This window comes from Pristiophorus japonicus, chromosome 1 (genome assembly GCF_044704955.1).
Source record: "Pristiophorus japonicus isolate sPriJap1 chromosome 1, sPriJap1.hap1, whole genome shotgun sequence".
Lineage (NCBI taxonomy): Eukaryota > Metazoa > Chordata > Chondrichthyes > Pristiophoridae > Pristiophorus > Pristiophorus japonicus.
Window position 1 is genome coordinate 83,539,360 of NC_091977.1, and position 72,089 is coordinate 83,611,448.

Here is a 72,089-nt window from a genome sequence, read left to right on the forward strand (position 1 = left end):
CTTTGACCGCTACACTCATACATCCAGTGGCATAAAAGCTAGCCTCAAACAGAATAAAACTGCCTGTAAAATGAGCAGTAGAGATGTATATATATAAATATATATAAATAAATAAACTGTAAGCTAATCTTGGTAATTCACACAATGCTTATAAAGAGCTCATGCCCTATTGAGTTTATGGTGTTACCTGAAACCTTGAATAAGTTATTGCTTTGTAATTATATCCAGGTTAGCTTGCATAGAAAGTTTTGGAAATTGCATATACATAAAAAATATATTTGCTGATCAAGATCAAAGGGATCTCAAGGCGCCTACCACATGGGGCCTTGCAAAGTGTAAAGTTGGTCCTGCCTTTTTGGCTTCGTGGAGGCCTAAGGGATCTGTAAATATATATTTTTAATATTTGTTCTTGGGATATGACCAACATTACAAAACAGTATTTATTACCCATCCTTAGTTGCCCTGAGGGCATTAAGTCAACGATGAGGGGAAAATTGAGAAAACTTGCTTCATACATCTTCTTTCTATTTTAAACTTGCAGCTTAGAATAGAAATAGTGTTGCAAAAGCAAAAAAATGTGGGTTTTGAAAATTGAAGCTGCGATTCAGCACTCAAGAAGTTGGTGAATAAATGTACATCTAAAGCACTGCCTTCATTTACCAGCAGATAAAAATACCATTCAGTTGGAGTTATAAATGCTTTAAAACGGTCATATAGGTAAAGAGGTGAAGAGAGAGAGAGAGTCTGGGAAAATTATAGGCTTGATTTTTTGATCTTGACTCAAAACAAACCAAAAACTTTTGTTGTCTTAATTTTTTTTTCAAACCAAATGATAAATGTAAAAATAAAGTCAACATTTTGGGCATATTGCCAAAAAAGCAACCATTTTTTAATAATAGTGGTTTAACCATCAGTCATTGTGCAGAATTGGAGTTTAAATACATCACAATTGACTTTTACATATGATACAATGTAAAGAATGTCCATTTGGATAAGGTATTGAAGTGTGATCAGCACCTGTGAGACCATACCGAAAGCATGGAGAATAACTTTGAAAATGTAATGCCTTGTTTTCCTTTCAAAGATATTGGGGTAAAAATTGGTACCTGGCTGTGAAGTGAACAACATTCGACTCCACATTCAGGTAAGTATATTTTAAATACTTATCTTGTTGGTTGTGACTTGCAATGGTCCCTTTAAGGACCAGCTGTTAGGCCACATGTAGCCCTGATTTTCCTAAGCGCAGCCGGCACAGTTCAGGGCAACCCAATATGGCCGAGGGGGTTTCAAAACAAGCTTTAGGTCCTGTATCTGAATAGGCAAATGTCCTACCGCCTGTTTCAGGCGAGGGCCCTGGACACCAATACTTTTGCCTGCACCATTTTCTGCTCATAAAGCGTGTGTACTTCCTGCCTGCTACATATTGTAGGCTTAGCAGACTATTTAGCAGCCAAAAAACGTGTGCTGCGCAGTCAATTTTCTAGGCCACCGTTGAAGGCTTTAAAAATATGCACATCATTTCTCTCATGCAACATCTGCAAAAATCATTTTCTGCATATGTTTAAAGTTGAGTTAGTGAATTATGCTTAACACATTAACTATGCCTATATTTTTATATGGCTTGTAACTAGTCTTTTTTCCCTAGGTGACAATAAAATAATGTTTCAGTTGTCAAAGCAAGAATGCAGAGATGCTTAGAGCACAATCTACTATTTTCTTAGCTAATTTTTGTGTAAAATAATGTTAAATCTATTCTGAAATGTCAATCCACATTAATCTCAAAATTAGCAGTGAATAATATGAACAGCTGCTTGCCTCAGGGTTTAAACCATTAAATTGAATGTAATTCAGTATATATAGAATGTTACTCTGATATCGAAAACTACAGTTGAGCATGACTCCAGCAAACTTGAAACCAGAAAATCTCAGCACATAAGTATTTGTTTTCTGAACTTTAAAAAATCTTTGCAACCAGAGCTGCAAATGTTTAACAATTTGTTATAGGCTCTATTTATTATAATTCTAAACCGTCCATTCATTTTGCTACAGACTTTCCACTTAGCTATCCATCTCACAAAATGTGCGACAGACCAAACTTACAAATACCATCAAACTACCATAGTGTTATATGCCACATGTGGGAACACTGGCCAAAAAGGGAACAAATGCTAAAAAATTTAACTTTTAGTTCAGAAGTTCTCTAATTGTATTTTTCTGTGTTTGTTCTAAGAACCCAAGAGAAGTAAAGCAAGTTTATCATTATATTTTACTGTTCTAAGTGTGTAACTGCCTGTGTTTTATGAATTTAAGGCAGTCACCAATGTTCCCTTTAATTTTTTTGAGTGCGTAGCCCCTTCTGCACAGCCCATTCAAAATACCGTGCATGTACGGCTTTTCCCATTTAAAAGCCGGTGAGCCGACTGCACGGGAGCTCTGCACAGCTTAAAGGGAACATTGGCCATGGCACTGAGGTGTCCACATATACGCATTGTGCAGGTGAATGGAGCAGTGTTGTGCAGTTGTGCAGGTGAATGGAGCAGTGTTGTGCAGTAGAATGAAGGAGGTTTAAGGAATGTGAACATGTCAAAGGCAGCATTGGAAAGAACTATTGTTTAATCTTTGGATTGTTATGTGTTGGCCGACTGCAAACAATGTTTGATAAAGATAAAAATTGAGTTGAATGTCATTTCCCAGCAGTTTGGTGAAAAGATTACGTGCAAGAACATCCTGTTCTGATAAAGAGCTGAGGGTCAGTTTAATAAATTAGATAGCAATCACAATAATGCTGGCTTTGAGTTAAAATTAAAGTGGCACTACCTTCATTAAAAAGAGGGAAAAGAACAGGAATAACCACATCATTTGTGGCGAGTTGTTATGATCTGCAAGCACTACCTGCCAGTATGGTGGAAGCAGATTTAATAGTAACTTTCTAAAGGGAATTGAATTTATACTTGAAATGGAAAAAAATTGCAGGACTATGGTGAAAGAGCAAGGGAGTGCGACTAATTGCATAGCTCTTCCAAGAGTGCGTACAGGCATAATGGACCGAATGGCCTCCTTCTGTGCTGTATGATTCTATAATATTTGTTGCAGTAACTTCACACCCAATTGCCTTAATAGGACCGATTCCCTCAATGGGCAGTGCTCTCAGCTTTGCTGCATGAGCTGTTTGTGAGACCTCACAACTCCCATAGACTTTCCACTTTTACCGTTACCGCCCATATCTCGGTGGTATTTCAGCAGTATTTCGCGACTTTTCAGTACCGCCGGAATACTGCTAAGATCCAAAGCCGCTAGTTTCGGATTTTTCCCCCTGGCGGTAGCAGTAGTAATTGGGCGATAGCGGTATTTTTCCTCGTGTAAGGCTGGCGACCTTGGCAACGGCCTTTTTGCGCATGCGCATTTTTTTTCTTTCTTTTTCCCGTGATTCAGGGGTCAAGGGTCACCCCACGTATGCACAGATGAGGATGGAGGGGGGGGGGGGGAGAGAGAGAGAGAGAGAGAGAGAGAGAGATAAAGGAGACTGCCTGTTTATTCTGTCTGTTTTCATTCATTCGAGGAGAAATCAATTATCTCTGTTTTTTATGAATAAAAAGAGATAAAAGTCACTTATTATAATGGATAGTGAAGACCAGTTAATGGTGGAAGCTAAGGTAGGAGGGAGGAAGAGGGCAAAACCCTTCACCATCGATGCCCAAGCTGCCTTGTTCCACAAAGGTGGAGGTGCGCTGGACCCAATTGACCCGGGGTGGTCGTGGGAAACCAACCTCGGCAGTTAGCAAATATGGGCAGAGATTGCGGAGACGGTGTCCTCGGTTGCCCAAGTCCATCGGGGGCCAGTCCAGTGTCGCAAGCGCTGGAACGACATTGTTTCAGCCACGAGAGTAAGTAATAACTTTAATCATGCACTGACTCATTACTTAAAATGTAAATTTGCTACATTGCAATGTTGTTAATATTGGTAAGCTTGATGTCACACATTATTTACTATCAATGATCTTATTACATTGTTTTCCTACATTAAGATGTGTTCATTATGCATCACTTGCATCCTAATGGTGCATTAATGGGACATTGTTGAAAGGCATTTGGGGTGGGCAATTGTGGATGCCTATCTGTGTGTTGCGTAATAGTACCTGGGCAATTATCTTATAACATGCTATTGTCATCTTTGCAGAAAAAATTTGCTTTCAATTGAGGTGAGCGTAGGCGCACTGGAGGAGCTCACTGACCTGGAGGAGCCAGGCCGCAGCCCTCACAGTGGCACATGATCGCTCGGCCACCCGTGAGGGTGCTGATCCAGTGTTAGCGCCACGTAAGTCACGCATAATCCCCGGGCCGTGCAGCGTTCATGTAATTGAGAGTCATGTGAACATAATGTATAAATGATGCTAAGTAATGTAATGTAATGTTGGGACCATGAAATCTTATTATAATGTTTCTGTAAATTCTGTTCATGTTAATTGCATATAGCGTCGCTCGATGATATATAATGCAGTAGTGTAGCTCCTCTACATATACCTACATATGCCTGCGCAACGTAAGCGTTAACATGTCACACTGACCCTCCCTCCCTTCCCTCTCATATTATGTTTTCCAACTGCCTAGGCGCATGAACCGGCTGAACCCCCTGAACTGGCACCAATCCTTGTACAGCTTGTTTTGACCAGAGGGGAGACCACGGAGTAGGGTGATAACGATGACACCATGTGACTTTCCGACCCCCCCTTAAGATGTTTCATGTGCCGAATATGTCCCGGAGGATGTTGCAGAGGGGGGACGGGGACTGAAGGGTCCATTCTATCTGTGACCACCTCTTCCTCAGCTAAATCCATATTTTATGGATTCGACTCCGAGGAAGTGGCGGGACCAAGCAGTGTGTAACAGCGCACACCGAGTGTTCCAGCCCCTGCGCCGAATCCGAGGAGGCTGATTGCGCAGGAGAGGCGTGCTCGACGAAAGGCGGGCGTCGACCTGGACATGGTTGCACACTCTCGGGCGAGCGTCGACATTGGTCGAGAGCTCCTCCAGTCTCTTGGTGACCTAGCCAGGAATATCGCCACACAGTTAGCACGCCAATCGGAGGATATGGCAGCGCTGATTGTGGTGATGCGGCGAATCACCGATTCCGTCGATGCCATGCGGCAAACGATGGAATCGGTCTATGGCACTGAACCCCAAGGTGTCATACCACCAAGGCCGTCAGCAGAAGCATACTAATACTTTTGACTCCAAAGACGGGTCATCAGACCCTTTCACTTCTCCAGATTTCCCACACATTTCGCTGCCACCGTCATACCTCCCTACAGCAGCAGTGCTCGAGGCGCCCTGCTGCACAACGCATTGGTCCCAACATGGGCAGGGGTGCAGTAATGGAAAAAAACAATTGGGGGTAAGGTGGATGGGGGGGTGGTGGGGGGGGGAAAGACGGTGGGAAAGGTGGCTGCAGGTAGATGTTTGCTGGGTGTTGGGACCCGCGGAGGGTGTTGTGGGTGTTTCTTTATTCAAAAATTGTTGACTGTTGACTGGGCATTGTGGAGGTTTTGGGTTAATTTTTTCAATTTTGTTGCTGTTAACTGGTTGCTCTGTTTACATTTTGTAGTACATTTCCTTTACAATGAATTATTTATTATTATTAATTTATTTCATTTCAAAAGATTCATTTTTCAAAATATAAAATATTTTATTCAACTGAACAATTATTATTCACGTTCACAAAATGAGGGGTTAACAATCAATAAAAAGGTTGCAAACAATGGCCAGGCAAGGTTTAAACTTAACTCTCACCGTTCAAGCAAAGCGTTCATTTATGAGCTGCTGACGTAACAGTTTTGCTGCTGCGTAACTACCACAGGGCTTCTCCTGCGGTGTAGAGGTGGGTGGTGTCATAGGTTCATCGCCAGACTCCTTCTCATCCCCCTTGACCTCCTCTTCCTCCCCTTCCTCTTCAACTTCTTCCTCTGCTCCATCCACTCTGTCCTGAGGTGGTCCTGCAGTCCACTGTCAGAATTTCTGTCCCTTTCTGATTGCTAAGTTGTGCAATGTGCAACACACCACAATGAACTCCGTGACTTGCTCAGAGTGGTATTGTAGGCGGCCTTCAGAGTGGTCCAGGCATCTGAAGCGCTGCTTCAGCACTTCAATTGTCTTTTCGACAAAATTGTGTGTGACAATGTGGCTGTTATTGTATCGATGCTCGGTATCTGTCTGGGGCTTACGGAGGGGGGATCAACAGCCAGGTGGCGAGGCCATATCTTTTGTCACCCAGCATCCAACATTGACCTTGTGGCCAACTCTTGAAGAGGTCGGAGACAGTGCTCTCATGCAAGATGTGCGCATCATGAATGCTCCCTGAAAAATTGGCATTTACTGCCCCATGAGTTCCGAGAGAGTGGGAGAGCAGGAGAGTCCGAGCTCCAGGGGAGTCTGAGTTCGAGAGGTCGGCGAGTTTGGTAGCCGCAGAGGGCGGTGACTTCGGGAGGCCGCAGAGGTTGGCGAGTAGGTAGGCCCTGAGATCGGCGAGTGAGTAGGCCCTGTGAGGTCGGCGAGGCGGTAGGCCCTGTGAGGTCAGCGAGTAGGTAGGTCATATGAGGTCGGCGAATAGGTAGGTCCTGTGAGGTCGGTGAGTCAGTAGGCCCTGTGAGGTCGGTGAATCAGTAGGCCCTGTGAGGTCGGCGAGTAGGTCGATCATATGAGGTCAGCGAGTAGGTAGGTCCTGTGAGGTCAGCGAGTCGGTAGGTTGGGTCGGCGAGTAGGTAAGCCCTGTGAGGTCGACGAGGTAAGTTGGTAAGTAGCTCTCTTTTCTCTATTTCTTTTTAAGTAGGTCGGGAGTTCGGAGGCTGAGAGGTCGGGAGAACACAGAGGTCGGTGAAGTGAGTTATGAGTAGCTCTCTTTTCCCTATTTCCTTTTAAGTAGATTTTAAACTAGATAAGGCTAACTAGAGAGATGGCAATGCAGCTCAGAGCCATGGAGTGCACATCCTGCGGCATGTGGGAAGTCCTGGACACTTCGCGCAGCCTAGACAATCATGTGTGCAGGATGTGTCTCCAGCTTCAACTACTCGAGCTCCGCGTTTTGGAGCTGGAGCAGCGGGTGGAGTCAATACGATGCATCCGCGAGGCTGAGAATTATGTGGATAGTGTGAAGTCCTTACTCTACAGCATGAAACGACACGAGGCACATTCCAGGGACAAGGCCACTCTGTGACCTTAACTCTTTATTACAGGACTCCAGAAGCGATGACCCTGCGTGGGACCTCCCTTTATATACCTGTGTGATCAGGTAAAGAGTGTCTCCCACAAGTTCACCCCCTGTGGTCAAGGTGTGCATCTAAGTTGAGTGTATACTGTAATACAGTGGTGTTACATTGTAGTTACAAACATAACATCACCTTCCCCCCACCCAAAGTCTTACTGGGATCATAGGGTTAGTCTTTCAGGTGGTCTACGCTCCCTTGTGGAGCGCCGCAGTTGGGGCTCTGGTTGTTGGACACTGACATGAGTGTCTGTCACTTCTGGTGATTCCGGCCTGTCTGGGCTGACCTCAGGGACTGCGCATTCTTCCGATTGCTCTTGTTGCATGTTCGCTGAGCTCCATCTCATGGTCTTCTTCAGGTTCCTGCTGAACCTTTTTTTTACTTGGTCCAGATGCTTACGGCATATCTGGCCATTGTTGAGTTTTACCCCTCTTTGTCAATTACAGTACCCTCAAGCCATTTGGGCCCCATGGCGTGATTGAGGATGAATACAGGATCATTTATTTCTATACATCTCCCCCTTGAATTACGGTCATGGTACTCATTTTGTGACTTGCGCTTGCCCTCAACTATGTCGGTCAGGACTGGGTGGATGAGGGACAACCGAGTTTTGAATTCATGAGTAGCTCTGCGGGCGGGACCCCCGTGAGCGAGTGCAGGCGGAATCTATAGGCCAGCAGGAGGCGCGATAGGCGGCATTGTAGGGGGGGTCCTTGAATCCTGAGCATACCTTGCTCAATGATTTGGACTGCCCGTTCCGCCTGGCCATTGGAGGCCGGCTTGAACGGCGCAGTCCTGACATGCTTGATGCCATTGCCCGACATAAACTCCTGGAATTCATAGCTTGTGAAACACGGGCCATTATCACGAACCAGGATGTCCGGCAAGCCATAGGTTGCAAAGATCGCACGTAGGCTTTCCACTGTGGTGGATGACGTGCATGAATTCAGGATGATGCACTCGATCCATTTCGAGTATGCATCTACTACAATGAAGAACATCTTCCCCAAGAACGGGCCCGCATAGTCAACGTTAATGCGTGACCATGGCTTGGTGAGCCAGGGCCACAGGCTGAGCGAGGCTTTCCTGGGGGCATTACACAGCTGGGCACAGGTCGTAAACCTGCGAACACAGTGTCCCAGGTCTGAATCAATTCCAGGCCACCAAACATGTGACTGGGCAATGGCCTTCATCATCACAATGCCTGGGTGCTCGCTGTGGGGTTCCCTGATGAATGTCTCCCTGTCCTTCTGGGGCATGACTACCCGGCCGCCTCATAGTAGGCAGTTGGGTTGGATGGCGAGCTCATCCATCCACCTGTGGAGTAGTCTGACCTCCTCAGGGCATGCTCCGTGTGCGGGCGCCCAATCCCCAGTCAGGACACATTTCTTAATCAAGGATAGGAGGGGATCTCTGTTTGTCCAGATTTTGATCTGGCGGGCTGTGATGGGGGAGCCTGCACTGTCAAAGGCATCGATAGCAATGACCATCTCAGCGCTTTGCTCAGCTGCCCCCTCGGTGGTGGCTAGTGGGAACCTGCTGAGCGTGTCAGCGCAGTTTTCAGTGCCGGGCCGGTGCCGGAGGGAGGAGTCATAAGCAGCTAGCTTGAGAGCCCATCGCTGTAGGCGAGCTGATGCGTTGGCATTGACAGCCTTGCTGTCTGACAACAGGGATGTGAGTGGCTTGTGGTCTGTCTCTAATTCAAACTTCCTACCAAAGAGGTACTGATGCATTTTTTTTACACCATAGACACATGCAAGCGCTTCCTTCTCGACCATCCTGTAGCCCCATTCTGCTTGAGAGAGCGACCTGGAGACATAAGCCACAGGTTGTAGCTGACCCTCAGCATTACCCTGCTGCAACACAAACCCAACCTCATAGGACGATGCATCACATGTCAGAACTAAATGTTTACTGAGGTCGTACAGAGTCAACAGACTGTTTGAACAAAGTAGGTTTCGTGCCCAATCAGAAGTCCGTTCTTGACAGTCCCCCCAAAACCAATCGCAACCCTTACGCAGGAGCAAGTGTAGCGGCTCCAACAACGTGCTCAAGTTCGGCAGAAAGTTCCCGAAATAGTTCAACAGTCCCAGGAATGAACGCAGCTCCGATGTGTTGCAGAGCCTGGGTGTTCATCCAATCGCCTCTGTTTTGGATTCGGTGGGCCGAATCCCATCTGCAGCAATCCTGCTGCCCAGAAACTCAACCTCAGCAGCTAAGAACATACATTTAGACTTCTTGAGTCACAGGCCTACCCGGTCCAGTCGGCGTAGCACCTCCTCCAGGTTGTGGAGGTGTTCCTCGGTGTCTCGACCCGTGATGAGGATGTCGTCCTGGAATATGATCGTTCCCGGAATGGATTTAAGCAGGCTTTCCATGTTACGTTGAAAAATCGCGGCCGCTGATCGAATGCCAAACGGGCACCTGTTATACGCAAACAGTCCCTTGTGCGTGGTGATGGTGGTCAGTAGTTTGGATTCGTCGGCCAGTTCCTGGGTCATATAGGCTGAAGTGAGATCCAACTTGGTGAACAGCTTGCCGCCTGCCAGCGTGGCGAAGAGACCCTCCACTCTTGGGAGCGGGTTTGGTCTTGTAGGGACACCCGATTGATGGTGGCCTCGTAGGCGCCACAGATCCTGACAGAGCCATCCGCTTTTAGAACGGGAACGATGGGGCTCGCCCAGTCGCTGAATTCAACAGGTGAGATGATGCCCTCTCGCAACAGCCGGTCCAATTCACTCTCGATTTTTTTTCCCGCATTACATACGGCACTGCTCTGGCTTTGTGGTGCACTGGCCTGGCGTCTGGGGTGATGTGTATTACTACTTTAGTGCCTTTGAAGGTCCTGATGCCCGGTTGGAATAGTGACTCTAAATGTTGTAGGACTTGTGAGCACGAACTTTGCTCCACCCAGGACATTGCGTGAACATCCCCCCATTTCCAGTTCATCTCGGCTAACCAGCTCCTTCCCAACAGTGCGGGACCATTGCCCGGGACAATCTAGAGTGGCAGCCGGTTCACTAACACATTGTGTGTGACAGCCATCATTGCACTGCCTAGCATAGGAATGATTTCCTTGGTGTAAGTCCGTAATTGTGTCTCAATACGTTCTAAGTTGGATCTATTGGCTTTGAGTGGCCATAGCTTCTCAAATTGTTGAACACCCCTGAGTGACTGGCTGGCCCCAGTGTCCAGCTCCATGCGTGCTGGGATACCGTTCAACAAAACCCTCATCATCATTGGTGGCGTTTTGGTATATGAACTGTGAATATTCGCCGCATGGACCCGCTGAACCTCGGCGTCCATTGATTTGCCCCAAAAGTCATCCTGCCTAACAGAACCCTCTTCTGGTCCATTTGCCTCATATATTTGTCTGGTTGCAGGTTTTCTGCACATTCGAGCTAAATAGCCACTGAGATTGCAGTTTCTGCAGACAAACTGTTGGAATCTGCAAGATCTGGCTGAGTGTTTTCCCCCACACCTCCAGCATGTGTTAACGTTTCCATTGTTGGGGACAAAGGGACTATGGCCAGGAATTCCACGCTGACTGTTCCTTTGACTGCTTTTAAGTACCCTATTAGTGGGTGTCAATGGCCCCATCCGGGCCGCATTGTCCACTGTAATGGCGTGAACGTCCGTTCAACCTGCCACTGTCTCTGTTGAGGTCCTGCTCTGGGGTCTATTGCTGCCTGCTAAATGTCAGACTGCCCCTGCCTGCCTGCCGGGCTCTGAGTAGCATTAATGATGTTGACTCCCTGATCCATCGCTGCATTAGAGGCAGAATTGCGCACATAAATCATTTTCATCTCTTCCTCCCTCGCCATGAAAGTTTGAGCTAACAACGTTGCCGCTTCCAAGGTCAAGTCCTTGGTCTCAATTAACTTGAGAAAAATTCCCGCATGACCAATACCCTCGATAAAGAAGTCCCTTAGCATCTCCCCCCTGCAGGCGTCTGTGAACTTAGAGGCTGGCCAAATGCCGGAGGTCCGCTACAAAATCCGGTATGCTCTGTCCTTCACGACGTTGGTGGGTGTAGAATCTGTGTCGAGCCATGTGTATGCTGCTCGCCGGTTTGAGGTGCTCCCTGATTAATTTGCTAAGCTCTTCAAAAGTTTTGTCCGATGGCTTTTCAGGTGCCAGTAAGTCCTTCATGAGCGCATCAGTCTCTGGCCTGCAGCTGGTCAGGAGATGAGCCGGTCGCTTGTCGGCCGCTGCATCCCCCAGCCAGTCTTTCGTAACGAAGCTTTGCTGAAGCCTTTCGACAAAATTGTCCCAGTCTTCCCCAACACAGTACCGTTCCTCTGTGATACCAGTGGCCATTCTCGTGGGTCGTGAATTCCCGTTTCTTGTCGCCAATGTAAAGTCCTTACTCTACAGCATGAAACCACACGCGGCACATTCCAGGGACAAGGCCACTCTGTGACCTTAACACTTTATTACAGGACTCCAGAAGTGATGACCCTGCGTGGGACCTCCCTTTATATACCTGTGTGATCAGTTAAAGAATGTCTCCCACAAGTTCACCCCCTGTGGTCAAGGTGTGCATCTAAGTTGAGTGTATACTGTAATACAGTGGTGTTACATTGTAGTTACAAACATAACATCACCTTCCCCCCACCCAAAGTCTTACTGGGATCATAGGTTTAGTCTTTCAGGTGGTCAACGCTCCTTTCTGGAGCGCCGCAGTTGGGGCTCTGGTTGTTTGACACTGACATGAGTGTCTGTCACTTCTGGTGATTCCGGCCTCTCTGGGCTGACCTCAGGGACTGTGCATTCTTCCGATTGCTCTTGTTGCATGTTCGCTGGTGGTAGTGTGAGCTCCATCTCATGGTCTTCTTCAGGTTCCTGCTGAACCTTTTTTTTACTTGGTCCAGATGCTTACGGCATATCTGGCCATTGTTGAGTTTTACCCCTCTTTGTCAAGTACAGTACCCTCAAGCCATTTGAGCCCCATGGCGTGATTGAGGATGAATACAGGATCATTTATTTCTATACATCTCCCCCTTGAATTACGCTCGTGGTACTCATTTTGTGACTTGCGCTTGCCCTCAACTATGTCGGTCAGGACTGGGTGGATGAGGGACAACCGAGTTTTGAATTCATGAGTAGCTCTGCGGGCGGGACCCCCGTGAGCAAGTGCAGGCGGAATCTATAGGCCAGCAGGAGGCGCGATAGGCGGCATTGTAGGGAGGGTCCTTGAATCCTGAGCATACCTTGCTCAATGATTTGGACTGCCCGTTCCGCCTGGCCATTGGAGGCCGGCTTGAACGGCGCAGTCCTGACATGCTTGATGCCATTGCCCGACATAAACTCCCGGAATTCATAGCTCGTGAAAAACGGGCCATTATCACTAACCAGGATGTCCGGCAAGCCATAGGTTGCAAAGATCGCACGTAGGCTTTGCACTGTGGTGGATGACGTGCATGAATTCAGGATGATGCACTCGATCCATTTCGAGTATGCATCTACTACAATGAGGAACATCTTCCCCAAGAACGGGCCCACATAGTCAACGTGAATGCGTGACCATGGCTTGGTGGGCCAGGGCCACAGGCTGAGCGAGGCTTCCCTGGGGGCATTACCCAGCTGGGCACAGGTCGTGCACCTGCGAACACAGTGTTCCAGGTCTGAATCAATTCCAGGCCACCAAACATGTGACTGGGCAATGGCCTTCATCATCACAATGCCTGGGTGCTTGCTGTGGGGTTCCCTGATGAATATCTCCCTGCCCTTCTGGGGCATGACTACCCGGCTGCCCCATAGTAGTGTTAGCGTTAGTGTTTTCTTAGAAGAATCACTCAACACTCAGGGTCGGTTCCAATGCTGAAGCAGCTTTTATTACGCTCAGCGGGAAGGAAAAACTCAGGACCGTATCCAGGTTTCTCTTCACAGAACAAAGAGTTACATGTACCTTTATATGTTTCACAACAGTTACAAAACAGTTTACTACAGTTACACAGCCCATCACGGCTGGACACAAGCCAATCACAACGATATAGGTTCTTTTAACCCAATAGAATTCTCCTAGTATCCAGGGAACCATTGTCAACTTGGGCTGATCGATGACTTTATATGTTCTCTCCCTAGTTCTTTCATCTGGGAGAAATAATTGGTTTGTAGCCTTGTTTACAGCAAATGGCTTCCCTCTTATCTTTCTTCCTGGGGAATTAATTGGTTTATGGCCTTGTTCACAGGAGATGGTTTCCTTCTTATCTCTGTCTTCCCAGGCATTCCTACAGTGGGCCTCACAGGGTTATTGCTCGGTCAGTGAACGTTCAACAGTTCACAGCTTGACTACCTGGTTTCCCATCATGCCTGGGCAGCCATTTTATGTGTGTGTCCATTTAAGCTTATGTGAGTTTTAAATATCCAGCAGGTGCCTAATGCCTAAGTCTATATATATATTTCTACTCTCTACAACAGTAGGCAGTCGGCTTGGATGGCGAGCTCATCCATCCACCTGTGGAACGGTCTGACCTCCTCAGGGCATGCTCCGTGTGCGGGCGCCCAATCCCCAGTCAGGACACATTTCTTAATCAAGGATAGGAGGGGATCTCTGTTTTTCCAGATTTTGATCCGGCGGGCTGTGATGGGGGAGCCTGCACTGTCAAAGGCATCGATAGCAATGACCATCTCAGCGCTTTGCTCAGCTGCCCCCTTGGTGGTGGCCAGTGGGAACCTGCTGAGCTCGTCAGCGCAGTTTTCAGTGCCGGGCCGGTGCCGGAGGGAGGAGTCATAAGCAGCTAGCGTGAGAGCCCATCTCTGTAGGCGAGCTGATGCGTTGGCATTGACAGCCTTGCTGTCTGACAACAGGGATGTGAGTGGCTTGTGGTCTGTCTCTAATTCAAACTTCCTACCAAAGAGGTACTGATGCATTTTTTTTACACCATAGACACATGCAAGCGCTTCCTTCTCGACCATCCCGTAGCCCCGTTCTGCTTGAGAGAGCGACCTGGAGACATAAGCCACAGGTTGTAGCTGACCCTCAGCATTACCCTGCTGCAACACGCACCCAACCCCATAGGACGATGCATCACATGTCAGAACTAAACGTTTACCGAGGTCGTACAGGGTCAACAGCCTGTTTGAACAAAGTAGGTTTCGTGCCCAATCAAAAGCCCGTTCTTGACAGTCCCCCCAAAACCAACCGCAACCCTTACGCAGGAGCATGTGTAGCGGCTCCAACAAAGTGCTCAAGTTCGGCAGAAAGTTCCCGAAATAGTTCAACAGTCCCAGGAATGAACGCAGCTCCGATGTGTTGCAGGGCCTGGGTGCTCATCGAATCGCCTCTGTTTTGGATTCGGTGGGCCGAATCCCATCTGCAGCAATCCTCCTGCCCAGAAACTCAACCTCAGCAGCTAAGAACATACATTTAGACTTCTTGAGTCACAGGCCTACCCGGTCCAGTTGACGTAGCACCTCCTCCAGCTTGTGGAGGTGTTCCTCGGTGTCTCGACCCATGATGAGGATGTCGTCCTGGAATATGATCGTTCCCGGAATGGATTTAAGCAGGCTTTCCATGTTACGTTGAAAAATCGCGGCCGCTGATCAAATGCCAAACGGGCACCTGTTATACGCAAACAGTCCCTTGTGCGTGGTGATGGTGGTCAGTAGTTTGGATTCGTCGGCCAGTTCCTGGGTCATATAGGCTGAAGTGAGATCCAACTTGGTGAACAGCTTGCCGCCTGCCAGCGTGGTGAAGAGACCCTCCGCTCTTGGGAGCGGGTTTGGTCTTGTAGGGACACCCGATTGATGGTGGCCTCGTAGTCGCCACAGATCCTGACAGTGCCATCCGCTTTTAGAACGGGAACGATGGGGCTCGCCCAGTCGCTGAATTCAACAGGCGAGATGATGCCCTCTCGCAACAACCGGTCCAATTCACTCTCGATTTTTTTCCCGCATTACATACGGCACTGCTCTGGCTTTGTGGTGCACTGGCCTGGCGTCTGGGGTGATGTGTATCACTACTTTAGTGCCTTTGAAAGTCCTGACGCCCGGTTGGAATAGTGACTCTAGATGTTGTAGGACTTGTGAGCATGAACTTCGCTCCACCCAGGACATTGCGTGAACATCCCCCCATTTCCAGTTCATCTTGGCTAACCAGCTCCTTCCCAACAGTGCGGGACCATTGCCCGGGACAATCCAGAGTGGCAGCCGGTTCACTAATCCATTGTGTGTGACAGCCATCATTGCACTGCCTAGCATAGGAATGATTTCCTTGGTGTAAGTCCGTAATTGTGTCTCAATACGTTCTAATTTGGATCTACTGGCTTTGAGTCGCCATAGCTTCTCAAATTGTTGAACGCCCCTGAGTGACTGGCTGGCCCCAGTGTCCAGCTCCATGCGTACTGGGATACCGTTCAACAAAACCCTCATCATCATTGGTGGCGTTTTGGTATATGAACTGTGAATATTCGCCGCATGGACCCGCTGAACCTCGGCGTCCATTGATTTGCCCCAAAAGTCATCCTGCCTAACAGAACCCTCTTCTGGTCCATCTGCCTCATATATCAGTCTGGTTGCAGGTTTTCTGCACATTCGAGCTAAATAGCCACTGAGATTGCAGTTTCTGCAGACAAACCGTTGGAATCTGCAAGATCTGGCTGAGTGGTTTCCCCCACACCTCCAGCATGTGTTAACGTTTCCATTGTTGGGGACAAAGGGACTATGGCCAGGAATTCCACGCGGACTGTTCCTTTGACTGCTTTTAAGTACCCTATTAGTGGGTGTCAATGGCCCCATCCGGGCCGTATTGTCCACTGTGATGGCGTGAACGTCCGTTCAACCTGCCACTGTCTCTGTTGAGGTCCTGCTCTGGGGTCTATTGCTGCCTGCTAAATGTCAGACTGCCCCTGCCTGCCTGCCGGGCTCTGAGTAGCATTAATGATGTTGACTCCCTGATCCATCGCTGCATTAGAGGCAGAATTGCGCACATAAATCATTTTCATCTCTTCCTCCCTCGCCATGAAAGTTTGAGCTAACAACGCTGCCGCTTCCAAAGGTCAAGTCCTTGGTCTCAATTAACTTGAGAAAAATTCCCGCATGACCGATGCCCTCGATAAAGGAGTCCCTTAGCATCTCCCCCCTGCAGGCGTCTGTGAACTTACAGAGGCTGGCCAAACGCCGGAGGTCCGCTACAAAATCCGGTATGTTCTGTCCTTCACGACGTCGGTGGGTGTAGAATCTGTGTCGAGCCATGTGTATGCTGCTCGCCGGTTTGAGGTGCTCCCTGATTAATTTGCTAAGCTCTTCAAAGGTTTTGTCTGATGGCTTTTCAGGTGCCAGTAAGTCCTTCATGAGCGCATCAGTCTCTGGCCCGCAGCTGGTCAGGAGATGAGCCCGTCGCTTGTCGGCCGCTGCATCCCCCAGCTAGTCTTTCGTAACGAAGCTTTGCTGAAGCCTTTCGACAAAATCGTCCCAGTCTTCCCCAACACAGTACCGTTCCTCTGTGATACCGGTGGCCATTCTCGTGGGTCGTGAATTCCCGTTTCTCGTCGCCAATGTAAAGTCCTTACTCTACAGCATGTAGTTACAAACATGACAGATAGCACGTTTCAGGAGTTGGTCACCCCGCAACTTAAAGGCATGCAGGTAGAAGGGAAGTGGGTGACCACCAGATGTAGTAAGTGTGCTAGGCAGGTAGCGCAGGAGTCCCCCCTTGAGTCCATCTCGCATTCAAACCGATATTCACTTTGAGTATCGGTAAGGACGATGGTGCCTCTGGGGAGTGCAGACTGAGCCAATTCCAAGGCACCACGGGTGGCTCAGCTGCACAGAGGGGAGGGACGAAGAACAAAAGGGCCCAGTGATAGAGGATTCTATAGTTAGGGGAACAGACAGGCATTTCTATGGCCATAGACATTACTCCCGAATGGTTTTGGGCCTCCCTGGTGCCAGGGTCAAGGATGTCTCAGAGCAGACGCAGGGCATCATGGCAGGGGAGGGTAAACAGCTAGAGGTCATGGTCCATATCGGGACCAACAACTTGGTAAAATGAGGGACGAGGGCCTACAGGAAGAATTCAGGGAGCTAGGAAAAAAATTAAAGGGAGGACCTCAAAGGTAGTAATCTCCGGGTTACTACCGATGCCACGTGCTACTGATTATAAGAATAGAAGATTAGAGGGGATGAACACGTGGCTGGAAAGTTGGTGTCGGAGGGAGGGCTTTAAATTCTTGAGGCATTGGGACCGCTTCTGGGGGAGATGGGACCTGTACAAACCGGACAGGTTGCACCTCAACAGCGCCGGGACCAATATCCTCGCGGAGTGTTTTGCTAGTGCTGTTGGGGAGAGTGTAAACTAGCTTGGCAAAGGATGGGAACCTGAGAACGAATTCAAAAGGGAAGGAAGTAAAGCTGAAATTGGATAGCAAGAATCTAGAAAGCGAATCGCTAAGACAGAGGAAACAGGTAGTATGTAGTAAGCAAGGAGGTCTTCCTGTGTTGAATGGTATATATTTTAATGCAAGGAGTATAGCTAATAAGGCGGATGAGCTCAGAGCACAGGTAGACACTTGGGAGTATGACATTATAGCCATCACAGAAACATAGCTGAAAGAGGGGCAGATTTGGCAGATCAATATTCCTGGCTACAGGATTTTTAGACAAGATAGCGAGAGGGGTAAAAGGGCGGGGGGGGTGCGGTACTGATTAAATAAACTATTACAGCGTTGGGGAGGGATGATATGTTAGAGGGGTCATCAACTGAGGCCATATGGGTCGAATTGAAAAATAAAAAAGGGGTGTATTACACTGCTGGGCGTGTATTATAGATCCCCAAACAGTGGGAAGGAGATACAGGAGCAAATATGTCGGCAAGTTGTTCTGGTCCAAAAGCCATAGGGTAGTAATAGTAGGGGATTTTAACTATCAAATATTGATTGGGACAAATTTAGTGCAAAGGGTATAGAGGGTGCGGAATTCTTGAAGTACATTCAAGAGAACTTTTTCAGTCAGTATGTAGCAAGCCCAACACGAGAGGGGGCGGTCTTGGATTTAGTTTTGGGGAATGAAGCTGGGCAGGTTAAAAGGGTATTAGTGGGGGAGCACTTGGGTGCCAGTGACCATAATTCAGTCAGATTCAAGTTGGTTATGGATAAGGACAAGAATAGGCTTGTAATAAAATTCCGAATTGGGGAAAAGCTAATTTTGCGAAGTTAAGGCATGATTTGGACATAGTGGACTGGAAGCAGCTACTTGTGGGTAAATCAGTGTCGGAACAGTGGGAGTCTTTCAAGGAGGAGATCCGGAAGGCTCAGTCCAAAAATGTACCCTGAAAGAAAAAGGCTGGGAAAAATAATTCTCGAGCCCCCTGGATGTCTAGGCCTTACAGGGGAGGATTAAGAAAAAAAGGGACGTTTTTGTCATATATCAATGGCTAAATACTATAGAATCTTTAGAGGAATATAGAAAGTTAAGAGGCAAAATTAAAAAGGATATTAGGAATGCTAAGAGAGAGCATGAGAAATTCTTGGCCAGTAAAATTAAGGAAAACCCTAAGATGTTCTATAAATATATTAAAAGTAAGAGGGTAATTAAAGAAAGGGTAGGGCCTGTGAGAGACCATAAGATTAATCTTTGTGTGGAGGCGGAAGATGTTGGTAGGGTTCTTAATGAATACTTTGCAACTGTTTTCCCAAAGGAAAGGGATATTACAGATACTGCTAGTGAGGAGGAGTGTGATATTCTAGATGAAATAAATATAGTGAGAGAGGAAGTACTAATGGGTTTAGTAACTTTTAAAGTAGATAAGTCCCCAGGCCCGGATGAAATACATCCCAGGCTGTTGAGCAAAGTGAAGGAGGAAATAACAGAGGTCTTGACCATCATTTTCCAGTCCTCTTTGGATCTGGGCATGGTGGCGAAGGATTGGAAGACTGCTAATGTAGTTCCCTCATTTAAGAAGGGAGAAAGGGACAGGCCGAGTAATTACAAGCCTGTCAGTCTAACCTCAGTGGTGGGAATATTATTGGAAAAAATCCTGAAAGACAGGATAAATCTGCATTTTGAAAGGCAAGGATTAATTAGGGACAGTAAGCATGGATTTGTTAAGGGAAGATCGTGTTTGACTAACCTGATTGAATTTTTTGAGGAGGTAATTAAGAGAGTCGATGAGGGTAGTACATACGATGTAGTATATATGGACTTCAGCAAGGCTTTTGATAAGGTCCCACATGGTAGACTGATCATGAAAGTTAAAGCCCATGGGATACAGGGCAAAGTGGCAAGTTAGATCCAAAATTGGCTTGGAGGTAGGAAGCAAAGGGTAATGATTGATGGATGTTTTTGTGACTGGAAGGATATTTCCAGTGGGGTTCCGCAGGGCTCATTATTGGGTCCCTTGCTTTTTGTGGTATATATCAACGATTTAGATTTGAATATAGGGACTATGATTCAGAAGTTTGCAGACAACGCTAAAATTGGCTGTGTGGTTGATAATGAAGAGGAAAGTCATGGGCTGCAGGAGGATATCAATCTACTGGTCAGGTGGGCAGAGCAGTGGCAAATGGAATTTAATTCAGAGCAGTATGAGGTGATGCACTTTTTGAGGGCTAATAAGGAAAGGGTATACACATTAAGCGGTAGGCCACTTAATAGTGTAGATGAACAAAGGTACATTGGAGTGCTTGTCCACAGATCCCTGAAAGTAGCAGGCCAGGTGGATAAGGTAGTTAAGAAGGCATGCGGAATGCTTGCCTTTATTGGCCGAGGCATAGAATATAAGAGCAGGGAGGTTATGCTTAAATTGTAAAATACTTTGGTTAGGTCACAGCTGGAGTAGTGTGTGCAGTTCTGGTCGCCGTATTATAGGAAGGACGTAATTGCGCTAGAGAGGGTGCAGAGGAGATTTACTAGGATGCTGCCTGGAATGGAGAATCTTAGTTATGAGAACAGATTGGATAGGCTGGGTTTGTTCTCATTGGAACAGAGGAGGTTGAGAGGAGACCTCATTGAGGTGTACAAAATATTGAGGGGCCTGGACATAGTGGATAGTAAGAGTCTATTTCCATTGGTGGAGGGGTCTATTATGAGGGGGCATAGTTTTAATGTGGTTGGTGGCAGGTTTAGAGGGGATTTGAGGGGGTGCTTCTTTACGCAGAGGGTTGTGGAGATCTGGAACTCGCTGCCTGGAAGAGTGGTCGATGCAGAAACCCTCACCACTTTTAAGAGATGGTTGGATGGGCACTTAAAATGCAGTAACCTGCAGGGTTACGGATCTAGAGTTGGTAATTGGGATTAGACTAGATGACCTTTTGTTGGCGGCGCAGATATAATGGTAAGTACTGCAGGGAATAGAATATGGCCAGGGTGATCTCCTGGACTACTGTCGATTGCCTGGATGGGCCAGAGAGGAATTTTCCCAGATTTTTTCTCCCTAAATTGGCCTGGGTTTTTAATTGGTTTCTGCCTCTCCCAGGTGATCAGATGGCTCCGGTTGGGGTGGAGTGTACAATGTTTCAGTATAAGGGGTATCGCAGTTGTGTGAGGCGGACTGGTTGGGCTGGGTGATCTTTGCCTTTCTGTCATTGTTCATAGGTTTATATGTAAACTTTAGGACTGCTGACCAAGAGTCATGCGGCTCTTTGTCGGCCGGCGCAGACACGATGGGCCGAAATGGCCTCCTTCTGCGCTGTAAATTTCTATGTTTCTATGTTTCTATGTTACTATTATTTGCTTGTGGTCGACAATGAGCTGCACATTCAGGGTGTGAAACATAGAAACAGAGAAAATAGGTGCAGGAGTAGGCCATTCGGCCCTTCTAGCCTGCACCGCCATTCAATGAGTTCATGGCTGAACATGCAACTTCAGTACTCCATTCCTGCTTTCTTGCCATATCCCTTGATCCCCCGAGTAGTAAGGACTACATCTAACTCCTTTTTGAATATATTTAGTGAATTGGCCTCAACAACTTTCTGTGGTTGAGAATTCCACAGGTTCACCACTCTCTGGGTGAAGAAGTTTCTCCTTATCTCGGTCCTAAATGGCTTACCCCTTATCCTTAGACTGTGACCCCTGGTTCTGGACTTCCCCAACATTGGGAACATTCTTCCTGCATCTAACCTGTCTAAACCCATCAGAATTTTAAATGTTTCTATGAGATCGCCTCTCTTTCTTCTGAACTCCAGTGAATACAAGCTCAGTTGATCCAGTCTTTCTTGATATGTCAGTCCCGCCATCCCACGAATCAGTCTGGTGAACCTTCGCTGCACTCCCTCAATAGCAAGAATGTCCTTCCTCAGGTTAGGAGACCAAAACTGTACACAATACTCCAGGTGTGGCCTCACCAAGGCCCTGTACAACTGTAGCAACACCTCCCTGCCCCTGTACTCAAATCCCCTCGCTATGAAGGCCAACATGCCATTTGCTTTCTTAACCGCCTGCTGTACCTGCATGCCAACCTTCAATGACTGATGTACCATGACACCCAGGTCTCGTTGCACCTCCCCTTTTCCTAATCTGTCACCATTCAGATAATAGTCAGTCTCTCTGTTTTTACCACCAAAGTGGATAACCTCACATTTATCCACATTATACTTCATCTGCCATGCATTTGCCCACTCACCTAACCTATCCAAGTCGCTCTGCAGCCTCATAGCATCCTCCTCGCAGCTCACACTGCCACCCAACTTAGTATCATCCGCAAATTTGGAGATACTACATTTAATCCTCTCGTCTAAATCATTAATGTACAATGTAAACATCTGGGGCCCCAGCACAGAACCTTGCGGTACCCCACTAGTCACTGCCTGCCATTCTGAAAAGTCCCCATTTACTCCTACTCTTTGCTTCCTGTCTGCCAACCAATTCTCAATCCACGTCAGCACAATACGCCCAATCCCATGTGCTTTAACTTTGCACATTAATCTCTTGTGTGGGACCTTGTCGAAAGCCTTCTGAAAGTCCAAATACACCACATCAACTGGTTCTCCCTTGTCCACTCTACTGGAAACATCCTCAAAAAATTCCAGAAGGTTTGTCAAGCATGATTTCCCTTTCACAAATCCATGCTGACTTGGACTATCATGTCACCTCTTTCCAAATGCGCTGCTATGACATCCTTAATAATTGATTCCATCATTTTACCCACTACCGATGTCAGGCTGACCGGTCTATAATTCCGTGTTTTCTCTCTCCCTCCTTTTTTAAAAAGTGGGGTTACATTGGCTACCCTCCACTCCATAGGAACTGATCCAGAGTCTATGGAATGTTGGAAAATGACTGTCAAGGCATCCGTTATTTCCAAGGCCACCTCCTTAAGTACTCTGGGATGCAGACCATCAGGCCCTGGGGATTTATCGGCCTTCAATCCCATCAATTTCCCCAACACAATTTCCCGACTAATAAGGACTTCCCTCAGTTCCTCCTTCTTACTAGACCCTCTGACCCCTTTTATATCCAGAAGGTTGTTTGTGTCCTCCTTCGTGAATACCGAACCAAAGTACTTGTTCAATTGGTCTGCCATTTCTTTGTTCCCAGTTATGACTTCCCCTGATTCTGACTTCAGGGGACCTAAGTTTGTCTTTACTAACCTTTTTCTCTTTATATATCTATAGAAGCTTTTGCAGTCCATTTTAATGTTCGCTACAAGCTTCCTCTCGTACTCTATTTTCCCCACCCTAATTAAACCCTTTGTCCTCCTCTGCTGAGTTCTAAATTTCTCCCAGTCCCGGGTTTGCTGCTATTTCTGGCCAATTTGTATGCCACTTCCTTGGCTTTAATACTATCCCTGATTTCCCTTGATAGCCACGGTTGAGCCACCTTCCCTTTTTTATTTTTACGCCAGATAAGGATGTACAATTGTTATAGTTCATCCATGCGGTCTCTAAATGTCTGCCATTGCCCATCCACTGTCAATCCCTTAAGTATCATTCACCAATCTATCCTACCCAATTCACGCCTCATACCTTCAAAGTTACCCTTCTTTAAGTTCTGGACCATGGTCTCTGAATTAACTGTTTCCTTCTCCATCCGAGTGTAGAATTCCACCATATTATGGTCACTCTTCTCCAAGGGGCCTCGCACAACGAGATTGCTAATTAATCCTCTCTCATTATACAACACCCAGTCTAAGATGCCCTCCCCCCTAGTTGGTTCCTCGACATATTGGTCTAGAAAACCATCCCTTATGCACTCCAGAAAATCCTCCTCCACCGTATTGTTTCCAGTTTGGTTAGCCCAATCTATATGCATATTAAAGTCACCCATGATAACTGTTGCACCTTTATTGCATGCACCCCTAATTTCCTGTTTGATGCCCTCCCCAACATCACTACTACTGTTTGGAAGTCTGTAGCGTTTTCTGCCCTTTGGTATTACGTAGGTCCACCCATACCGATTCCACATCATCTAAGCTAATGTCTTTCCTTACAATTGCATTAATTTCCTCTTTAACCTGCAATGCCACGCCGCCTCCTTTTCCTTTCTGTCTATCTTTCCGAAATGTTGAATACCCTTGGATGTTGAGTTCCCAGCCTTGGTTACCCTGGAGCCATGTGTCCGTGATGCCAACCACATCGTATCCGTTAACTGCTATCTGCACAGTTAATTCGTCCACCTTATTCCGAATACTTCTCGCATTGAGGCACAGAGCATTCAGGCTTGCCTTTTTAATACACTTTGACCCTTTAGAATTTTGCTGTAAAGTGGCCCTTTTTGTTTTTTGCCTTGGGTTTCTCTGCCTTCCCCTTTTACTCATCTCCTTTCTGTCTTTTGCTTCTGTCTCTATTTTGCTTCCATCTGTCTCCCTGCATTGGTTCCCATCCCCCTGCCATATTAGTTTAACTCCTCTCCAACAGCATTAGCAAACACTCCCCCTAGGACATTGGTTCCGGTCCTGCCCAGGTGCAGACCATCCGGTTTGTACTGGTCCCACCTCTCCCAGAACCAGTTCCAATGTCCCAGGAATTTGAATCCCTCCCTGCTGCACCACTCCTCAAGCCACATATTCATCTGAGCTATCCTGTGATTCCTACTCCGACTAGCATGTGGCACTGGTAGCAATCCCGAGATTACTACTTTTGAAGTCCTACTTTTTAAATTTAGCACCTAGCTCCTTAAATTCGTCTCTTAGGACCTCATCCCGTTTTTTACCTATATCATTGGTACTAATGTGCATCACGACAACTGGCTGTTCACCCTCCCTTTTCAGAATGTCCTGCACCCGCTCCGAGACATCCTTGACCCTTGCACCAGGGAGGCAACATACCATACTGGAGTCTCGGTTGCGGCCGCAGAAACGCCTATCTATTCCCCTTACAATTGAATCCCCTATCACTATCGCTCTCCCACTCTTTTTCCTGCCCTCCTGTGCAGCAGAGCCAGCCACGGTGCCTTGAACTTGGCTGCTGCTGCCCTCCCCTGATGAGTCATCCCCCGCAACAGTTCTCAAAGCGGTGTATCTGTTTTGCAGGGGGATGACCGCAGGGGACCCCTGCACTACCTTCCTTCCACTCCTCTTCCTTTTGGTCACCCATTTACTATCTGGCTGTGTACTCTTTACCTGTGGTGAGACCAACTCGCTAAACGTGCTATTCACGTCATTCTCAGCATCGTGCATGCTCCAGAGTGAATCCACCCGCAGCTCTAGTGCCACAATGCGGTCCGTCAGGATTTGGAGGTGGATACACTTCCCGCACACGTAGTCGTCAGGGATACCGGAAGTGTCCCTGAGTTCCCACATGGTACAGGAGGAGCATATCATGTGTTAGAGCTCTCCTGCCATGACTTAACCCTTAGATACACTTAATTTGGCGACAACAATGTTAACAGGTTACTTACTGATATAAAAAAGAAAAAGACAACAATATTAACAGGTTACTTACTGATATAAAAGAGAAAAAGAGAAGTTACTCACCAATCACCAGCCAATCACTTACCCCTTTGGTTGTGACGTCACCTTTTGATTTCTTTCTCCTTCTTTTTTGCTTTTTCTCCTGGCTGGAGCTGCACAAGCTGGCCTTTTGTAGGCCTCACCAACGCCACGAACTCCCGCCTCTGACTCCCTTTCGGTTCCGATACACCTCTGCATCCTCTAAAAGTGGTCGCACAGCGATGTTCATACAGTCTATTGTACCCTGGTCCTTAGGTAAGTTTGCTATTCTCAAAAAACTCAAAGCCCTCTCACTCTGTGCCTCCCTGGTCATTGGGAAATTTATAAAGTCAAACCTTCGTGCGTAAAGTGCTTCTGTCACCTGGCGAATGCAGCAATGTGTGGCGTGCTGAGAGATGCAGCAAATGTTGACAGCTGATGCCTGAAAGGAGCCAGATGCATAGAATGAAAGTGCTGCAGTCATCTTAACCTCAACAGGCAGTGCTGTCCTGATGGTGCTGGTAGGCTGAAGGTCGCCCTTAATGAGCTGACATATCTCACTGATGACCTCCTTTCAGAAGTGCAACCTTCTAACGTACTGTGTATTGGACAGTCCCAGGTATGACCGCTTTTCCCTGTAAATGCATTGGGGGTAAGGCCTTCTCCTCCTCAGCAGTCTGCCACCTCTTTGATTAGGCACATAATGCTCTTCTTAGAAGTGGACCTGAGTCCATGATCGGATCAGCCATGATCGTATTAAATGGCGGAGCAGACTCGAGGGGCCATATGGCCTACTCCTACTCCTATTTCTTATGTTCTTATGTTCAATGAACTTTCTTCCAGCTCTATTCCGCAGCATGTAATTAGTCAGCAATATTGGCAGAGAAATTGCAGGTGCCATTTCTTTAAAAGTCCTCTAAACTGTCATATAAATTCTTCAATTTTCCCTAAAAACCCCCAAATTTACTCCAAATAGACTACAATGCCCTCAGATTATGAGCAGCGATTTCAAACACCCTTAAAATCCACTCATGAATGACTTTAATGCTCCCACCAAGTTGAAGTAGCCTTTTCTTCAAGTTCATCCGTTTTAAAACATGGCGTCCATGCCGCTGGGTTAAGGTCAGGTGAGTGCAGCTTCTTTAGGATGGTATTTTAGTCCGGCGGTAATTTGGGCGGTAGTTGTGCGAATTGCTGAATTTTTCGCCGTTGGCAATTATGGGCAGTATTTGGAAGGTGCACGTTGACGTGTTGGGAAAATCAGCAAAAACAAATGGGCGGGTGGTATCGTTTACCGCTGGCGGTAATAGACTGCCAAATTTACCATTGACGATATATGGGCGGTAATTGGGTGTTAGTTTCTACTTTATGCATGAAATGGGCGGTAATGGCTTCCTTAACGGTAAATGGGCGGTAATATGAGCGGTAAATGGGCGGAATGTTGCTGAAAGTCTAGCCCACGAGTTTGGGTAATTTAATTATTTTTGAACATGAACCTGGTCTTTATGGAACAATATGGCAAAGTGTGGGTAGGGAATAAGGAGTGCAGCAGCTCTTAAATTGTCCAACTTCTCAATGGATTCAAATAAGAACAATGGAAATTAAAATGTTGTGAGTTAATGGTAAATTGCTGCTAAGAAAAATCTTGGTTAAATATTAATGTTTGCAGTAAGACACTCATAGCTGGTCATGCTAGTACTAAGGTGAAATAAGGGGTCAAAAGCAATGACAGTCAAATAAAACATTCTGTATCATCATTGCATCTCATACAGCCCTGATTGTGTAAAACAAGGAACCCGTATTAATTGAAATCCTCAACTTTTCTGCAGCCTCTGATATGATCGACCACATCATCTGTTTCCAATGTCCCTTGCGTTGTCCAGCTCAGTGGGATTGCCCTTGTTTTGTTCTATTCTTATTTATCCAATCATAGCCAGAGCATCTCCAGCAAAAGCTTCTTTTCCTGCGGCACACTGGTATCTCATCAACATGCTACCCTTTGACGACATCATGCAAAGACATGGGGTCAGCTTCCACATGTAAGGTAACTACACCCAGCTCTACCTCTCCCCCACTTATCTCAACTCCTCAAATGCTTCTGTGTTCTCAAACTGCTTGTTCAATATTCAGTTTTGAATGAGCCATAATGTTCTTCAGTTAAACATTGTGAAGAATGAAGCTATCATCTTTGGCTCCCACCACAAATTCTGTACCCTCGCCATGATCTCATCTTGAACCAGAGTGCTCGCACCCTCAATGCCTTAATTGACCCTGAACTGAGCTTCCAACCCCATATCCTCTCCATCACAAAGACTACCTACTTCCACCTCTGTAACATCACCAGCCTCCACCCCTGCATCAACCTATCTGCTGGTAAAACCCTAACCCTTTGTCACTCGACTATTCCAGTACTCTGCTGGCTCGCCTCTGATCCTCCATAAATTTTAGCTCATCTAAAACTCTACTGTCTGTACCCTACCCCACAACTAGTCCTTTTCAATCATCACCCACGCGGTTGCTGACATACATTGCCTCCGATTTAAAATTCCCATCCTCATGCTTAAATCCCTCCATGGTCTCCCCCATCCCTACCTCTGTAACTTCCTCCAGCCCGCCAACTCCCAACCCCCAGAACTCTGTGTTCCTCAGACTTGAGCCTCTTGTGGATCTTCCCCTCCCTTGACCACACCAATGATCTTCACCTGTCTAGGCCCTGGACTTCCCTCTCTAAACCTCTCAGCCTCCCCACTTCCCTCTCCTCCATTAAGAACTTCAATGAAACCCACATCTTCACCCCTCCTAATGTCTCCTTCTTTGGCCAGGTATCCATTTTTGTCTGATTAAAATTCTGTGAAGTGCCTCTGGTTATTTTTCTGCGGTGCCGGGGGGGGCGGGGTGGGGGGGAGGGGGTGCGTGGTTATTAAATGCAAGTTGCAACTTAGGGAATATTCTCTAACGTGGTAATAAAAGGTTTTAGAGTTTTGAACAAACACAATGACTTGCATCTTTAGCCACATTTGTAAAGTAGAAAGCGGTAGCATTGCAGATATTGTAACTGGGAAGATTACAACTTTCAGTACTTTGTATTATTCATGTGAGTGCTGATTTTATGAAATCGCGCTCTTGGCAGCACATCTCAGTAAATCATGGTTTGTATGCCCGTTACTCCCCAATGTGCGCCCCTGGTAGGCGAAGCTCCCCCTACTGGAAATAAATACAGAATGCAGAACTGTGGTTTTGGCTTCAGTAAGTTTGCTGTATTACAGTGATGGGTCAATTGGTGTCACACTTAGTGTGATGGTCCAATATGTAAACATCAGAAAATGTACTCCAGCTCCCCAACTATCCGTGAGCAATGCCATGGGAGATCTACTAGTGGCATATTAAGTTATTTGGTATATCCAAGTTTCCGAGAGGTCTCTCTAATTTTCAAACTCTTCCTCCACAATTTAAGCACAAGGAGGGAAAATAAATGTACATTTTGCTGCAATGACACAACATATTGACATAATGCTTCCATGATATAATATGAGAAAGAAATGCATTTTCAATTTTAGGTTCACGGAATGGTTTATTGTAATTGGTATTCATTACATTTTTAGAAGGAATTTTCCTATGGTTCTTTGGTTTTGCAGTCGTACTAGGTGGAAAATCAGAAGAAAATCCTATAAGAACATAAAAACATAAGACATTTTTTTTTAAATGCTAGAAATACTCAGCAGGTTAGGCAGCATCTGTGGATAGAGAAACAGAGTTAACATTTCAGGTCAATGACCTGCTGAGTATTTGTAGCATGTTCTTTTTTTATTTCAGATTTCCGGCGTCTGCAGTGTTTCACTTTTGTACAAGTATATAAGCATTAGGAGCAGGAATAGGCCATACAGCCCTTACCATATGGCTGATCTTAGACCTCAGCTCCACTTTCCTGCCCGATCCCCATATCCCTTGGTTCCCCGAGAGACCAAAATCTATATACTGGATCCTGATATGTTTTCCAATGCCACTTGTGTTGGACAATGGAGGTATCCAGGAATATTTAAATAAGGCAATAATGATAACCCACCCTGCCACTCTTATACCTGCAATTTCATCAGCAGGGTAAATTATGTCTTTGGATAAGTAAAATTAATTATTATTCCAATGCTCTCCTGGCCAGCCTCCCTTCTTCCACCCACCATAATTTGAGCTCATCTAAATCTATCTTAATTCGCACTAAGTCCCATTCACCCACCAACCCTGTACTCGCTGACGTACATTGGCTTCCGGTCTGGCAATGCCTCAATTTTAGAATTCTCATCCTTGTTTTCAAATCCCTCCATGGCCTCACCTCTCCCTATCTCTGTAACATCATCTGGCCCTACAACCCTCTGAGATCTCTGTGCTCCTCCATTTGCGCATCCCCTATTGTAATCGCTCAACCATTGGTGGATGTGCTTTCAGCTGCCAAGGCCCTAAACTTTGGAATTCCCTCCTTATATCTCTCCGTCTCTCTCTCTCTCCTCCTTTAAGACACTCCTTAAAACCTACCTCTTTGACCAAGCTTTTGGACATAGAAACATAGAAAATAGGTGCAGGAGTAGGCCATTCGGCCCTTCGAGCCTGCACCACCATTCAATATGATCATGGCTGATCATGCACTTCAGTACCCCACTCCTGCTTTCTCTCCATACCTCTTGATCCCTTTAGCTGTAAGGGCCACATCTAACTCTCTTTTGAATATATCTAACGAACTGGCCTCAACAACTTTCTGTGGTAGAGAATTCCATAGGTTCACAATTCTCTGAGTGAAGAGGTTTTTCCTCATCTCGGCCCTAAATGGCTTATCCCTTATCCTTAGACTGTGACCCCTGGTTCTGGACTTCCCCAACATCGGGAACATTCTTCCTGCATCTAACCTGTCCAACCCTCAGAATTTTATATTTTTATATGTTTCTATGAGATTCCCTCTCATTCTTCTAAATTCCATCTGTCTTAATACTCCTTATATGGCTCATGCCAAATTTTGTTTAATAACACTCCTGTGAGCACTATGGGATGTTTTACTACATTAAATTCTCTGATAGCGTCACTGCTTTCCTCCCACAGCTTCTGCACGGAACGACTTCTCATCCTCGGTGATTTCAACCTCCATCTCAATTCATTATGCTCTCTCTCCTCTGAGGTCACAAGCCTCCTATTCTCCCTTAATCTCTCCCTCCATGTAAACCCCCCAACCCATATTCCCGGCCACGCCCTCAACCTTGCCATCTCTCGAGGCGTCGCTACTCCTATCGTGTCAATCGCAGATAAGGCCATCTCTGATCACTTCCTCGTATCGCTCTCCACTCACATCCCCCTTCCCCACTCCCTCAACCCTAGTTCCTTCTCTCCCAACTCTCTTACAACTGCACTTAAAATATCCCAACTGTCCAGCCTTTGGCCCTCCATTCACCATGATATTCCTGCAGCTACCGATCTGCTCAACCACATCCTCACCACCACCTTTGATGCCCTAGTCCCTTTAAAACAATTACCCCATCTCACCATGGCTGTTCCCCTTGGTATGGCCCTCATCATTGCTCCCTTAAGTCCAAGGGATGTAGACTTGAAAGAATATGGCGGACAACTGACTTAGCCATTCACCGCAAGATCTGGCTGGACCATATAAAGCATTACTGGGTCCTGCTCTCGTCTGCTTCTTATCTATCTAATCGTAGCCAGAGAATCACCTGCAATCACTGCTCCCGCATCATTACCTCTGGTGTCCCCCAAGGATCTATCCTTGGCCTCCTCCTATTTCTCATCTAAATGCTGCCCATTGGCGACATCATCCGATACCACGGCGTCCATTTCCACATCTACCCTGACAGCACCCAACTCTACCTTACTACCAGTTCTTTCAAGCCCTCCACAGTTTCTAAATTGTCACGCTGCTTGTCTGACAGCAGAAATTTTCTCCAATTAAATATTAGGAAGACCGAAGCCATTGTTTTCGATCCCCAATCACAAACTCCGTTCTCTAGCCACTGACTCCATCCCTCTCCCCAACATCTGTCTGAGGTTGGACCACACTGTTCGCAACCTTGGTGTCATATTTGACCCTAAAATGAACTCCTGACCACATATCCACAGCATTACTAAGATCACCTATTTCCATCGCCCATCTCTGCCCTTGCCTCAGCTCATCTGCTGCTGAAACCCTCATCCATGCCTTTGTTACCTCTAGACTTGATTATTCCAACCCACTCCTTGCAGGTATCCCACGTTCTACCCTATGTAAACTTGAGGTCATCCAAATATCGGCTGTCTGTGTCCTAACTCGTCCTAACTGTTCACCCATCACCCCTGTGCTCGCTGACCTACATTGTCTCCCGGTTAAGCAATGCCTCAATTTCAAAATTCTCATCCTTGTTTTCAAATCCCTCTATGGCTTTGCCCCTCCCTATCTCTGTAATCTCCTCCACCCCCACATCCCTCGCGCTATCTGCGCTCCTCTAATTCTACCCTCTTGAGCATCCCTAATTATAATTGCTCAACCATTGGTGGTCGTTCCTTCTGTTGCCTATGCTCTAAGCTCTGGAATTCCCTGCCTAAACCTCTTTGCCTCTCTATCTCTCTTTCCTCCTTTAAGACTTTCCTTAAACCTACCTCTTTGACCAAGTTTTTGGTCATCTGCCCTAATTTCTCCTTATGTGGCTTGGTGTCAAATTTTTTGTCTTAGAATACTCCTGTGAAGCATCTTGGGACATTTATTATGTTAAAGGTTCTATATAAATGCAAGTTGTTATTGTTGTTGTTGTTTACACTTGTTAAGAGTAAAGAGGCTAAAATTCAAATTGCAATTTCCTAGTGATTTTCTATGTTAAGAATCATTACCTAGAATTTTCACAGACTTCCCCTAATCTCCCACCATAATGTTGATGGACGATTGGCAAAAACCTTAGTAACATAGTGTATATGGCCATTTTTTTTATATTTCTCTGGGATTTCTGCCAATTTTGCACTGAAGTTACAATGGGAAATCAGAAGAACCCCCATGGAAATTCTACCTCCATGTTACCTGGCTCTATTCTACTGATTACAATGGATTAAAACTTCATTCACAATTTTAAGCACTCATGTGATCACAGGGTAATTGTTCAGTCAATGTTTTGGGTCTTTCAACAGAATTGGGGTATGTGAGGGCTGCAAAATTGAGGGCCCAATTTTATTCAGCTGTTCAGGCGGATTCCCATCTTAACCTTGGCAGGAGTCCGGTGGACAGGCACAGAAATAGGCCAGAACCCGGATTTTTCAATCCTGGCCCAGACTGCGCGTTCCTGAACTGCCATGTAAATGACAGGGTCTCCACCCACAACTTACAAGGTCAGTAACATTGAGGGGCAGTGCCAGGGACAGGGACTCCCTATGCTGGGATTATCCCCCCCGCCCCCCCCAGTGTAAAGTTGAAGGTTAGTCTACCTAGTGAGATGAGGCATACAGACCTCCAGAAGGGCACAAGTAGACTTCACCTGGGGCTAATGGAGGGGGGAGGAGGGCGTGGAAGGGGTGAGGCAAGGTAAGTAGTTTGGAATCTAAAGATGACGTACATTCAACACATTGTGTCATTTCCCCATGTAAGGGGAAAAAAGAGAGCTAAAAAGTTTTTCCAACTGGCTGGCAAGCAGAATTTCCTGCTGATTTGCACCCGAGTTGCATCCATCCTTGCACATGTACTCCCAGCTTCATACAGATGTCGTGGCCTCCCACTGACCCTGCATATGTGGGTACGTTCAGTTCTGGAGCATTCCAGCAGGCACTTTGACCCAGATGTGTTGGGCACCTGGTTGTCAAATCTTACTTGATCCCCGTTTAAATTTTGCCCATTCTGTGCTTCACTCCTCATGTACCCTTTAAGCAAATTGAGGGCTTTGGTGCCTCAAAGCATTTCCAGATCTTGGGTGGAAGTGCTGTTTAGTGATAGTTCTGCCCATTCACGCTAAGCCTTAAAGATAAACTCCACACATAAAGCAACCTTCACAGGATTACAAAAACGTCTATATTTGGGTATCTTTGGTAAAATTTTCACCTTTTTTTGACAGGATCTTTTGTTGGTATTAAAACTCACTTTTTGAATCAGAAGAGGAAGGCAATGTTTGCATCACTCCAATGACTGCATCTGTAATGTCTGTAAGCTTGTAATGTTGTAGCTCCACACTGTGGATGTGGACGTATTGTGTTACTGCAACTAAAGGTGAATAAATGAGTCAGCTGACCAGAAGCTTCCGGAACTTCTGAGATGCAGTCTGCCATTATAGAAAGCTGTTTGTGCTGTGCTCTGTAAATCTATCACATTTGGCGACGAGATGGGATTTTTCAGATGATATAAAGCTGAAATTTTGTTGGTGAAGGATTCAGCCAGCCGATAGAGAGACTTTGGAAGCTTCTCTGGCTTTGGAAATAGCTACAAAATCCGAGGTAAAAAAAAAACAAGCACACTGTCTGCATTGCAGAGACAAAATGGCAGCACCCATAGCAGTAATAGGACACTTAGATGAATAAACGCGACCAGGAAAGGTTTAAGGCATATGTGGACCAGCTAGAAATGTATTTCACTACAAATAATATAATCAAAGTTCCAGAGAATGCTGATCAGAACTGGAACATAAGAGAGCGATTTTCTTATCTGAAGCGGGTCTGGAATTGTATGAAACGCTGATAAATCTGCTTGTGCCTGACGTGCAAAGGACACAACGCTTAAAGAGATTTTAATGAAGCTGGAGCAGCACTACGAACCCAAACAGTTAGAAATTGCTGAAAGCTATTGTTTCGGTATACAAAATCAAAAGACTGATGAAAATATCAGTAAGTACATTGAAGCATTAAAAAAGCTATCTATTCACTGTAATTTCGGAAACTTTCAAACAGAGCATTGCAGGACCATTTTGTTTGTGGGATGAAAAATGATGCGATCAGAAGAAAGCTATTAACGATGGATGACTTGACTTTTGAGATTGCTTGTCAGACAACGAGGTCGATGGGCATGGCCGATCAATATTCCCGAGAATTTCATAATAATTACGGTCATCAGTCAACCGAGGTAAATCGCCTACAGATTCAAAGTAAAACGCGGTGGAGGCCCAAAGTCTCAGAAACTGGAAATTCTAACAGAGCACAAAAGTTGTGCTATAGGTGCCTGGGACAACACATTGCTCAAAGAAAGACTGGGCATGTTGCAAAGGCATGCCGACTGAAGGGTAAACCAGTTTTCAAAGCTATGAGTAGAAATCCCCAGAGACTACATAGCATGGAAGAACAACAACAGGATGAGGAGATGTTAGAGTTACATGTCATCAGGAGCACGAGGTTAACAGACAGCAATTCGAAAAGTATCAAAATCCACATAGATGGTGCGGGATTCAAGATACCAATGGAAATCGACACGGGTGCATCCGTGAGTGTAGTACCGGAGTTGCTATACCGTGACAAATTGCGTGTTTTCCCATTGGAGAAATCCAAGATGGAGCTGCAAGGTTACTTGGGACAGAACATTCCTGTGGTTGGTCGTATCACCGTACCGGTGAAATACAAGGATCAATTTCAGAATTTTCCTCTAATAGTAGTGAAAGGAGACAAGCCTGTCTTACAAGGAAGAAATTTGTTGAGATCACTGAAGCTGGATTGGAGTGAGATTTTCCGTGTTAAAACGAGATTTGCATCAACGGATGATGTTATCAAGAGTTATCCGAAGGTATTCTGCGAAATGGACAGTCCGATTCACGGCATCAAGGCGAGTGTCAAGGTACAGAATGACGCTAGATCGGTTTACTGCAAGCCACATTCCGTACCATATGCACCCAAGGAGAAAGTTGAGCAAGAACTCAAAAGACTAGAGACTGAGAACATTATTTGTAAGATAGATCGATGTAATTGGGCTACACCCATTATTGTTGTACCTAAGTCTGATGGTAAGGTAAGATTGTGTGGTGATTATAAAGTAACCGTAAACCAGGTTCTAGAGGGTAATGTCCCCAATACATTGCCGAATATAGAAGATTTGTTCACAACACTGACAGGTGGTCAGATTATCTCAAAACTGGATCTTCAGTCGAGGAGGCGGGAGCTCGGAGCAGCGCGAGTCCGGGGTCGGCGAGAGGCCTATAAAGGCCAGCGGGAGCTCGGAGCAGTCAGTCGAGGAGGCGGGAGCTCGGAGCAGCGCGAGTCCGGGGTCGGCGAGAGGCGTACCGGTGCAGCTACAGGGAGAAGGCAAAAAAACAAAGGTGACGTCACAGCCTAGGGGGTAAGTGATTGGCTGGTGATTGGTGAGTAGTTTTTCTTTTTCTTCTTATATTGGTCAGTAACTTTTAACATTGTTATTACCAGTTTAAGTGTATCTAAGGGTTAAGACATGGCAGGAGAGCTCGGTCGGGTGTTATGCTCCTCCTGTACCATGTGGGAACTCAGGGACACTTCCGGTGTCCCTGACGACTATGTGTGCGGGAAGTGTATCCGCCTCCAGCTCCTGACGGTCCGCGTTACGGAATTGGAGCTGAGGGTGGATTCACTCTGGAGCATCCACGATGCTGAGAATGACGTGAGTATCACGTGTAGTGAGTTGGTCTTACCGCAGGGAAAGGGTCCACAGCCAGATAGGGAATGGAAGACCAGCAGGAAGAGTAGAGCAAGGAAGGTAGTGCAGGGGTCCCCTGCGGTCATCCCCCTGCAAAACAGATACACCGCTTTGGGTACTGTTGAGGGGAATGACTCATCAGGGGAGGGCAGCAGCAGCCAAGTTCATGGCACCGTGGCTGGCTCTGCTGCACAGGAGGGCAAGAAAAAGAGTGGGAGAGCGATAGTGATAGGGGATTCAATTGTGAGGGGAATAGATAGGCGTTTCTGCGGCCGCAACCGAGACTCCAGGATGGTATGTTGCCTCCCTGGTGCAAGGGTCAAGGATGTCTCGGAGCGGGTGCGGGACATTCTGAAATGGGAGGGAGAACAGCCAGTTGTCGTGGTGCACATTGGTACCAACGACATAGGCAAAAAAAGGGATGAGGTCCTACGAAACGAATTTAAGGAGCTAGGAGCTAAATTAAAAAGTAGGACCTCAAAAGTAGTAATCTCGGGATTGCTACCAGTGCCACGTGATAGTCAGAGTAGGAATCGCAGGATAGCGCAGATGAATACGTGGCTTGAGCAGTGGTGCAGCAGGGAGGGATTCAAATTCCTGGGGCATTGGGACCGGTTCTGGGGGAGGTGGGACCAGTACAAACCGGACGGTCTGCACCTGGGCAGGACTGGAACCAATGTCCTCGGGGGAGTGTTTGCTAGTGCTGTTGGGGAGGATTTAAACTAATATGGCAGGGGGATGGGAACCAATGCAGGGAGACAGAGGGAAACAAAAAGGAGCCAAAAGCAAAAGACAGAAAGGAAATGAGGAAAAGTGTAGGGCAGAGAAACCCAAGGCAAAGAACAAAAAGGGCCACTGTACAGCAAAATTCTAAAAGGACAAAGGGTGTTAATAAAACAAGCCTGAAGGCTTTGTGTCTTAATGCAAGGAGTATCCGCAATAAGGTGGATGAATTAATTGTGCAAATAGATGTTAACAAATATGATGTGATTGGGATTACGGAGACGTGGCTCCAGGATGATCAGGGCTGGGAACTCAACATTCAGGGGTATTCAACATTCAGGAAGGATAGAATAAAAGGAAAAGGAGGTGGGGTAGCATTGCTGGTTAAAGAGGAGATTAATGCAATAGTTAGGAAAGACATTAGCTTGGATGATGTGGAATCTATATGGGTAGAGCTGCAGAACACCAAAGGGCAAAAAACGTTAGTAGGAGTTGTGTACAGACCTCCAAACAGTAATAGGGATGTTGGGGAGGGCATCAAACAGGAAATTAGGGGTGCATGCAATAAAGGTGTAGCAGTTATAATGGGTGACTTTAATATGCACATAGATTGGGCTAGCCAAACTGGAAGCAATACGGTGGAGGAGGATTTCCTGGAGTGCATAAGGGATGGTTTTCTAGACCAATATGTTGAGGAACCAACTAGGGGGGAGGCCATCTTAGACTGGGTGTTGTGTAATGAGAGAGGATTAATTAGCAATCTCATTGTGCGAGGCCCCTTGGGGAAGAGTGACCATAATATGGTGGAATTCTGCATTAGGATGGAGAATGAAACAGTAAATTCAGAGACCATGGTCCAAAACTTAAAGAAGGGTAACTTTGAAGGTATGAGGCGAGAATTGGCTAGGATAGATTGGCGAATGATACTTAGGGGGTTGACTGTGGATGGGCAATGGCAGACATTTAGAGACCGCATGGATGAAGTACAACAATTGTACATTCCTGTCTGGCGTAAAAATAAAAAGGGGAAGGTGGCTCAACCGTGGCTATCTAGGGAAATCAGGGATAGTATTAAAGCCAAGGAAGTGGCATACAAATTGGCCAGAAATAGCAGCGAACCTGGGGACTGGGAGAAATTTAGAACTCAGCAGAGGAGGACAAAGGGTTTGATTAGGACAGGGAAAATGGAGTACGAGAAGAAGCTTGCAGGGAACATTAAGGCGGATTGCAAAAGTTTCTATAGGTATGTAAAGAGAAAAAGGTTGGTGAAGACAAACGTAGGTCCCCTGCAGTCAGAATCAGGGGAAGTCATAACGGGGAACAAAGAAATGGCGGATCAATTGAACAAGTACTTTGGTTCGGTATTCACTAAGGAGGATACAAACAACCTTCCGGATATAAAAGGGGTCAGAGGGTCTAGTAAGGAAGAGGAACTGAGGGAAATCTTTATTAGTCGGGAAATTGTGTTGGGGAAATTGATGGGATTGAAGGCAGATAAATCCCCAGGGCCTGATGGCCTGCATCCTAGAGTACTTAAGGAGGTGGCCTTGGAAATAGCGGATGCATTGACAGTCATTTTCCAACATTCCATTGACTCTGGATCAGTTCCTATGGAGTGGAGGGTAGCCAATGTAACCCCACTTTTTAAAAAAGGAGGGAGAGAGAAAACAGGGAATTATAGACCGGTCAGCCTGACCTCAGTAGTGGGTAAAATGATGGAATCAATTATTAAGGATGTCATAGCAGTGCATCTGGAAAATGGTGACATGATAGGTCCAAGTCAGCATGGATTTGTGAAAGGGAAATCATGCTTGACAAATCTTCTGGAATTTTTTGAGGATGTTTCCAGTAAAGTGGACAAAGGAGAACCAGTTGATGTGGTATATTTGGACTTTCAGAAGGCTTTCGACAAGGTCCCACACAAGAGATTAATGTGCAAAGTTAAAGCACATGGGATTGGGGGTAGTGTGCTGACGTGGATTGAGAACTGGTTGTCAGACAGGAAGCAAAGAGTAGGAGTAAACGGGTACTTTTCAGAATGGCAGGCAGTGACTAGTGGAGTGCCGCAAGGTTCTGTGCTGGGGCCCCAGCTGTTTACATTGTACATTAATGATTTAGACGAGGGGATTAAATGCAGTATCTCCAAATTTGCGGATGATACTAAGTTGGGTGGCAGTGTGAGCTGCGAGGAGGATGCTATTAGGCTGCAGAGTGACTTGGATAGGTTAGGTGAGTGGGCAAATGCATGGCAGATGAAGTATAATGTGGATAAATGTGAGGTTATCCACTTTGGTGGTAAAAACAGAGAGACAGACTATTATCTGAATGGTGACAGATTAGGAAAAGGGAAGGTGCAACGAGACCTGGGTGTCATGGTACATCAGTCATTGAAGGTTGGCATGCAGGTACAGCAGGCGGTTAAGAAAGCAAATGGCATGTTGGCCTTCATAGCGAGGGGATTTGAATACAGGGGCAGGGAGGTGTTGCTACAGTTGTACAGGGCCTTGGTGAGGCCACACCTGGAGTATTGTGTACAGTTTTGGTCTCCTAACTTGAGGAAGGACATTCTTGCTATTGAGGGAGTGCAGCGAAGGTTCACCAGACTGATTCCCGGGATGGCGGGACTGACCTATCAAGAAAGATTGGATCAATTGGGCTTGTATTCACTGGAGTTCAGAAGAATGAGAGGGGACCTCATAGAAACGTTTAAAATTCTGACGGGTTTAGACAGGTTAGATGCAGAAAGAATGTTCCCAATGTTGGGGAAGTCCAGAACCAGGGGTCACAGTCTGAGGATAAGGGGTAAGCCATTTAGGACCGAGATGAGGAGAAACTTCTTCACCCAGAGAGTGGTGAACCTGTGGAATTCTCTACCACAGAAAGTAGTTGAGGCCAATTCACTAAATATATTCAAAAGGGAGTTAGATGAAGTCCTTACTACTCGGGGGATCAAGGGTTATGGCGAGAAAGCAGGAAGGGGGTACTGAAGTTTCATGTTCAGCCATGAACTCATTGAATGGCGGTGCAGGCTAGAAGGGCTGAATGGCCTGCTCCTGCACCTATTTTCTATGTTTCTATGTTTCTATGTTTACGAATGCCTACTTACAGCTTGAACTAGATGAGGAGTCCAAGTAATGTTTGACTATAAATACTCATCCAGGTCTACATCAATTTAATAGGCTACCGTTTGGAGTGTCTTCCGCCCCTGCCATGAACCATACTTTTCAAGTTATTGAAGTGGTAGTATGTTATTCAGATGACATACTAATTTCAGCACCAAATAGGCAAATTCATAATAACATATTGAATGAAGTCCTCAAACGGCTAGAGAAGCACGGATTACGAGTGACTGCTCGTAAGTGTGAGTTATTCCAAAAATCAGTGGCGTACTTAGGGTATAGAGTAGACAAAGATGGTTTACATCCAACTAGGGGAAAACTGGATGCATTTAGAAATTCACCAACTTCCAGGAATGTCACTGAACTTCGATCATTTTTGGGCCTTTTGGACTTATGTATGGAGAAAGAGTCAGACTGAACACTGTGAGCTCAAAGTAAAGTGTGACCTTTGTCTTTTATTGCAGATCTCCAGAGTGCCTCTTCAACCTGTGAGGCCTCCTTAAATACCTGAGCTTCCAAGGGATTGTGGGATCCCTTGGGGCTCCAAGAGATGAGCCCTCTGGTGGCTGTACAGAGTAAATACAAGTTTACATATATAACAATACTCCACCCCCCCCAAAGTCAATAGTGTAACTATTTACAAAGTGAGTCGATCTGGGGCCCTTCTTGCCCTGGTTGATCGTCTCGGTGTGAAAGCTGGTATTGTTGGATCATTTGTTGGGCCCTCGCTGGGCTACTGTGCAGCTGGCCTTGCTGGGCTGCCTGGCATGTTGGGTCCTGCTGGGCTGCTGTGGAGGATGGTGTTATATATGTGGACTTATATTTATTCTGTACAGCCACCAGAGGGCTCTTCCCCTGGAGTCCCAAGATATCCCATAATTCCTTAGGAGCACAGGTATTTAAGGATGCTTCATAGGTTAGAGAGGCACTCTGGAGACCTGCAATAAAAAACTGTCACACTTTACTTTGAGCTCACAGTGTTCAATCTGACTCTTTCTCCATATACAGCAACTGGCGACAAGATACAGATAGCGAACACAAAGATGCAGAGAACAGTGGACATCCTGGAGAAATTTTCTGAGGGAGATGATTGGGAAACTTTTGAGGAGTGACTCGACCAATACTTCGTGGCCAACGAGCTAGATGAGGAAGAGAGCGCTGCCAAACGAAGAGCGATCGTCCTCACCGTCTGTGGGGCACCAACGTATGGCCTCATGAAGAATCTGCTCACTCCAGCGAAACCCACGGAGAAATCGTATGACAATTTGTGCACACTGGTCCGAGAGCATTTGAACCCGAAGGAAAGCATTCCGATGGCGAGGTACTGGTTCTACACCTACAAAAGGTCTGAAGGCCAGGAAGAGTGAGTTATGTCGCCGAGCTAAGACGCCTTGCAGGACATTGCGAATTTGAAGGACATTTGGAGCACATGCTCAGAGACTTTTTCGTACTTGGCATTGGCTACAAAACTACACTTTGCAAACTTTTGACTGTAGAGACTCCAACCTTGAGTAAGGCCATAGCGATAGCCCAGGCGTTCATTGCCACCAGAGACAATACGAAGCAAATCTCTCAGCACACAAGTGCTGCAACAAGTACTGTGAACAAAATTATGTTGTTTTCGAATCGTAACGTACAGGGCAGGTCACACATACCTGCAGCTGCAGTCCGCAGATGACTGAGTCTACCATCAAGTGGATGAATGCAAGGCCATTAACACCTTGTTGGCGCTGCGGGGGTGATCATCGTTTCCATTCATGCCACTTCGAAGAGTACGTTTGCAAGGGCTGTGGAACAATGGGGCACCTCCAACGGGTGTGCAGGTGAGCTGCAAAGCCTGTTAAACCTACAAACCACCATGGTGCAGAGGAGGACAGATCCACGGAGGATCACGATGAACCAGAGGCTCAGATAGAGGAGGCAGAGGTACATGGAGTGCACACATTCACCACGAATTGTCCCCCGATAATGCTGAATGTTAAATTAAATGGACTCCCGGTGTCAATGCAGCTGGACACGGGCGAAAGCCAGTCCATCATGGCCAAAAAGACTTTCGAAAGGTTGTGGTGCAACAAGGCCTCAAGGCCATTCTTAACTCCAGTTCACACGAAACTAAGAACTTACACTAAAGAACTGATTCCTGTAATCGGCAGTGCTACCGTAAAGGTCTCGTACGATGGAGCGGTGTACAAGCTACCACTCTGGGTGGTATCGGGCGATGATCCCATGCTGCTCGGCAGGAGCTGGCTGGGAAAGATACGCTGGAACTGGGACGACGTCCGAGCGCTATCGCCCGCTGACGACACTTCATGTGCCAGATCTTAAACAAATTTCCTTCGCTGTTCAAACCAGGCATCGGGAAATTCCAAGGGGCAAAAGTGCAGATCCATCTAATTCCGGAGGCGAGACCCATCCATCACAAGGCGAGAGCAGTTCTGTACATGAAGAGAGAAAGGTTAGAGATCGAGCTAGACCAGCTGCAAAAAGAGGGCATAATTTCACCGATCGAGTTCAGCGAGTGGTCCAGTCCTATTGTCCTAGTCCTCAAGGGAGACGGCACTGTCAGAATCTGTGGGGATTACAAAGTAACTATCAATCATTTCTCCCTGCCGGACCAATACCCACTACCAAAGGCTGACAACCTCTTTGCAACGCTGGTGGGAGGAAAGACATTCATGAAGCTGGATCTGACTTCAGCCTACATGATACAAGAACTGGAGGAATTATCGAAGGCCCTCAGCCGCATCAACACGGATAACGGTCTTTTTGTTTATAACAGATGCCCGTTTGGAATCCGATCAGTGGCAGCGATATTCCAGAGAAACATGGAAAGTTTACTGAAGTCGGTCCCGCACACTGTGGTCTTCCAGGATGACACCTTGGTCACAGGTCAGAACCCAGCCGAGTACCTGCAAAACCTGGAGGAGGTTCTTAGTCGACTCAACAGCGTAAGGCTCAGGTTAAAACGCTCGAAGTGCATTTTCCTGGCACCTGAAGTGGAGTTCTTGGGAAAGAGGATTGTGGCGGACGGCATCAGGTCCACCAACGCGAAGACGGAGGCAATCGAGAATGCACTGAGGCTACAGAACGTGACGGAGCTGCGGTCGTTTCTGGGACTCTTGAACTCCTTTGGTAACTTCTTACCGGGTCTCAGCACACTGCTAGAAGCACTACATGTCTTACTACGAAAAGGGGGCAAATGGGTTTGGGGCAAAAGCCAAGAAAATGCCTTTGTAAAAGTGAGAAAATTGTTATGCTCAAACAAATTGCTTGTGTTGTATGATCCATGTAAGCGTTTGGTACTAGCATGTGATGCATCGTCATATGGTGGCAGGTATGTATTGCAACAAGCTAATCATTTCGGGAAACTGCAACTGGTTGCTTATGCATCCAGGAGTCTGTCTAAGGCTGAGAGAGCCTACAGCATGATTGAAAAAGGAGCGTTAGCATGTGTTTGGGCTGAAATTCGAATTGGAAACTGACCATAAGCCACTTATATTCCTGTTCTCCGAGAGTAAAGGGATGAATACCAACGCATCGGCCCACATCCAGAGATGGGCGCTCACGTTGTCCGCATACAACTACACCATCCACCACAGGACAGGTACAGAAAACTGCGCCGATGCTCTCAGTAAGCTGCCATTGCCCACCACGGGGGTGAAAATGGCACAGCCTGCAGATCTAGCCATGGTTATAGAAGCATTTGAGAGTGAGCAATCACCCGTCACTGCCCGGCAGATCTAAACCTGGACAAGCCAAGACCCCTTATTATCCCTAGTCAAAAGCTTTGTGCTTCACAGGAGCTGGTCCAGTGTCCCAGTGGAAATGCAGGAAGAGATAAAGCCATTCCAGCGGCGCAAAAATGAAATGTCTATCCAGGCAAACTGCCCTCTGTCAAGCAATCGAGTAGTGGTCCCCAAGAAGGGCAGAGACACCTTCATCAATCACCTCCACAGTACCCACTCCGGCATCATAATGATGAAAGCGATAGCAAGATCCCACGTGTGGTGGCCCGGTATCGATGCGGACTTAGAGTCCTGCGTTCACAGATGTAATACATGCTCGCAGTTAAGCAATGTACCCAAGGGAGGCGCCGCTAAGTTTCTAGTCTTGGCCCTCCAAACCGTGGTCGAGGGTACACGTCGACTATGCAGGCCCGTTTTTGGGTAAAATGTTCCTTGCGTACTTCAAGTGGATTGAATATGAGATAATGTCAGCTCGCACCTCCGCTGCCACTACTAAAAGCCTGCGGGCCATGTTTGCCACACATGGCTTACCCGATGTCCTGGTGAGCGACAACGAGCCGTGTTTTACCAGTGCTGAGTTCAAAGAATTCGTGACCTATAACGGGATCAAACATGTTACATCTGCCCCGTTTAAACCAGTGTCCAATGGTCAGGCAGAGAGAGCAGTGCAAACCATCAAGCAAGGCTTGAAGAGGGTAACTGAAGGCTCACTGCAGACTCGCCTATCTCGAGTCCTGCTTAGCTATCGCACGAGACCCCACTCACTCACTGGGATCCCACCTGCTGAACTGCTCATGAAAAGAGTACTTAAGACAAGGCTCTCGTTAGTTCATCCTGATCAACATGAACAGGTAGCGAGCAGGCAGCTTCAACAAAGTACATACCATGATAGCGCAAATGTGTCATGCGAGATTGAAATCAATGATCCTGTATTTGAATTCAATTATGGACAAGGTCCCAAGTGGCTTCCCGGCACTGTCGTGGCCAAAGACGGGAGCAGGGTGTTTCGGGTCAAACTTTCAAATGGACTCATTCACGGAAACACTTGGACCAAATCAAACTCAGATTCACGGACTGTCCTGAGCAACCCACCTTGGACCCTACCTTTTTTGATCCCCCAACATACACACCGGTGGCAACCAGCACCACGGTTGACCATGAAGCAGAACCCATCATCCACAGCAGCCCAGCAGGGCCCAACACACCAGGCAGCCCAGCAAGGCCAGCTGCACAGCAGCCCAGCGAGGGCCCAACAAATGATTAAAAACACCAGCTTTCACACTGAGATGATCAACCAGGGCAAGAAGGGCCCTAGATCGACTCACATTGTAAATAGTTACACGATTGACTTTGGGGGGAGGAAATGTTGTGGACTTGTATTTACTCTGTACAGCCACCAGTGGGCTCTTCCCCTGGAGTGCCAAGGGATCCCATATTTAAGAAGGCTTCACAGGTTGGAGAGGCACTCTGGAGAGCTGCAATAAAAGATTAAGGTCACACTTTACTTTGAGCTCACAGTGTTCAGTCTGACTCTTTCTCAATACACAACAGATGGATTCTGCTTTGTGGTCAACCGTGGTACCGGTTGCCACTGGTGTGTATGTTGGGGAATCAAAAAAGGTAGGGTCCAAGGTGGGTTGCTCAGGATAGTCCGTGAATCTGAGTTTGATTTGGTCCAAGTGTTTCTGGTGAATGAGTCCATTTGAAAGTTTGACCCGAAACACACTGCTCCACTCTTTGGCCATGACAGTGCCGGGAAGCTACCTGGGACCTTGTCCATAATTCAATACAAATACAGGATCATTGATTTCAATCTCATGTGACACATTTGCACTGTGACGGGACTGGACAGGTTAGATGCAGGAAGAATGTTCCCGATGTTGGGGAAGTCCAGAACCAGGGGACACAGTCGAAAGATAAGAGGTAAGCCATTTAGGACTGAGATGGGGAGAAACTTCTTCATTCAGAGAGTTGTTAACCTGTGGAATTCTTTACCACAGAGAGTTGTTGATGCCAGTTCATTGGATATATTCAAGAGGGAGTTAGATATGGCCCTTACGGCTAAAGGGATCAAGGGGTATCGAGAGAAAGCAGGAAAGGGGTACTGAGGTGAATGATCAGCCATGATCTTAATGAATGGTGGTGCAGGCTCGAAGGACCGAATGGCGTACTCCTGCACCTATTTTCTATGTTTCTATCATGGTATGTACTTTGTTGAAGCCGCCTGCTCTCTACCTGTTCATGTAGATCAGGGTGAACTAATGAGAGCCTTGTCTTAAGTGCTCTTTTCATGAGCAGTTCAGCAGATAGGATCCCAGTGAGCGACTGGGGTCTCATGCGGTAGCTAAGCAGGACACGGGATAGGCGTGTCTGCAGTGAGCCTTCAGTTACCCTCTTCAAGCCTTGCTTGATGGTTTGCACTGCTCTCTCTGCCTGACCATTGGACGCTGGTTTAAACGGGGCAGATGTGACATGTTTGATCCCGTTACGGGTCATTAATTCTTCGAACTCAGCACTAGTAAAACACGGCCCGTTGTCGCTCACCAGGACATCGGGTAAGCCGTGTGTGGCAAACATGGCCCGCAGGCTTTCAGTAGTGGCAGCGGATGTGCTAGCCGACATTATCTCACATTCAATCCACTTGAAGTACGCGTTTACAACCACAAAGAACATTTTACCCAAGAATGGGCCTGCATAGTCGACGTGTACCCTCGACCACGGTTTGGAGGGCCAAGACCAGAAACTTAGCGGTACCTCCCTGGGTACATTGCTTAACTGCGAGCATATATCACATCTCTGAACGCAGGACTCTAAGTCCACATCGATACTGGGCCACCACACAAGGGATCTGGCTATCGCTTTCATCATTACGATGTCTGGGTGGATACTGTGGAGGTCATTGATGAAGGTGTCTCTGCCCTTCTTGGGAACCACTACACGATTGCCCCACAAAAGGCAGTTTGCCTGGATAGACATTTCATTTTTGCGCCACTGGAACGGCTTTATCTCTTCCTGCATTTCCACTGGGACACTGGACCAGCTCCCGTGAAGCACACAGCTTTTGACTAGGGATAATAAGGGGTCTTGGCTTGTCCAGGTTTTGATCTGCCGGGCAGTGACGGGTGATTGCTCACTCTCAAATGCTTCTATAACCATGGCTAGATCTGCAGACTGCGTCATTTCCACCCCCGTGGTGGGCAATGGCAGCCTACTGAGAGCATCGGCGGAGTTTTCTGTACCTGGCCTGTGGCGAATGGCAAAGTTGTATGCGGACAACGTGAGTGCCCATCTCTGGATGCGGGCCGATGCATTGGTATTTATCCCTTTACTCTAGGAAAACAGGGATATGAGTGGCTTATGGTCAATTTCCAATTCAAATTTTAGCCCAAACAGGTATTGATGCATTTTCTTTACCCCATAGACACAGGCTAACGCTTCTTTTTCAATCATGCTGTAGGCCCTCTCAGCCTTAGACAGACTCCTGGATGCATAGGCAACCGGTTGCAGTTTCCCGAAATCATTAGCTTGTTGCAATACACACCCGACGCCATATGACGACCCATCTCATGCTAGTACCAAACGCTTACATGGATCATACAACACAAGCAATTTGTTTGAGCGTAACAATTTTCTCTCTTTTACAAAGGCATTTTCTTGGCTTTTGCCCCAAACCCATTCGTCCCCTTTTTGTGGTAAAACATGCAGTGGTTCTAATAGTGTGCTGAGACCCGGTAAGAAGTTACCAAAGTAGTTCAAGGGTCTCAGAAACGACGTTCTGTGGCCTCGGTGCGTTCTCGATTGCCTCCGTCTTTGCGTTGATGGGCCTGGTGCCATCCGCCGCAATCTTCCTTCACAAGAACTCCAATTCAGGTGGCAGGAAAATGCACTTCGAGCGTTTTGACCTGAGCCCCATGCGGTTGAATCGACTAAGTACCTCTAATAGGTTTTGCAGTTGCTCGACTGTGTTCCGACCTGTGACCAAGATGTCGTCCTGGAAGACCACAGTGTGCAGGACCGACTTCAGTAAGCTTTCCATGTTTCTCTGGAATATCGCCACCGCTGATCGAATTACAAACGGGCATCTGTTATAAATAAAAAGACCTTTGTGCGTGCCGATGCAGGCGAGGGCCTTCGATGATCCCTCCAGTTCCTGCGTCATGTAGGCTAAAGTCAGATCCAGCTTCGTGAATGTCTTTCCTCCCACCAGTGTTGCAAAGAGGTCATCGGCCTTTGGTAATGGGTATTGGTCCTGCAGGGAGATACGATTGATAGTTACTTTGTAATCGCCACAGATTCTGATGGTGCCGCCTCCCTTGAGGACAGGAACGATCGGGCTGGCCCACTCATTGAACTCGATCGGTGAAATGATGCCCTCTCTTTGCAGCCGGTCTAGTTCGATCGCTACCCTTTCTCTCATCATGTAAGGAACTGCTCTCGCCTTGTGATGGATGGGTCGCGCCCCCGTAATTAGGTGGATCTGCACTTTTGCTCCTTGGAATTTCCAGATGCCTGGTTCGAACAGCGAAGGAAATTTGTTTAAGACCTGTGCACATGAAGTGACGTCAGCGGGCGGTAACGCTCGGACATCGTCCCAGCTCCAGCGTATCTTTCCCAGCCAGCTCCTGCCGAGCAGCATGGGACCATCGCCCAGTACCACTCAGAGTGGTAGCTTGTGCACCGCTCCATAATAGGAGACCTTATAGTAGCAATGCCGATTACGGGAATGAGTTAATTCGTATAAGTTCTTAGTTTCGTACGAGTTGGAGTTAAGACTGGCCTTGAGGCCTTGTTGCACCACAATCTTTAGAAAGTCTTTTTGCCCATGATGGACTGGCTCGTGCCCGTGTCCAGCTCCATTGACACCGGGAGTCCATTTCATTCAACATTCAGCATTATCGGTGGAAAATTCATCGTGAATGTGTGCACCCCACGTACCTCTGCCTCCTCGGTCTGAGGCTCTGGTTCGTCATGATCCTCTATGTATCTGTCCTCCTTTGCAACATGGTGGGTTGCAGGTTTAACAGGATTAGCAGCTCGTCTGCACATATGCTGGAGGTGTCCCATTGTTCCACAGTCCTTGCAAACATACCCTTTGAATCGGCATGAATGGAAACGATGATTACCCCTGCAGCGCCAACAAGGTATTAATGGCCTAGCATTCATCACCCTTGATGGGGACTCTGAGTCATCTGTGGACGTGCAGCTGCAGGCATGTGTGACCTGCCCTGTACGTTGCGATTTGAAAACAGCATCACTTTGTTCACAGTACTTGTAGCAGAACTTGTGTGCTAAGAGATTTGCTTCGTATTGTCACTGGTGGCAATGAACGCCTGGGCTATTGCTATGGCCTTACTCAAGGTTGGGGTCTCTACGGTCAAAAGTTTGTGAAGTATGGTTTTGTGGCCAATGCCAAGTCCGAAAAAGTCTCTGAGCATGTGCTCCAAATGTCCTTCAAATTCACAATGTCCTGCAAGGCGTCTTAGCTTAGCGACATAACTCGCCACTTCCTGGCCTTCAGACCTTTTGTAGGTGTAGAACCGGTACCTCGCCATCAGAACGCTTTCCTTCGGGTTCAAAATGCTCTCGGACCAGTGTGCACAAATCATCGTATGATTTCTCCGTGGATTTCGCTGGAGTGAGCAGATTCTTCATGAGGCCATACGTTGGTGTCCCACAGACGGTGAGGAGGATTGCCCTTCGTTTGGCAGCGTTCTCTTCCCCATCTAGCTTGTTGGCCACAAAGTATTGGTCGAGTCACTTCATAATCATCTCCCAATCATCTCCCTCAGAGAATTTTTCCATGATGTCCACTGTTCTCTGCATCTTTGGGTTCGCTATCTGTATCTCGTCACCGGTTGTTATGTATGGAGAAAGAGTCAGGCTGAACACTGAGCTCAAAGTAAAGTGTGACCTTAGTCTTTTTTGCAGGACTCCAGAGTGCCTCTCCAACCTTTGAGGCCGCCTTACATACCTGTGCTCCCAAGGGATTTTGGGATCCCTTGGGACTCCAGGGGATGAGCCCTCTGGTGGCTGTACATAGTAAATACAAGTTTACATATATAACAGAACTATTATGGGTAGTTTCCACCAAATTTGGCTACAGTATTACATCCACTGAATGAACTATTGAAAAAACAAGTCCATTGGAAGAGGTCAAAAGAATGTGATACAGCATTCAAGGTGTGTAAAAGCAAATTGGTAGAGAACTCCATGTTAGTTCACAATGACAGATCTAAGGAGATTAAGCTAGCATGTGATGCCTCTTTGTATGGAGTTGGGGCAGTAATCTCTCATGTATTAAGTAGTGGGGAGAAGAGACCAATTCCTTTTGCTTCATGCACTCTCAGTGCCCGTGAGAGTAATTGTGCGCAAATCGAAAGGGAAGCTTTGGCATTAATTTTTGGGGTCAAGAAGTTTCACAAATACTTGTATGGTCGTAAGTTTACCATCGTTACGGACCATAAGCCCCTAACAGCAATCCCCCATCCAAAGTCCCCAGTTCCAACATTAGCTGCAGCCCGAATGCAGAGATGGGCTTTGATTTTTTCAGCATATACATATGATATTGAATACAGACGATCAGCTGATCACAGTAATGCTGATGCTATGTCTAGATTGCCTTCCCCATCACAAGTTACACCCAATATGGAAGAAGTGTTCTATTTTTCATACATTGATGAACTGCCAGTCACAGCTGAAGAGATTGGTAGAGCAACCAAACGTGACCCAGTGATGTCAAAGATATATGATTATATTTCAAATGGATGGCCAAACCCAGTAATAGACAAAGATATTCATCTATTCTTCATTCGTAGGCATGAATTATCAGTCGATAAAGATTGTATCATGTGGAGTGCAAGAATGGTTATACCAAATAAATTCAGGTCCAAATTATTAGGAGACCTCCATGACCAGCATCTGGGAATGTGCTTCACCAAGAGTTTTGCACATAGTTACTTATGGTGGCCAGGTCTTGATAAAGATATAGAGTACATTTTGAGTCAGTGTACGACATGTCAATCGGTAAGCAAGCAACCACCATCAGTACCATTATAGCCATGGAAATGGCCTCCCAGGGTGTGGCAAAGGCTACATATTGGTTTTGCAGAGCTAGAAGAACAACAATTGTTCATTGTGATTGATAGCCATTCGAAGTGGGTTGAGGTGTTTCCAATGTGGAAAATAACAAGCAAAACATTAGACATTTTGCGGAGTTTATTTTCTTCATTTGACCTCCTAGAAGAAATTGATCAGATAATGGACCACAATTCCGTTCAGAAGAATTTGCACAATTCACAAGCAAAAATGGTGTGAAACATACCAAGGTTCCACCGTACCACCCTGCTCCGAATGGTACAGCAGAGCGCACTGTACAAATTGTAAAATGTGCCCTCATAAAACAAATGTTAGATCCAAATCCAAAGAAACGACAGTTGTCATTGGATCACAAATTGGCTAATTTTTTGATTACGTATCGTAATACTCCTCATACAACTACTGGTAGAATGCCAGCAGAGTTGTCTCTAAAACGACAGCTACGAACCAGATTCTCATTGTTAAAACCAAATTTGGCACAGTCCGTAGAAGAGACACGATTAAGACAGAAAGAGGATCATGATAGAGGTAAAGTAAAAGAGAGAAGTGTGAAATTAAATCAGAAGGTGAGAGTGAAGAACCATCACCATAAATGGGTAAAGTGGTTATTCGGAAGAGTAGTGAAGATATGTGGTCCTCGCACATATTTGGTCAAGATGTTTGATAATGGACAGATTAGGTTTGTTCATATTGATCATATTTTACCTACAGACATGGAAGGAGTTGAAAGTGGGAATGATTCAATTATTTCTTACTCATCAGAGAGTTTTGATACACCAGTAGCATATCCTACATCCAATGTACTGGAAACAAATCCAAGAGAAAATCAGAATTTAATTCTGAGTCTGAGTCAGGAAACCAAACAGTCTGAAGTTATAGTAAATTTAAATGAAAATCAAGGCAATCCCTTGGAGGAAAACATTCCTCAGGATCAGCCTCGAATTAGTTTAAATTTGACACCATGTTTGGAAGGTTCTGTTCGAGAGCGAAGTTGTCCTCTTCGAAACAGAAAACAAATGGTTAAGCTTAATTTGTACATATGGCAAAATAAGTCCATATCCTTTGTTATGTATAAACATGCAAGTTATGTATGATGTTTGCTATAATAACTTCTTCATTAAGGAGGGAGAAGTGTAATGTCTGTAAGCTTGTAATGTTGTAGCACCACACTGTGGATGTGGATGTATTGTGTTACGGCAACTAAAGGTGATTAAATGAGTCAGCTGACCAGAAGCTTCCGGAACTTCTGAGATGCTGTCTGCCATTATAGAAAGCTGTTTGTGCTATGCTCTGCGAATATATCAGAAAGAAATCAAATGTAAAGAAAGTACTTCCAAAAGGCCAGCAGAACAGGAAGACTATTCAAGAAGACAAGTTCTGCAAGCGGCTCTTACAATACCAACTTTCAATCCACCTCAGGGAATGACAACATATCCAATTGCAAGTTACAGAGTCCAGTGTTGTTTGGCAAGTCAATGTGAAATTAACGCTGCAGGTTGCATTGAAAGTGTCCCAATGGCAGTATTTCATGAGTTAAGTGCTTTTACTCAGCATCAATAGAAAAAAATACTCTGGGCAAAGTGAGAATAAGGTAAACCCAAGTAATTGCCTTACAAATGCTCAGTAAATGTGTATTCGATATTCTTTTTACCTTGGCGCTTTCCTTTGGTGCTTTCTAAATCCTAATCTGACTGCTGTGCAGTGGAAGGGGTAATTGAGGTGGATGAATCTTGAATTTCAATGTGATCTTCTTGGGATTGAAGTAGCCCTGTACCATCTTGTGCTGGGTTTTGAGATAGCCCTGTAATTCGTGCTGCCATATCCAATGCTTTGATGGCTGCCTGGTGCTGTACACTTTCTGGCACATCTACTGTCACTTGCACAGGGATGATGGATAGATTCAATGTGATACTGCTCTCAGGAGACAGTAGCCTCATCCTTACCTACTCCAGCTATATCCCTGCTGCTTCACACTCTCTCAGCATGCCCAATGACTCATCTGGGAACAGTCTGCTGGACAGCAATAAAACCCTGTCTCATGGCTCTGTCCATCTAGTCTGTGGACACATTGAAGTTGGATAAGAAAGCCTGTTGTAGGCTGTTAATCACGGCTGTAAAACATCAGTCTGAGTAGGCATGAGAGATGTTCCTATCGTCTTATGTTTTTGGACTTTTACCCCCCAATATCTCCAGTAGCCAAAGACTACTCATAACCAATCTCTCATTTCTGATGAATTGGAGTGTGTTTTTACCTGCTAAATACCTATCAGCCCAGCAGATCCATGTCGGTGTTTATGTTCCACAACTCCTCCCACCCTACTCCATCTAACCCCATCAACATATCCTTCTATTCCTTTCTCCCCCATGTGCTTATCTAGCTTCCCCTTAAATGCAACTATGCTATTCGCCTCAACTATTCCTTGTGGGAGCGAGTTCCAGAGGTAAATTGAACATTCCATACGACTATGACTTTGGCTATTCAATACTGAACAAAGGTTAGTATGCAGGTACAGCAAGTAATCAAGAAGACAAATGGAATGTTGTCCTTTATTGTAAGGGGGATAGAGTATAAAAGCAGGGAGGTCCTGCTGCAACTGTATAGGGTATTGGTAAGGCCGCACCTGGAGTACTGCGTGCAGTTTTGGTCACCTTACTTAAGGAAGGATATACTGGCTTTGGAGGGGGTACAGAGACGATTCACTAGGCTGATTCCGGAGATGAGGGGGTTACCTTATGATGATAGATTGAATAGACTGGGTCTTTACTCGTTGGAGTTCAGAAGGATGAGGGGTGATCTTATAGAAACATTTAAAATCATGAAAGGGATAGACAAGATAGAGGTGGAGAGGTTGTATCCACTGGTAGGGGAGACGAGAACTTGGGGGCACAGCCTCAAAATACGGGGGAGCCAATTTAAAACCGAATTGTGAAGGAATTTCTTCTCCCAGAGGGTTGTGAATCTGTGGAATTCTCTGCCCAAGGAAGCAGTTGAGGCTAGCTCATTGAATGTATTCAAGTCACAGATAGATAGATTTTTAACCAATAAGGGAATTAAGAGTTACGGGGAGAGGGCGGGTAAGTGGAGCTGAGTCCACGGCCAGATCAGCCATGATCTTGTTGAATGGCAGAGCAGGCTCGAGGGGCTAGATGGCCTTCTCCTGTTCCTAATTCTTATGTTCTTATGTTCTTACGTAAATCCTGTTACAATTGTACAGGGTATTGTTGAGACCACACCTGCATATAGTTTTGCTCTCCTTATTTAAGGAGTAGAAACATAGAAAGAAACATTTAAAAATAGGTGCAGGAGTAGGCCATTCGGCCCTTCTAGCCTGCACCGCCATTCAATGAGTTCATGGCTGAACATGCAACTTCAGTACCCCATTCCTGCTTTCTCGCCATACCCCTTGATCCCCCTAGTAGTAAGGACTTCATCTAACTCCCTTTTGAATATATTTAGTGAATTGGCCTCAACTACTTTCTGTGGTAGAGAATTCCACAGGTTCACCACTCTCTGGGTGAAGAAGTTTCTCCTCATCTCGGTCCTAAATGGCTTACCCCTTATCCTTAGACTGTGATCCCTGGTTCTGGACTTCCCCAACATTGGGAACATTCTTCCTGCATCTAACCTGTCTAAACCCGTCAGAATTTTAAACGTTTCTATGAGGTCCCCTCTCATTCTTCTGAACTCCAGTGAATACAAGCCCAGTTGATCCAGTCTTTCTTGATAGGTCAGTCCCACCATCCCGGGAATCAGTCTGGTGAACCTTCGCTGCACTCCCTCAATAGCAAGAATGTCCTTCCTCAGGTTAGGAGACCAAAACTGTACACAATGCTCCAGGTGTGGCCTCACCAAGGCCCTGTACAACTGTAGCAACACCTCCCTGCCCCTGTACTCAAATCCCCTCGTTATGAAGGCCAACATGCCATTTGCTTTCTTAACCGCCTGCTGTACCTGCATGCCAACCTTCAATGACTGATGTACCATGACACCCAGGTCTCGTTGCACCTCTCCTTTTCCTAATCTATCACCATTCAGATAATAGTCTGTCTCTCTGTTTTTACCACCAAAGTGGATAACCTCACATTTATCCACATTATACTTCATCTGCCATGCATTTGCCCACTCACCTAACCTATCCAAGTTACTCTGCAGCCTCATAGCATCCTCCTCGCAGCTCATACTGCCACCCAACTTAGTGTCATCCGCAAATTTGGAGATACTACATCTAATCCCCCTGTCTAAATCATTAATGTACAGTGTAAACAGCTGAGGCCCCAGCACAGAACCTTGCGGTACCCCACTAGTCACTGCCTGCCATTCTGAAAAGTCCCCATTTACTCCTACTCTTTGCTTCCTGTCTGACAACCAGTTCTCAATCCATGTCAGCCCACTACCCCCAATCCCATGTTCTTTAACTTTGCACATTAATCTCTTGTGTGATATACTTGCATTGGAGGCAGTTCAGAGAAGGTTCACTAGGTTGATTCATGTTGAGCAGGTTGGGCCTATACTCATTGGAGTTTAGAAGAATGAGAGGTGATCTTATTGAAACATATAAAGATACTGAGGGGGCGTGACAAGGTACATCCAGAGAGCATGTTTCCCCTCTTGGGAGAATCTAGAAATAAGATCATAGTTTCAGAATAAGGGTTCAACCAGTTGGAGCTGAGAAGAGGAAGAATTTCTTCTCTCAGAAGGTTGTATCAGAGAGCTGTGGAGACTGGGTCATTGAATATATTCAAGGTGGAGATTTTTGAGCGATAAGGGAATGAAGGGTTATGGGGAGCAGGCAGGGAAGTGGAGCTGAGTCCATGATCAGATCAGCCATGATCTTATTAAATGGCAGAGCAGATTCGAGGGGCCAAATGGCCTAATCCTGCTTCTATTTCTTATGTTCTTATGTTCTAAACATAGTGGGCTGGATTTTCTGGAACAGTACATCTCTGTTTTCACCCAGCAGGGGCGGCAATGGTGGCCGTAAGCTCCTCTGTGCGGGCAGCCAGCTTCCAGAACCCCACCGGGGTTTTCAGGGCCGGTTTCAGCAGGGCGAGGAGCATTTACTACCCGGAAGAGGCGACCCTCCTTATTGCGACAGCGGCTCGATTTTTGACTACCACCCAACCTGTAGCGCCCTGCAGCACACCTTGGTGGGAATGCCTGTGAAAGCAGGCGCTCCAAGCTGTAGCAGCTGCATAAGAACATAATAAAGGAACAGGTGTAGGCCTTTTGACCACGCCATTTAATATGATCTTAGCTGATCTGATCATGGACTCAGCTCCAGTTCCCTGCCCACTCCCCATAAACCCTTATTCCCTTATCGCTCACAAATCTGTCTATCTCCGCCTTAAATATATTCAATGACCCAGCCTCCACAGCTCTCTGGGGCAGAGAATTCCACAGATTTACAACCTCTGAGAGAAGAAATTCCTCCTCCTCTCAGTTTTAAATGGGCAGCCCCTTATTCTGAGACTATGTCCCCTAGTTTTAACTTCCCCATGAGTGGAAATATCCTCTCTGCAATGACCTTGTCGAGCTCCCTCATTATCTTATACGTTTCGATAAGATCACCTCTCATTCTTCTGAACTCCAATGAATATAGGCCCAACTTACCTTCATAAGTCAACCCCCTTATCTCCAGAATCAACCTAATGAACCATCTGAACCGTCTCCAATGCAAGTTTATCCTTCCTTAAATACGGAGACCAAAACTGCATGCAGAACTCCAGGTGTGGCCTCACCAATACCCTGTACAGTTGTAGCAGGACTTCTCTGCTTTTATACTCCATCCCCTTTGCAATAAAGGCCAACATTCCATTTGGCTTCCTGATTAATTGCTGTACCTGCATTCTAACTTTTTGTGTTTCATGCACAAGTACCCCCAGGTCCCTCTGTATTGCAACACTTAGCAATTTTTCTCCATTTAAACAATAATTTGCTTTTCTATTTTTTCTGCCAAAGTGGATAACTTCACATTTTTCCACATTATGGGACCAAATTTCCACACGATAAAAAACGGACGCCCCTCCGAGCTGGGTGCCCGTTTTTCGCGCCGCAAAGTGCGCCTAAAAAAACCCTCCGTATTCTCCACCTCCCTGCAGGTCCTCTGGCCCTCGGCGCGGCGCAGCAGGAGCTGTGGGAGGCGGAGCTAGGACCCTGCACCGAAAACAGTGCCGGGAGCTCTGCACATGCGCGCTACAGTGGGCGTGCAAGTGCAGTAGCTCCAGGCGCCCGAAACTGTGTGGGAGGGGCCCGAAGCACGCAGCCCCTAGCCCTGGCCGAATGGCCTCACTGGGGCTGTGTGAATAAGGCTCCTCCCATGGCCAGCTCCTGCTTCCTGCTGACTCCCGCTCCTGCTTTCCCCCCCCACTCCCCGGACCGGACCCGACCCGACCCAGAACTCTGTACTGTTTCTTTTTAAGTTGCCACTTCATGTGGGAGACACTTCAGTCACATAGACCTTGTCAAAATGGGGGTTGATGGTTTTAGTAACCTCTACGTCTCCAGCTCCGAGATCAAGCACCCTGCCCGTCCTCCAGTGCGTCCCCACCCTGAGCAGCTGAAGGAACTGCTCCTCAGAGAAGACGAGCTGCCGCTCTTGCTCCCCCCCCCCGACCGGACCTGACTCGACCCGCCTGTCGCTGCCGCTCCTGCTTCCCCGCCGCTCCTGCTTCCGCCCCCCCCCCCCCACCCCCCGACCGGACCCGCCTGTCGCTGCCGCTCCTGCTTCCCCGCCGCTCCTGCTTCCGCCCCCCCCACCCCACCCCCGACCGGACCCGCCTGTCGCTGCCGCTCCTGCTTCCCCGCCACTCCTGCTTCCGCCCCCCCCCCACCCCCGACCGGACCCGCCTGTTGCTGCCGCTCCTGCTTCCCCGCCGCTCCTGCTTCCGCCCCCCCCCCCCCACCCCCGACCGGACCCGCCTGTCGCTGCCGCTCCTGCTTCCCCGCCGCTCCTGCTTCCGCTCCCCCCCCCCACCCCCGACCGGACCCGCCTGTTGCTGCCGCTCCTGCTTCCCCGCCGCTCCTGCTTCCGCCCCCCCCCCCCACCCCCGACCGGATCCGCCTGTTGCTGCCGCTCCTGCTTCCCCGCCGCTCCTGCTTCCGCCCGCCGCCCCCCACCCCCGACCGGACCGGACCTGACTCGACCCGTCTGCGTCTGCCGCTGCCGCTCCCACCCAACTCTACTCTCGCCCCCGGACTAGATCCGACCTGACCTCCCCCTCCCCGACCTGACCTCCTCCCCGACCTGACCTCCCTCCCTCACTCCCTCTCTCCCTCCCTCCCCCTCCCTCTCTCCCTCCCTCCCCCTCCCTCTCTCCCTCCCTCCCCCGCCGACCCGAACCGAACCTCTCTCCCTGACCCGACCCAACGCCACCTACCTCTGGTGTTGGGGACGGGCCCTGCCCAAAATCTCGGGCCCGGCCCGTTCAGCCTTCGGTCCCGACGGCAAACCGCTTCCTAAAGGCCTGCCTGAAGAACTTTCACACAGGTAGGAACATGGTTTATTTAATCTTTTTTTTGCTTATAAATGTTTATTCAGGTTGGATTTATTTGTATAAGTATAACTAAGGATTTATTGTAGAATTTAATGACTTCCCTTCCCCTTCCCCCCCCCCGTCCCCCCCTCGTTCCCTATGCCTAATTTGTAACCTGCGCCTGATTTTTTAATGTGTAGAACAGATTTTTTCAGTTCTACAAAAATCTTCACTTGCTCCATTCTAAGTTAGTTTGGAGTACGTTTTCACTGTGGAAACTTTGAAATCAGGCGTCAGTGGCCGGACACACCCCCTTTTGAAGAAAAAATTCTGTTCCAAAGTAGAACTGTTCTACCTGACTAGAACTGCAGAAAAAAAAATGTGGAGAATTGCGATTTCTAAGATAGTCCGTTCTCCACCAGTTGCTCCTAAAAATCAGGTGCAAATCATGTGGAAACTTGGGCCCTTTATTCCATGTGCCAAATTTTTGCCCACTCACTTCGCCTGTTGATATCCATTTGCAGATATTTTGTGTCCTCCTCACAATTTGCTTTGCCACCCATCTTTGTAACATCAGCAAACTTGGCTACATTACACTCGATCCCTTCTTCCAAATCATTAATATAGATTGTAAATAGTTGAGGCCCCAGCAGCGATCCTTGTGGCCGATCCCACTAGTTACTGCTTGCCAACCGGAAAATGAACCATTGATCTCGACTCTCTGTTTTCTGTTAGTTAGCCAATCTTCTATCCATACTAATATATTACCCCCAACCTTGTGCAATAATCTTTTATGTGGCCTTCTGGAAATCCAAATACACCACATCCACTGATTCCCCCTTATCCACCCTGCTTGTTACATCCTAAAAGAACTCCAGCAAATTTGTTAAACATGATTTCCCTTTCATAAAACCATGCTGGCTCTGCTTGATTGAATTATGCTTTTCCAAACGTCCTGCTACTGTTTCCTTAATAATGGACTCCAGCATTTTCCCAATGTAATAACACAAGAGTCCTGTTATTATAAACTTCCGTGGATGTGTGCCCGGTCTCTTTTATTCCCACTTCGGATAAGTACAAGAGTTGACTTCCTGTATTACCAGCATGACATCTGACAGTGGCGCCCTCTGGTGTCAGGTGACCCCAAGCATAAATATATTACAATATCCCCCTTTCAAGATCTTAGTATCAGTCATTTAACAATCTGGGGCTTTCCACTCACGAGTTGATCATCTCAGTTCAACATTAGTTCTAGGTGAACATTCTAAGTCAATTGTGACTGGAGGTTCAGTAACAGTTCTGGTGGGAGTGGTAATAACAACATCAGAGACTGAAGGTCCGGGTTCAGGAATGACAACAGAGGCCTCTGATGAATGAACGATAGTTGGTGGGACACTGACTGGATCTTCCTCAAACGGTTCCAGTTCACCTGTGTGCCGCAGTTTTACCTGGTCAGCATGTTTTCTGCATGTTTGGCCATTCTTGAGCATGACAATGAACACCCTATTACCCTCCTTAGATGTAACAGTACCAGCGATCCATTTTGGACCTCGACCATAGTTCAGTACAAACACTGAATTATTGACAGGGATATCTCGTGACACAGCAGTACGATCATGATACAATTGCTGACTTTGACGTCTGTTTTCAACATGATCATTCAAATCAGGATGAACAAGTGAAAGCTTGGTCTTGAGATTTCTCTTCCTCAGTAGTTCAGCAGGGGCAACACCAGTAACAGTATGAGGTTTTGTCCTATAACTAAGCAATATACATGACAAATGAGATTGAAGTGAACCCTGAGTTACACATTTCATACTTTGTTTGATAGTTTGAACAGCATGCTCTGCTTGACCATTAGAAGCAGGCTTGAATGGAGCTCACCTCGCATGTCGAATACCATTGAGTTTCATGAACTCCTGAAATTCAAGACTTGTGAAACAAGATCCGTTGTTGCTCACAACAATGTCAGGTAAACCACGAGTAGCAAACATGACACATAGGCTCTCAATAGTGGCTGTAGATGTACTGGATGACATAATAATATACTCTATCCACTTTGAATATGCATCCACTACAACAATATACATCTTTCCAAAGAATGGAGCCACAAAGTCGATGTGGATCCTCGACCATGGTTTAGATGGCCACGACCAAAGACTCAACGGAGATTCCACTGGTATTTTACTTAGCTGCATGCAAGTATTACACTGATGCACACATGATTCCAGATCAGAGTCAATTCCAGGCCACCATACATGAGACCTAGCAAGGGCTTTCATCATAACAATACCAGGATGAATGCTATGTAGCTCACTTACAAATCTTTCTCAACCTTTCTTAGGCATGATGACACGATTACCTCACAGTAAACAAACTGACTGAATGGACAGCTCATCTTTGCGACTGGTGTAAGGTTTGGTCTCTTCACACATCTCCGTAGATATTTCAGACCAATCACCACTGAGGACACAATGTTTCACAACTGACAAAATAGGGTCATGGCTGGTCCAGATTCTAACTTGTTGAGCAGTGACAGGAGTTTCATCACTCTCAAAAGCATCCATTACCAATATTAGATCTGCGGGTTGAGGCGTTTTCACATCAGGTGTGGGCAAAGGCAAATGACTAAGTGCATTGGCACAATTCTCAGTTCCGGGTCTATGACAAATAATATAATTATAGCCGGACAATTTCAACGCCCACCTCTGAATACGGGACGATGCATTGCTATTAATACCTTTGTTTTCAGAAAACAATGAAATGAGTGGCTTGTGATCTGTTTCGAGTTCAAAACAGAAACCAAACCGGTACTGATGCATCTTTGTTACACGATACACACAGGCTAAAGCTTCTTTGTCTACCATGCTGTAAACACTTACCGCTTTTGATAAACTTCTCGAAGCATATGCAACAGGTTGTAGCTTACCCGACTCATTTGCTTGTTGGAGTATATAGCCAACACCATATGATGAAGCATCACAGGCTAAGACAAGACGCTTACACGGATCATAATGAACAAGCAACTTGTTTGAACAGAGCAGACTTTTAGCTTCCTCAAAGGCTCCATCTTGAGACATACCCCAGACCCAATCGTTACCTTTTCTGAGTAACAAATACAGTGGCTCTAATAAAGTGCTCAATCTGGGTAAGAAATTACCAAAGTAGTTGAGTAGCCCAAGGAACGAACGCAGCTCTGTCACATTCTGAGGCTTGGGTGCATTTTTGATGGCCTTGGTTTTTGAATCAGTAAGCCTGATTCCATCAGCAAAAATCTTCATACCAAGGAATTCAACCTCAGGTGCCATGAAGGCACACTTTGAACGTTTCAGCCCAAGTCCCACTTTGTCCAGACGACGTAGAACTTCCTCAAGATTGTTCAGATGTTCAGCAGTGTCTTGATCTGTGACCAGAATGTCATCTTGGAACACGACTTCAGTAGACTCTCCATATTCCTTTGGAATATGGCTGCAGCCGAACTAACAGTCCGGCTGTAGACAAACAGTCCTTTATGGGTGGTGATGCAGGTCAGTTTCTTCAAATTATCGACGAGCTCCTGTGTCAGGTAGACCGACGTCAGATTTAGTTTCGTGAATGACTTTCCACTAGCTAGCATGGTGAATAGGTCATCAGCCTTCAGTAATGGGTACTGAGCCTGTTTCGAGAATCGGTTAATCGTAACCTTATAGTCTCCGCAAATCCTGACAGTGCCATCACTTTTCAACACAGGAACAATAGGGCTGGCCCACTCATTGAACTGGACAGGTGATATGACCCCTTTACGTTGGAGTCTGTCAAGCTTAATCTCAATCTTCTCCCTCATCATATAAGGGATAGACCGAGCTTTGTGATAGACAGACCTTGCATCAGAATCCAGGTGAATCCACACCTTGGCTCCAGTAAAATTACCAATGCCAGGCTCAAACAAAGAAGGAAACTTCTTCAACACTTGAGCACAAGAAGTGTCGTCCACCGAGGACAACGCTTTGTCATCACTCCAGTTCAGCTTGATGTTCTCAAGTCAATTGCGACCGAACAGCGTTGGACCATTACCTGGGATGATCCATAATGGTAGATCTTGGATCACGCCATCATACAACACCTTGAGTACTGCATTGCCAATCACGAGTTCCTTCGTATAAGTACGCAACTTGGCCTTGACTGGACTCAGCTTAGGCTTCACAGCCACAGTGTCCCACAAATTGTCAAATGTCACTTGGCTCATGATCGACTGACTCGCACCCATGTCCAGCTCCATTGATACAGGCATGCCATTCAGCTTCACATTAACAGTTGTCTTTGACGAGAACGAATACAAACTATACACTTCCTTCTTTGGTTGTGTATCAAAATCAGCACTGGATTGGTCATCATCAACAATATGATGAGCAGCAGCAGCACGCTTGCTCAGTTGTGGGCACATTTTCTGGAGATGTCCCACTTTCGAACAGCCATTACAGGAGTATTGTTTAAACTGATGCTGATAAGGCTGATGATTGCCCCCACAATGCCAACAGGGTGAACTCAGCTTCGTACCAGTTGTCGGACTTTGAACAGCTACAGGTTTCATGTAAACTGTTGACTTGGCCCTGCCATGAGCAGCTTTGCCAGTAGATGACACAAATTCGTGCAGAATTCCAATAGTGCCCATTGTAAATAGGAAAGTTCTTAGTTTACCTCATCGCCAATGTAGTAACACAAGAGTCCTATTATTATAAACTGCCTCGGGTGTGTACCAATCTCTTTTATTCCCACTTCGGATAAGTACAAGAGTTGACTTTCTGTATTACCTGCATGACATCCGACAGTGGCGCCCTCTGGTGTCAGGTGACCCCCAAGCATAAATATATTACACCCAACGACAGATGTTAGGCTAACTAATCTATAGTTACCTGCTTTCTGTCTGCCTCCTTTTTTAAATAGGTGTTACATTTGCGGTTTTCCAATCCACTGGGACCTCCCTAGAATCCAGGGAATGTTGGTAGATTACAACCAATGCATCCACTATCTCTGCAGCCACTTCTTTTAAGACCCTAGGATGCAAGCCATCAAGTCCAGTGGACTTGTCCGCCTTTAGTCCCATTATTTTACCGAGCACTACTTCTTTAGTGATAGTGAATGTATTAAGTTCCTCCCTCCCTATAGCCCCTTGATTAAATACTCTTGAGATGTTTTTAGTGTCTTCTACCATTAAGACCGATACAAAATATTTGTTCAAAGTCTCTGCCATTTTCCTGTTCACCATTATTAATTCCCCAGTCTCATCCTCTTGGGGACCAACATTTACTTTAGCAGTGAGGTAAATAATGCCGACCTGATTGTTTTTTCTTTTTTTTGCGATTTATGTTGTGGTGGTGTGGGCTATGTAATTGGCAATATTTTTGGTGGGGTTTTTTTAGTTTTTTTTTCTTCCCAGTCCTTTCTTAGAGCGCTCCCCGGCCGGCTCTTTAGCTCGGAATTCTCGAATGCTCAGCTGACCTAGCGCCCTAAGAGAGGTGTGTAATGCCTCCCTTATTGCTCCTCACCACAATTAGGGCCCAGCTGCCCAATTTTGCTGACTGAGGCGCAAACTTTTTCCAGGCGGTATCAGGACCACCCCGCCATCATTAATGCCCTGAAATCCTAAAAGCTGAAAATCCAGCCCAATAAATAGATAATAAAGCAGTATCAAAGGCGAACATCAAATTTATAGTAATATACAGAAACTTGCTATTCCTTTTTGGAACATGGAAAATAACAAAAAGGTACATCTCCTGTGCTAAAACTCACAATTAAACTGGACTTGAGAGAGGATTGTTGACCATAACCTTATGTGGGAGTTCACTGCAATCTTTCCACCAAGCCTCCTGCCTCTATTTCTGTTTCTGATGGCTTCAGAAGAACTGCTAAATTGGGACAAACCTGCTCGAGATATACTTTACAACTCCTTTGAAGTTCACCCAGATATACAGGAAATCAGATATGTATCTCTCATAATTGTACCAGGCAGTTAGATAACCAAAGGATGTCAAATATAAAGAACGTTTGATATTGCGGGCAACCTCTTGCACCTTTTGAAATTCATATCTGTGGTCTAGGACCTCAACCTCTGTACCACTAGATATCAGGAACCCTTCTGTACAGTATTAATGGCTTATCTCTTGACAGGCATCAGCATATTGGGACCACCTTTTGTCCCATTGCAAAAATTTAATAGTGGCTTGTCTCTGTTCCTGTACTGCTATGTATCTTACATAGAAACATAGAAACATAGAAAATAGGTGCAGGAGCAGGCCATTCAGCCCTTCTAGCCTGCACCGCCATTCAATGAGTTCATGGCTGAACATGAAACTTCAGTACCCCCTTCCTGCTTTCTCGCCATAACCCTTGATCCCCCGAGTAGTAAGGACTTCATCTAACTCCCTTTTGAATATATTTAGTGAATTGGCCTCAACTACTTTCTGTGGTAGAGAATTCCACAGGTTCACCACTCTCTGGGTGAAGAAGTTTCTCCTCAGCTCGGTCCTAAATGGCTTACCCCTTATCCTCAGACTGTGACCCCTGGTTCTGGACTTCCCCAACATTGGGAACATTCTTTCTGCATCTAACCTGTCTAAACCCGTCAGAATTTTAAACGTTTCTATGAGGTCCCCTCTCATTCTTCTGAACTCCAGTGAATACAAGCCCAATTGATCCAATCTTTCTTGATAGGTCAGTCCCGCCATCCCGGGAATCAGTCTGGTGAACCTTCGCTGCACTCCCTCAATAGCAAGAATGTCCTTCCTCAAGTTAGGAGACCAAAACTGTACACAATACTCCAGGTGTGGCCTCACCAAGGCCCTGTACAACTTATGAGGGATATAAAGATTAACACAAAAAGTTTTCACAATTACATTCGGAATTAGGAAAAAATGGTAGTCAAGAGCCCTTTAAAAACAGACATGGGTAACATTGGAAATGAAAATAAGGAAATCTGAGACTTATTGAATAATTACTTTGGCCAGAATTTACACAGGTAAGAAAGGGTGGATTGGAGGCGTGGGGCGAAACTAAGATTGTAAAAATGTAAAACCTGACTTCAACCCGCTCACTTTCACCTTTCACTCAGGCGGGACGGGGTGCAGGCTGTCAAACTGCTTCCAGGAGGTGGGTTGGTAATTTAAATATTATAATGAGGCCTGAAGCCTCCACTTTAACCAACTTTGCACATTTTACTGCAGGCAGCCAGGGATCCCGGGACTTGGGACTCTCGGTGGCTGCAACGAGGCAGCCTCAGCCTCAGGGAGCAATCCTTGTGGGCGGGGAGGAGTATGTGTGCTTCCTCACAGCCCCCCAAGCTCCCCCACCATCAGCCTGCCTCTCCCTGGGGTTCAGGGTTCGGACCGCCCATCCCTGGCCTTGGAACCCACCAGCCCTCCATCAACATCCCAGGCCCAGCACCTACTTGGTCCTGTGAGCTCCTGGCCCTGGATAATATGCCTGACATTCCTGGGCTGGAACTCAAGATAGTTAACGTAAGAATTAGAACACATAATGGCTCTAAAAACTGATAAATCCACAGGACCTGATGGTTTCCACCCAGGGTTTTAAAGGAAGTAGGTGAGGAAATTGCAGATGCTTTAACCATAATCTTCCAATGCTCTCTTGATTAAGGAATTGTCCCTTTAGATTGGAAAATTGCAAATGTAATTCCATTATTTAAGAAAGGTGACTGAGAGAAACCAAGACATTATAGATCTCTTCGTCTAACATGTGTTGTGGGGAAGTTATTTGAACCTATAATTAAGGACAGAGTGACTGAGCTGATTAGAGAAAGCCAACATGGAATTGTAATGGGTGGGTTCGAGGCGGGGGGGAAGTGAAGGATGTAAAAATGTAAAACCCAACTTCAACTCGCCCACTTTCCGCCCATATCTAATGAACCTAAATTAAATTTTTGAGGAAGTAACTAAAGTAGTAGACAAGGAAATGTCTATGGATGTAGCTTATATGAATTTCCAGAAGACATTCGATAAGGTTCCACATAAGAGACAGTTTGTTAAATTTAAAACTCATGGAATTGAAGGCAAATTATTGACCTGGTTAGGAGATTGGTTAGGCGGTAGAAGGCGGAGAGTAGGGATAATGGGTATGTACTTGAATTGGAAGAAAGTGACTAATGGTATCCCACAAGGATCTGTGCTGGGAATTCAACTATTCACTATATTTATTAATGACTTAGATAATGTAATAGTGAGCCATATATCCAAGTTTGCCAATGACACAAAGATTGGTGGCATAGTAAGTAGTGTAGACAGGAGCATAACATTACAAAGAGACATTGATAGATTAAGTGAGTGGACAAAACTGTGGCAGCTGGATAAGTGTGAGGTCATCCATTTTGAACCAAAAAGGATAGATCCAAGTATTTTTTAAATGGTGAAAAGGTAAGAACAGCGGAGATCCAAGTGAGTTAGGGGTCCATGTACAGAGATCACTAAAATGTAGTAGTCAGGTACAAAAAATAATCAAAAAGGTTAATGGAATGTTAGCCTTTACAATAAACTGGCTCTGTGTGATTCAAATCAGTGAACAGCGCAGCAGAGGCACAAACTGTACTGACCCTCTAGGTTAAGAGAAGACCCTGCATGTTGTGCCATCACATCCAATGCTGCTGTCGCTGCCTGGTCCTGTCTGCATTCCAGGCCATCTTATATCCTACATTACAACAGTAACAATGTATCAAAAAGTACTTCAGTGGCCGTAAAGCACTTTGGGACATCCAGAGGCCATGAAAGGCACTATATAAATGCAAGTCTTTCTTTCTTTCGTTTATCATTTGAGGGAATGGTGGGATGGGAGGTGGGGTGGGTCGATGTGGCATCTCAAGAGCCAGGAGCTTCATCCATATCTACACCAGCCATGCCCGTGTTGATGGCCACGCTTTCAGAATGCCCAATGATCTCCATAGCAGACCTCCAAGCAGCTACAAGGCAGTCTCTTTTAAGGGTCCTCTCCAGCTGATTCCACAGCATTTTGAAGCCAGTCAAGTCTGCCGTTTGGAGTTTGGAGTCCAAAGGCTGTAAGCAGCAGTCTGACCATTCATGAGAGACACTCCAATTGGGTTCACGGCCTCTATCACTGGAGCTTCGCTGCAGATATCCATGAGTTGTCACACACAGCAAAGTGCACTTTAGTTCTTTTAAGCGATCACAAAGAAAAGAAAGCCTTACGTTTATACAGCACCTTTTATGACCTCAGGTCATCTCAAAACGCGTTACAGCCAATGCAGTACTTTTGAAGTGTCGTCACTGTTATAATGTAGGAAACATAGCAGCCAAATTGCATACAACAAGCTCCCACAAGCAGCACTGTGATAATGACCTGATAATCTGTTTTAGATATTGATTGAGTGATAAATATTAGCCAGGAAGCTGGGGATAACTCCCCTGCTCTTCTTCGAAATTGTGCAATTGGATCTTTTACATCCACCTGAGAGAACAGACATAGGTTTAACGTCTCATCCGAAAGAAGGCATCTCTAACAGTGCAATGCTCCCTCAGTAGTGCACTGGAGTATCAGCCTAGATTTTTGTGCTCAAGTCTCTGGAATTAGACTTGAACCCACAACCTTTTGATTCAGCGATGAGAGTACTACCAACCGAGCCATGGCTAACACGGTCATGGCAAACTGTACACATAAAGGGTAGTTGGCTTCTCCAAAGTCACTGCCAAACATTGCAGGATGCTTTTCGCATGCTATACATAAAATATTGGTACTCAGATAGAAACATTCCTTTAGATACAGGAACAGTGAAGTCCAAATCCTTGAATTTGGCAGCTGAAGAAGGAAATGAGCTGCCAATCTGCCCAGAAAATATCTGCTGCTTCAATTCCTAGATCATCATCATCATAGGCAGTCCCTCGGAATCGAGGAAGACTTGCTTCCACTCTTAAAATGAGTCCTTAGGTGGCTGTACAGTCCAATACGAGAACCACAGTCTCTGTCACAGGTGGGACAGATAGTCGTTGAGGGAAAGGGAGGGTGGGACTGGTTTGCCGCACGCTCTTTCCGCTGCCTGCGCTTGATTTCTGCATGCTCTCGGCGATGAGACTCGAGGTGCTCAGCGCCCTCCCGGATGCACTTCCTCCACTCAGTCTTTGGTCAGGGACTCCCAGATGTCAGTGAGGATGTTGCACTTTATCAGGGAGGCTTTGAGGGTGTCCTTGTAACGTTTCCTCTGCCCGCCTTTGACTCATTTGCAGTGAAGAAGTTCTGAGTAGAGTGCTTGCTTTGGGAGTCTCGAGTCTGGCATCCTAGGTAGCTTTATATTAGCTGAGCCTGCAAGTCTCTTGCCCCTGTTCATTTGTGCTCTATGACTCACCTGGTGCATCCTCCTCCACCTGGGGTGAATGTATCTGTGTTGGGGTTTCCAACAGCTGGAGTGAGTGGCCCAGTGTGTGGACTTGTGGCTGGTTAGAGATAGAAGAAGAATAATATGTGAGAATGCTAGCTGCATGACACACCTTCAAATATTACTGACAACACAATATACAGAGTGACATGGTTTTACCAGTACTACTGCTACATTCTCAGATTTGTGGCTCTGAACAAACATTGTGAAACTTTGGTTTCAAATATACATTCCCCTTTAGATGCTGGCATGGCCATTATATGTTAGTTTGGCTCAGTTTGTAGCATGCATACCTCTGAATCAGAGGATTAGGAGTTCACAGTCCTACTGCAAAACTTGAGCTCATAATCTTAGCCGATACTTCAGTGCAGTATTGAGGCAGTGCTACAAGATTCTCTTCCCCTCTTATCCACTGACAAATCTTAAAGATGGGATAAAATGAGCTGCAACAACTTGCATTTATATAGCGCTTTTAACGGAGTTAAACATTCCAAGGCACTTCACAGGAACGTTATCATACAAAATTTGACAAGCAAGTGTAAATAAAGAATGAAATCCTTATCATACAAGTAAAGATTTATCATATTTGCAGCTTGTGATATTCAAAGACTAGTTTGAATTTGATTTTCATACTTAATGAACTGAACAAAATATTTCCCTGCTGCAATTTTTTTCTCAATAAATCTGCACAAACAGTATCATTTAGAAACATAGAAACCTAGAAAATAGGTGCAGGAGTAGGTCATTCGGCCCTTCGAGCCTGCACCGCCATTCAATAAGATCATGGCTGATCATTCCCTCAATACCCCTTTCCTGCTTTCTCTCCATATCCCTTGATCCCCTTAGCGGTAAGGGCCATATCTAACTCCCTCTTGAATATATCCAATGAACTGGCATCAACAACTCTCTGTGGTAGAGAATTCCACAGGTTAACAACTCTCTGAATGAAGAAGTTTCTCCCCATCTCAGTCCTAAATGGCTTACCTCTTATCTTTCGACTGTGTCCCCTGGTTCTGGACTTCCCCAACATCGGGAACATTCTACCCGCATCTAACCTGTCCAGTCCCATCAGAATCTTATACGTTTCTATGAGACCACCTCTCATCCTTCTAAACTCCAGTGAATAAAGGCCCAGTTGATCCAATCTCTCCTCATATGACAGTCCAGCCATCCCTGGAATCAGTCTGGTGAACCTTCGCTGCACTCCCTCAATAGCAAGAATGTCCTTCCTCAGATTAGGAGACCAAAACTGCACACAATATTCCAGGTGAGGCCTCACTAAGGCCCTGTACAACTGCAGTAAGACCTCCCTGCTCCTATATTCAAATCCCCTAGATATGAAGGCAAACATACCATTTGCCTGCTGTACCTGCATGCCCGCTTTCAGTGACTGATGAACCATGACACCGAGGTCTCGTTGCACCTCCCCTTTTCCTAATCTGCCGCCATCCAGATAATATTCTACCTTCATGTTTTTGCCCCCAAAATGGATAACCTCACATTTATCCACATTATACTGCATCTGCCATGCATTTGCCCACTCACCTAACCTGTCCAAGTCACCCTACAGCCTCTTAGCGTCCTCCTCACAGCTCACACCGCAAACTTGGAGATATTACACTCAATTCCTTCATCTAAATCGTTAATGTATATTGTAAAGAGCTGGGGTCCCAGCACTGAGCCCTGTGGCACTCCATTCTGAAAAGGACCCGTTTATCCCGACTCTCTGCTTCCTGTCTGCCAACTAGTTCTCTATCCACATCAGTACATTACCCCCAATACCATGTGCTTTGATTTTGCACACCAATCTCTTGTGCGGGACCTTGTCAAAAGCCTTTTGAAAGTCCAAATACACCACATCCACTGGTTCCCCCTTGTCCACTCTGCCAGTTACATCCTCAAAAAATTCCAGAAGATTTGTCAAGCATGATTTCCCTTTCATAAATCCATGATGACTTGGTCCGATCCTGTCACTGCTTTCCAAATGCGCTGTTATTTCATCCTTAATGATTGATTCCAACATTTTCCCCACTACTGATGTCAGGCTAACCGTTCTATAATTACCCATTTTCTCTCTCCTTCCTTTTTTAAAAAGTAGTGTTACATTAGCTACCCTCCAGTCCATAGGAATTGATCCAGAGTCGATAGATTGTTAGAAAATGATCACCAATGCATCCACTATTTCTAGGGCCACTTCCTTAAATACTTTGGGATGTAGACTATCAGGCCCCGGGGACTTATCAGCCTTCAATCCCATCAATTTCCCTAACACAATTTCCCGCCTAATAAGGATATCCTTCAGTACCTTCCTCTCACTGGACCCTCGGTCCCCTAGTACATCCGGAAGGTTATTTGTGTCTTCCTTTGTGAAGACAGAACCAAAGTATTTGTTCACTTGGTCTGCCATTTCTTTATTCCCCATTATAAATTCACCTGAATCCGACTGTAAGGGACCTACGTTTGTCTTCACTAATCTTTTTCTCTTCGCATATTTATAGAAGCTTTTGCAGTCAGTTTTTATGTTCTCTGCAAGCTTCCTCTCGTACTCTATTTTCCCCCTCTTAATTAAACCCTTAGTCTTCCTCTGTTGCGTTCTAAATTTGTCCCAGTCCTCAGCTTTGTTGTTTTTTCTAGCCAAATTATATGCCTCTTCCTTGACTTTAACACTATCCTTAATTTCCCTTATTAGCCATGGTTGAGCACCTTCCCCATTTTATTTTTACTCCAGACAGGGATGTACAATTGCTGAAGTTCATTCATGTGATCTTTAAATGTTTGCCATTGCTTATCCATCGTCAACCCTTTAAGTATCCTTTGCCAGTCTATTCTAGCCAATTCACGCCTCATACCATCGAAGTTACCTTTCCTTAAGTTCAGGACCCTAGTTTCCGAATTAACTGTGTCACTCTCCATCTTAATAAAGAATTCTACCATATTATGGTCACTCTTCCCCAAGGGGCCTCGCACAACAAGATTGCTAATTAGTCCCTTCTCATTACACATCACCCAGTCTAGGATGGCCAGCTCTCTAGTTGGTTCCTCGACATATTGGTCTAGAAAACCATCCCTAATACACTCCAGGAAATCCTCCTCCACCACATTGCTACCAGTTTGGTTTGCTAAATCAATATGTAGATTAAAGCCGCCCATGATAACTGCTGTACCTTTATTGCACACATCCCTTATTTCTTGTTTGATGCTGTCCCCAACCTCACTACTACTGTTTGGTGGTCTGTACACAACTCCCACTAGCATTTTCTGTCAATTTAAGTTAATCTAAGAGTTAAGTTAAGCTAATTATACTTAGCTCTGTCCAGTAGAATATTAATCAGAGTTGTGTATCCTGTAATGTCTTCAGATTAGTACAAATATATAATAGCGCAGCTCCATTGTTATTTGTATCTGAGTAATATATAGGGGCGGTATTTTTAGCCTTTTTCTAATTACACCAAAAAAAGCAGTAGTTCATCTTTTTTCTAATTATACAAAAGACATAAACATGCAAATAAAGCCATGAACACCACGTTATGCTCATGTTAATATAAAGTGGTATTCCTTGCTTTATACATGTATAGTTTTTCGGTAAAATTAAGAAAAGGTAGATTTTTTTTTCAACGCAACAAAAATAGTCATTTTATAATTACTGAAACTATAATCAAAATGGCCACTGTTATGATTAGAATCAGCCTATGATGCCTGCAGGAGTGAGCTGCATCAAGTGCCCACTTCCAATGTGGAGGTTTCTGCGGCTTCTGATTGTAATTATTCGTTTCTCAGAGAGCAGGATGAATAAGAGGTGAGTTTTGGAACTAATTGGTAATGTTGGATGAATGTGTGTAAATGAGATGGTTCATGAAGTTGGTACTTGTAAAATGAGTTCAGTACTTTTTTTAATGCGGCCATGTGCT